Here is a 72,089-nt window from a genome sequence, read left to right as displayed (position 1 = left end):
GCGCATGTGCCACGCCTAGACTCCGTACCAGTTCGGCAAAATGCCGTCCAAAACTGTTGCCCGCAATCAGTCGGGAAATATGGGCGTATTATGGGCGTCATGCGGAATGGCACATGGGCGTAGTTTCAAAGTGGGCAAAACGGGGCGGAAACATGGGCGGACACGGGGGAGTACACTTATGTTGGGGGGCGTACATTCGGAAACCACTCCGAATGCACGCGATCAAAAAGGGCAGAAATGTGCGGTGTCCACAAGTGTACTATTGCTTTGCGTACACCACTCGTTCATGCGGTAGGCGAACGTACGCCTAATGACTACAACCATTAACACCTGAACCCAATAGAATCTACTCCTTTACTCATTACTCACTAATAGGACGCTTGTCAGTGCTTTAATAGAAACCATTGCACTTACATTGCTGTAAGGGTTAATGTGTGCTATGCATGTGTTAGGCATGCTTGTAAGGATATATTGGAATCTAATTGATTCCAATTCCAAATAAGCTGTTTTTTATGAGGGTAGGTAATTGAATAAGTGGGTCATGTGATGTATTGCAGAAGATACTTCATAGTGGGTTGTTTGGCGTAAATCCTCCGCTTACGTGCGGTAGCACCGCTTGGCTCCCGTTCGGATGCGGTATTCCCGAGCATACTCTGTAATACTCTGTAATACCGTGCCGAATCGGAGTGTTTCTCCCGCACACGCATGGTTTGTATGTCGTCCGTAAACACGCCCTGTTCTTAAAGAGTGAGTCCGTCCGAATGCGGAGGACACGTGGGCGTTTCTACGGACGATGGCCGCATGCGGAAAAACACCGTGGCGTGCGGACCGCTCCGTAAGAATGCGGGAATTTCCGCACAGATCAGAATAAGGGCCCATGGGAGATCTTGACACCAGCAAAATTGCTTAGCAAAATAGCTTAGCAAAATTGCTAAGCACAGATCTCTACGTGTGTATGCCCCTTAAGTAAGATAAATATATTTGTGGGTAGGGAGACTTATGACTGGTAAAAAAAAAAATGAAAATAATATAACCACTGTAAGCCAATATTCTTTTTCACAGAACAAATTATTTCCATGACATGTACAAACATACATTTGTATTACATACATTTAATTAGAATGCATATCAAATACAGTAACATCTGCTAAAATAATGAATATATTGTTAAAAATAATATTTACCCATAAAGTACTGCGCTATCCATGCTGGAGTAATGGAGATGACGCAATGTTTATCTATGCTGCCTCACTGCAAAACCTAATTAACATACTGGCAGGTTAATTGTGTTCTGACAGAAATGAACCGTAGTGTGTACCTGTAGCAGGGAATATAGATTGTAATCTCTACTCTGGCATGGAATGCTGTGAATAGCTAAATATTCTCTGTAAAGCTCAGCATTATACACGTGTGCTAGATCAGGAATAAAAGATATACATTAATTAAACCCAAGTACAGTTCCTGGGACTTGAGAATTTAAGCAGTGATTGTATTAAAGGTAAGAATTGTCATGACTGATGGCTCAGTATAATTATTATTGATATCGTTTATATATTTCACCACAAGGGTTCCGCAGCACCTAACGATACATAAATGAGCAAAAATCAATTAAATATCGAATTACAGTACAAGGCAATTTAGGACAAGAATATGGTAAATAAAGACAATTGCATCAGGGGACAGGACATTGAAACAGTTACTACGGTAACAGAGATATCTACACTACCGTTCAAAACTTTGGGGTCACCCAGACAATTTCATGTTTTCATAAAAACTGACTTTTATTTATCAAATGAGTTGCAAAATTAATAAAACATATAGTCAATACATTAGCAAGGTTAGAAATAATGATTTTTATTTGAAATAATAATTTTGTCCTTCAAACTTTGCTTTCGTCAAAGAATGCTCCTTTTGCAACAATTACATCGGTTATTTATTTGAGTTAATCTTATGAGATTTCACCCCACGCTTCCTGAAGCACCTCCCACAGGTTGGATTGGCTTGATGGGCACTTCTTGCGTACCATACGGTCAAGCTGCTCCCACAACAGTGCAATGGGGTTGAGATCTGGTGACTGCGCTGGCCACTCCATTACAGACAGAATACCTGCTGCCTTCTTCCTCCCAAAATAGTTATTGCATAACTTGGAGGTGTGCTTTGGGTCCTTGTCCAGTTGGAGGAGGAAAATGGCTCCAATCAAGAGCTGTCTACAGGGTATGTCATGGCTTTGCAAAATGGAGTGATAGCCTTCCTTATTCAAAATCCCTTTACCTTGTACAAATCTCCCACTTTACCAGCACCAAAGAAGCCCCAGAAGCCCCTTCACCATGCTTGATGGATGGCGTCAGGCACTCTTCCAGCATATTTTCACTTGTTCTACATCTCACAAACATCTCACAAATGTTCTTCTGTGTGATCCAAGCATCACTAACTTTGATTTGTCTGTCCATAACACTTTTTTTCTGATCTTTTGCCCATATTAATCTTTTCCTTTTATTGGCCAGTCTCAGATATGGCTTTTTCTTTGCTATTCTGCCTAGAAGTTGCCTCTTCACTGTAGATGTAGATACTGGATACCATTTAGTGAAGCAGTTGAGGACCTGTGAGGCATCTATTTCTCAAACTAGAGACTCTAATGTAATTGTCTTCTTTCTCAGTTGTGCACCGTGGACTCCCACTTTGTTTTCTACTCTGGTTTGAGCCTGTTTGTGATCTTCTCTGAAGGGAGTAGTACACACCATTGTAGGAAATGTTCAGTTTCTTGGCAGTTTCTCGCATAGAATAGCCTTCTTTTGGAATAACAAGAATAAACTGTTGAGTTTCACATGAAAGTTCTCCTTTTCTGGCTATTTTGAGAGTATAATCGAACTCACAAATGTGATGCTCCAGATACTCAATTACCTTAAAGGAAGACCAGTTTTATCGCTTCTCTAATGAGCAAGCCAATTTTTAGCTGTGCTAATATAATTGCACAAGGGTTTTTCAAGGGTTTTATAATCATCTATTAGTCTTCTAATGTGATTAGCAAACAAAATGTACAATTAGAACACTGGAGTGATGTTTGCTGGACATGGGCCTCTATACACCTGTATGTAGATTTTCCTTTAAAAAACAGATGTTTGTATAGCGTGTTATCTTCATTGGAAAAAAAACAGTGCTTTTCTTTAAAAAATAAGGACATTTTCTAAGTGACCCCAAACTTTTGAACAGTAGTGAACAGTCTAAGAAAAAAGCACATAAGGAGAGAGGGCCATAAAGTGGGCAGGGGCATTTAAGAGAGGAGGATGCCCATGTGCAGCCTCTTGTGTCCAGGAGCCTACTCTCTGCTGCCATGCAACACTATAGAGTCTGAACAGTAGAGGGCAGTGTCCATTTTTCAAGGGGTTTTCCACAATGCTGGTGCACTCTTAAAAAGGGTGAGTATTTAAAAAGCTTCCACTATTTAGCCACTGTGCAAATTTGTGGCCGTGCAATCAGGTTTGAATTTCCCCCTATATGATGTTGCATTTTCATTCATTATTGTATCTCCATTTAGCTTTACATGTTTCTAAGAGGGATATGTACAAAGCCTTTGTGAGAGATACAATGGAGAAAGACAGTAGCAGTCAATGAGCTCCTAACTGCCATGTTACAGGCGGTGTTTCAAAGTTGACAAAAGTTGATTCGTTTGTAGTTTATCTTTCTCCCATTTATCAATGGCTCGTATATCTGCCCATTAGATTCACAAAATGCTTGTTGTATTCATTATGAGATGATCACACAGATATATGTCATATAAATTTACATTTTGCACCTGATTCTGAGCTACAGATAATCCTGTGTATGGACAGGACAAGCAATTGTTAGCAAACTGTGCATACAGTATGTTGTGGGCTGAACACGTGTCTTAAAGTACTGACAAGCGAGTCATAGGCATCTTGGTCACATCTGGATAGGTGTAACCAGGGCTATTTTTCAGCAGGCTCCAGCAGGATCTGAGGCCCTTATTCTAGTTCACTCTTTCTGACAAAATATTTCTTAGATGGACAAAACCATGTGCACTGCAGGTGAGGCAGGTGTTACTTGTGCAGAGATAATTAGATTTGGGTGGGGTTTTACACCTGCCTCATCTGCAGTGCACATGGTTTTGTCCATCTAACAAATATTTTGTCAAAAAAAAAGAACTAGAATAATGGCCTCAGTTCCTGCTGGAGCCTGCACAAAAATAGCTCTGGGTGTAACTGTGTGAAAATGGGGCAATAACATGTACAGTAGAATACATTTGATACAAGTGTGTCAAGAGCATGTAGATAGATTCTGTCAGCTCTCAGGCACAAGTAATACCCCTTTCACACCAGAAAATGCAAGGACCCACCCGGGAATACGGCACAATGATCATGCCGGGGCATTCCCGGGTTGGTCCCTTTCACAGCAGAAAAGTCCCTGCATTTCCTGGTGTGGGAAGGAGGCGGGGAGGAGGTGGGCAGAACTTGGGCAGGACTCAGGAGGGATGGTGGTGGACAGTACTCACCCTGGGTTGCCTGTCCTCGGGATCCACTCAGGCTGCGGGCACAGATGACAGGTCAGAAGGCGGGCTCAGATGACGCAGCTCTCCGACTGCAGCGAGGGCACCAGAGAAATGCATCATCTTCATCCACCACCTGTCCTGTCATCTGCGCCTGCTGCCTGTGTGGATCCCAAGCCTGACCGCCCGCACCGAGGACCAGCAACCTGGGATAGTACCCCTACCTCTTTCACACTGGCCAGGACCCCAAGATGAACCCGGGAACAACCCTGCTCCCTTGCAGGGTTGAAATCCCAGCATATTTTCCTGGGATTTTGCCCCGGGAACCTTTTGCACCAGCGATAGTCGCGGATTGCTCATGTGCCCAACCCAGGAATTTAGGCTGGTGTGAAAGTGGTATAATCGGGCTGGTGCAAATAATATGATAACTGATGACAACTGCACTCGGAAGTGCCGGGCTGCGGGTGGGGGCCGTGGGAGGGTGCATAGATGTGGCGAACTATGAATACCGGCTTGTGTTCGCATAACACTTGGCTGATGGAATTGTGACTGCATTACATGAGACTGAGAATCAGGATCCTTTGGATTATACAGTGTTAGGATCACATAAAATAAATAAGGGCAAAACTTGCTCCTGGACAGATCATGTGGCAATGAAAGTGTTGCTATCCTTTGACTTGTCATCCAGCTTACCAGGACAAATGACCGAATTGTGCCTTTAAACCTGCATTGCCTCCCCTAAATCTGGATATTTGAGAGGTACTGTATGAGTTTGGAATAGAGGAAAGGATAAATTGGGAGGGTTATCAAAGCTTGGAGAGAGATAAACCCAGCCTGCAAAATTACAATCATAAGCAGATTGGTTAGTTCTTTATCTCTCTTCCTAAGTAATGTGTCGGATGGTCAATGGCTGGGGAGTCACTGGCCAATAAGGGTGTGAATTATTAGATAAGTGTCTAGATAGACAGTCAGTAGGTCAACACCAAAATATCAACATGCAATAGGTCCACAGGGTCAAAATTTCGACATGTAAAAGATCTACATGAAAACATGTTGACATGATCAAAAGGTCGGCATGAAAAAAGGTAGAGAAATTAAAAGTTCTACATGACTTTAAAAACAAATGATGTCAATGTCCACAACTGTCAACATGGAACCCCCTAATTAGTGTAATGCGTACCCTTGCTGTCACACTTAACCATTCCCAATTGTAGTCTACGTGGATGCCTGATCATGATTGGCTGGTGGGCAGGCCTAACAGAAGCTCGGCTTGTGTGAACAGCGTTCGTGGGGTGCCAGAGAAGCACAAAAGACAGCAGGTGAGTATGATTTCTTTCCACAGGAACTCAAATGGACTCTATATGGACAAAAGGACAGGCCATCGGTGGACTCATAATGTATGATTGTAGTATGTCATAAAGTTTAACTGTTCATATGTGCCCTTTAATGTCCCACATGCTGGAACTTGTGGTTCTCCAAGCCCATGCATGAAGTGCAGGCTTGCTGGGACTCATAGTTCCAGCACAATATACAATAGTTTTTTCTATTTTTACGCAAACGTCAACACGGCACCCACCACACAGGGGCATTGGGGAGAGCCCCGGGTTTCAGCCTGGGCAGGTAAAGTCTGGATAAGACCCCTTCAGAGGGGGGTCCTTACTAGATTAACCCCTCTCCTGACAGGAGGCATGAAAGTGCTCATACACTAAAGCACAGCTTCAAATGCATGAGATATTACAGTGGTTCAATTCTAATAATTTTAGTCAAAACTATATTTAGTCAAAACTGTATAAATTATATAAATATCTTCTTTGTTTAATTCTGATTTAGAACAATACAAAAAAATATTTATAATGCAGATGAGTGGAAAAAATTAGGATCTCTATCTTTCGCCAAGCTTTGATAAATCTCCCCCCAAAGCTTGCGAAGCATGCAGGGAGACAGAACTTGTGACCTCAGAAAAACAAATATGTCTGCCCAAATATGTCTGCATTGAAGTCTACATTAACATGGATTCCCTAATGGCAATACTGTAAGTGCCTTCTGTGATGGATGCAATAGTGTGTGGGTAATTTCCATTCTGGGTACTTAAGCTACATAAAGCTCAGATATTGCTATATTTCCCGCCTATAGCATTTTGATCATCTTGCAAAATTACATTTATTCACATAATTAATATAATGGAGACATTTTGCAGTTAAAAAAAAATATATATATTTCAAAATGTTCTTGGATTTTCAAATTCCATCCAACTTGCTAATGTATTTTTATGTACAGCTCATTTTTCATAAAACGCTCCCTCTAATTACAGTGTAATGTGCAGAATATTAGTTAAAAGATGAGAATGTATGAGTCTAATGTTTAGATTAAAAGCAAGTCTGCAAGACTAGTATTAAACCTTCTTAAAAAAAATCATAACTCATTTATCTGGAGATGGGAGAATTTTCAGAAAAGCTGAGGTCATAGTTAGGGCGCTATATGAGCACCAGAGCTTTGCAACGGTTTCACTTTGTTTTCTGCAGTTTCAGATAAAGAGCCTCAGTTTCCATAGCTACAGTAACCTCCATGAACTCAATTTTTTGTTATTACTTAAAAAAAAAAACCTTCACAAAGTTGTTACTGTTGGTAGGTAGTTACTGGGACTAAACAGGTCTTAATATAGCAAATGAAGTGTATTACTATATCTATCTGTCTATCTATCTATCTATCTATCTATCTATCTATCTATATATATATATATATATATATATATATATATATATATATATATTGTACATTAAATTTAAAAAGTTTCAATAGAACTAAATGTATTCATAAAACTCTAATTTTGCAACTTTGAATAACACCTTCTATGTTACATAACTTTTTTCGCAATTGTATGACGATAACTCATGCAAGCAAATAATACACGCAGTGCTAAGGTTCACAAACAGTATTCACCTTTTTTCACAATTAAGTTGCCCATAGCAGCCAGAATATATTGTAGTTATCATTTTATAGAAAGTACTAGATAAATCATAGCTAGAAGCTGATTGGATGTTAAAGAGAACTTCTCCAATCCAGGGAAAAGTAAGCAAAGGAAGTAAAATCAAGTTAAAATAGTCAAAAATTGTGCTTTGTGTTTTGTGTTTGGTTCCAAATCATTGTCATGTTTTTGTTTTGGCAAAACTACCATTGAGGGTTTTGGTTTTGGCATTTTATCTATATCTTTATTCAAGAATTGAGTAAACAGCAGAATATGTAACTTTCATGCTAATATTTAGAATCGTCACATGAACAACATACCATACCCTCACCATACACTCACCTTTTTGAAGTCACATTAGGGACTGCTAATGTCTATATGATAAAGTTCCAGATTACAGCAATGCACTGTAGAGAATATGCCATGCAGTACAATGTAACCTATGTATAATATGTAATTCAAGTACACAGTCTGGAAATTGATCCTTAGAGGAAGAGTGGACCCTCAGGCACTTGGGGCCAACTGAGGATTTCCCTTGGCCCATTGAGAGCCAATCTGACCGTGCTTGTGTTAGACTGTGCACTGGACCAACAGAGTACTAATTGTCAAACACACAGTATATGTACAGTCTAAGTGGTCTAAATTTTAGTGCAACGGCATATGTTGCGCTATATAAGAAACTTTAAATTAATAAATTAGGGATGTGCGAGTTGGGACACCCCAATCTGAACTCGTGCTCCGAGCCCATTCGGGAATTCCCACCCAGACTCTCTCAAGAACCGGACCCTTTAAAGGGGTGGGCGGCTGGACGTGATCTTCACTCCAGTCTAGGAAAGTTAAAAGGCAGCACTTCCTGGCCGCCTGCCTGACTGCCTGCCTGCTTGCCCGCCATCCAGTCCAGAGATAGTGCTGTCTTTTCCAGTCCAGTGATAGTCTGTCTGCTGTAATAGTCCTGTCCCATGAAAGTGCTGTATTCTCCAGTCCAGTACCAGTGATACTGCTGTATAGTCCAGTCCAGTGAAAGTGCTGTATAGTCCATCCCAGTGATACTGTGTGTATAGTCCAGTCCAGTGATACTGTGTGTATAGTCCAGTCTGGTGATATTACTGCATAAGTCCAGTCCATGGGCACTGATGTTAAAGTCCTTTTTACTACTGCTTATGTCCAGTAATACTGCCATTAAAGTCCAGTGATACTGCTACATTAGTCCAGTTCAGTGATAGTGCTGCATAATTCCAGTCCAGTGATGCTCCGTAAAGATAATGGAGAACCAAAATTTGGAGGATAAAATAGTGAAAGAACAAGAACCACTTCCTCCTAGCGCTGAAGTTGCTGCCACTAGTCATGACATAGAATATAAAATGCCAGCAACATCCCAATGCCCAATGTCATTGTAGAGGGCATGTATAATCCAAAATGGCAAAGTCCAGTAACTTGAAAAAAAAATCTAAATCGTTTGAGGAGAAACTTAAGATTGCCAATATACCATTTACAACACAATGTGACAAGGGACAGCTAAGATCCTGACCTATGTTCATGACTAGTGGTTCAGCTTCACACGATGTTCTAAGCGCTCCTCCTCCCCCTGCTAATAAATTTAAGTGAGTTAAGCTGTCATAAAAAACACAGCAAACAACTGTGTGACATTTAATAGGATGCAATTTTGTTTGTTTTTTGTAATTTCTCTGGGGGAAAAAAAATCTGAAATCGCACGTTTTCCCGAAATCACATTAATGAGATGCAAATTGCAGTAAAAATCTCACTTTTTGCTGTAAATTCTGAAGTGGCGATTTTTCAATTCGCATCCAGATGTTTTCCCATTAAAAAGTATACAAATAGCAAATTTAATGGGATGCAAATTCGGGAAAACATTACTAAAAAATCGCCACATAAACAGACCAGGTTGTGATGGGCGATTTTGATAGAACCATGGACAGATCCGTGCAATCTGTTCATGGTTTTGTCCAAAAAAAGGTGTTTTTAAGAAAAACCCTTGTGGAGTCCACCCTCCTGAGAATAATCAGCACCGGGCTCAAAGAGCCGGTCCTGTGTTCATAAAATAACATAAAACTGAGTAGGGGTGCCCTGGATTTTATAAAACCAGCACCGGGCTCAAGAGCCAGTCCTGGTTCCTGAAATATGGGAAACAAAATGAGTAGGGGTCCCTTATATTTCAAGAACCAGCACCGGGCCCAACCAGCCAGCAGGCTAATGCCACAGTCCCAGCATGTGGGGCATTAAAGGGCCCTATGGAACTTGTAGTTCCACAGCAGTACAAATAGTTAAATAAATACCACATCACACACCAGAGAAATAAAACTTTATTACATAAGGAGCCCAATCATACAGATACTTATCCTTTGTTGACCGGCCTAACTCCTAGTCTGTGGTCAGAGCCACAGATGTAAACACAAGATGGGCTTGGGTCTACAGCATTCCAGTAGTCCTGGAGAAGCACCGAAGCCGGCTGGTGAGTATGTTTACTTTTAACAGGAACCCAACATGGATTCTAGTGGACAAGGGGACCGAACTACTATCAAGATAGGTAAGTTTCTGTATGAATTGTCTCTGTATGTGGATCCATTTTGCCTCTTTCTTTTTAAGCATCAATTCCAGTCTCCACCATGGACGGGCTTGGGTCAATTGTGGCGTCTGGCACCATTTAAATAAGGCCTATCTGTTATCCCTACATCGTGAGGATTCATCCTGCTGTCTATCTAAACTTCACTGGCACATTGAACTTCCTTGGGATTGTTGGAAGTACATGGTCTCCTTGACAAAGATCACAGTTGGTGGTCGAAACGTTGGAGGAGGAGGTACCATCCATATTTTTGGTTGACTATGTTTTTTTGAGTACTATTGTCCAGAAAAATTAAGCTTCCTTGGCGAGTGCTTTCTTTCCTACTACCTGTAGGACTGTCTGGTCTATATTTGGACATAGGTCACACCTGTTGCCCATAAAGGCACCCCATCCAATATCAATTGTTTAAAGTGCGAGTGCAGGCTTTGCGGATATTTTTATACATATATATATATATATATATATATATATATATATATATATATATAAATATGTATGTGTGATTAATGAAATGATACATGTTACAATACTGAACAAATGTATATTTGTTTTTATCTATTTAAATTATTTTATTACAATAGCCACCCTAAAAGTGGGTACTGGTGATAAAATTAAAGCGCACCGATATAAAGAAGCGCTCCATAGTGAAGTTATCCAAGTAAAAATATTTTATTCTTTAAAACAATTGCCACGGCTTAAGCAGTATAAAGGTCACGTACCAAATCAGGCCCTATCAGAACCGCACAGTGTCAGCATAAGAATGCAGTATACCACTGCTGTCGGAGCGGTTACACTCTCCGTCCGTCTCACTCGTTTGATCGATGCTAGGCCACGCCCCTACGCGTTTCGTCACTTCGGACTTTGCCAGAGGGCTCTATTGCACTAAGAATATGTAGATTAGTGGCTTAATTACATATGTTTTTCTTGTTTGTATTATATGTACTTCAAACATCATGAGCATGGAGAGTAAGCTCCCTAACTTAAACGCTGTAAGATATGGGAACCATTCTCAGGAGGGGCAAAACAGGGAAGATCCAGCAGCGGGCGAGATATGTGGCTCAAAAGCTGGACTTCGCGTTCCAAAAACCGGAAGTCATCTGACATACATCCAGAAGTGAGTCCAACGTGACAAACCGGAGTTTGCATTTCAAAGCCCGGAAGAAGTGACACACAGTTCCGGAATTGTAGTAGACTGAAGCAGAATGCCGGTGTCTATCAGTTACACCTGCTGCCCTTGTGCTAGTTGGAACACCCGGAATACGGAATATACTATGTGCTGCTTGAATATTTATAAAATGTATAAATGTACTGCTAGTGTTTTTACAGTGTTTTTATAATGTATTTAAAGTGTATGTATGTAAAGGTATGGGGTTTGTGAAAACGAACCAATATCTGAGTGATGGGAATTTCTCCAGGTTTTGGAGAAAGCTCATACACTACACCTACAGGATACCAGTATAAATACCAGATACCTGCACTGAGCCTTCACACCTTGAAAAAGGGCTTGTTATAACCCGAAACGCGTTAGTGATAGGAGGCAACACCTGGGATCGTGTGGAATCTCTTTACTGTTTAACACCTTCAGCTGCTTGTAGAATCCTTTCCTATCCAGATAGGAAGATACCCTAAAAGGTTCCGCAAGAACTAGGTGTCTTTCTGTTTGAAAATCTTTTACCCTGTTTTTATGGAAATTAGACTGTGTTTCCTTGCAAATAAAAGTTTTTTAAGGAACCTTGGAGTCAACAACTTCCTGAATTAGAGGCTGTGGTGTAACCCGGAGAAAGAAACCTTTCAAGGAACATAGGGCCCAGACTCCTGGTGAGTGTAAATCCAACGGCCACCAGCTGTGGGACCTTGGAGTTATCTATTGCAAGTGTATGTTGAATAAATGAATAAAATAAGATATAAAGAAACCGCTACGTGCACATAGGGCACTTGTTACAGGTCAGTTAACAGTGTCCTATAGGGGACGTCTAGACGGAAGATATCCAATATTGTGGAATCTATTTGGAGTGGTGAAAGAACCCACTCTAAGGATTCATCACACCTTTAAGTGGGGATACAGTGCCTATGATCATCCGTTATTTGTTTTTATATATATATATATATATATATATATATATATATATATATACAGTATATATATATATATATATATATATATATATATATATATATTGTACCTACATTTTCATCAAGCATTGAGTAATTAGTTCTTGCTCCATGTGTTTTATAAGGCAAAGCTTTAACATGATAAATAACCAGCTGGACAATGGTAAACCTCTGCAAAGGAATGAGAGCACCAGAAAATCTATAAACAATAAAACATAAGCTGAAAAATGCAATACACAATTCACAAGGGCATGTGAGCCTCTACAGGTAACTACATTATAACATGAGAACTAAAGCCTAATGTTATTGGGCAGAAAATGCTTACTTCTATTTGATAAAAGCAAACCCACTTTGTTTTCATAATGGATGTTTCTTAAAACAGAGAAGAAAAACTAGCACACAAAATAAAAATAAAATACACATAACTGTACTTATAATATAAACATTAGATTTATTTTACCAGTCATAAAAACTCATGATATGATATCTTTAAATAACCCATGAAGTCCCCATAATTTACAAGAGAGGAGGTTCAGGAAAAGTTCCTAAATCTTTAGAATAGGATTGCAATTATTGATTTTAATTACTAAGAAACTTGTATGATTCTTTTTAAGTATATCATTGCCTAAATTGTTTAACACCGTTTTAGTTACAATGTTATATTATATTTAAAGTACTGTATATATTATAAAGAGACAACCCTACATATTACAGAACTAGTTTCACAAAAACAATCTCATAACATGGTCTCATTTGAAATTTGCTTCCAAAAGAAGGGATCAACTTGGACAGTGTTCCCCAATCTTTTTTCTTTCCAGTACCCCTTGATTAGGCTTTTCATTTATGAGTACTCCATCCTCACATTTTTAAATATCCCCAGTACTTATATGAAGAAGTAGTGGAGGACTAGTATGCGGTCAGGAATCGGGGACCTCTGTGTCTGACCGCTGTCTGTGTCTTCTGTTTTCTCAATAATGCCTGTAGATTAATGCCACTGCTTCCTCCACAGGTCAGACGATTGCTAATGTCTGAGGGCAGAGCTGGTAGCTACTAGTGGATTGCTGTTCAGGCAAAAGCACAAGGAGGTGCTAATGATGCTGCAGACTAAATCTAATCTGACGCAAAGCGGTTCATCTCCATGGCAATAGGAGACTTCTTCTGCCATTACCAATATAATTTTTGAGTACCCCCAACTAGTCTACAGAGTATCCCAGCTGTACAAGTACCCCAGGTTGGTAACCACTGAACTAGGACATTACATTTTAGAAAAGCAAATTTGACTATGCTTAAACAGTCTCTAAAGGCCATAGATTGGGATACAGTATTTCATGGAAAGAACACTAAAGAAAAGTACAGATGGAGCCGGGCTCCCTCTTGCTGGCGAATCGCCAGATTGTCTCCGCTGGCAATCTGCCAGCGGCGAGGCGCTCCATCTGACTGAGACGCACGTGCGTCTCACTCAGTTTCCGGGCGGCGGGGCAATGGGAACCCCATCCGTCTTCAGGGAGATGGGCAGGGTTAGGGGAGGTGGCGGGGGGAGCAGGGAGGCGGTGGGGACCCGGGGGAAGCGCCGTCAGAAGGGGACGCGCGCGCATCTCGTGCGCGCATGTCCCCTTTCGCAGATCAGATGGCAGCTGGCGGGGGATGGCAGCTGGCGATTCTGCCGCCATCCCCTGCAAAGACCAGGTCGGCTCCATCTGTAGGAGCCCTTTAAAATGGTAAAACAAAGGCATGCATACTAAGTTTAAACCAATGTGGTTAAATTAGAAGGTAAAGGTGGAAATATAAATTAAGAGACAGGCACGTAAATTGTTTAAGTCTGACAGGAAGGATGTAACAAAACATGCGAAAAGGAAAATGAGATCTGCTGAAATGAAAACTGAAAAGCAAATTGCAATAGAAAGTAAAACCCTAAAGAGTTTATTAAGTATATCAATGGTAAAAGGTTGAAAAAAATATATAGGACCCCTAATAAGTGAGGAAGGCAGATTAATTAATGATGATAAGGATAAAGCAGATGCATTAAATGCCTTCTTTCCATCAGTGTTTACTAGAGAGGAAAAAATGGTTGGAATATTGCAAAACAATAGTAATGATAATGTCCCATTATGTAATACTTGTTTGACTAAGGAAGGAGTCCATAAGCAACTATGCAAAATTAGGATAAATAATTCTCACGAACCATATGGTTTACACCATAAATTAGTTGAGCTCACAAATAGCTAGGTCATTTCATCAGGTTCAGTAAAATGGGACTGGCAAATAGCAGATGTAGTGCCATAATTTAAAAAGGGAAGTAAAACACATGCAGGAAATTCTATACCAGTAAGTCTGACATCAATATTGGAGAAATTACTGGAGGGTGTATTGAATGGTAGCATTCAGGAGTACTTGGTGTGCAAAAAGATTATTAGTGGGAAACAGCATGGATTTGTATAGGGATAGATTATGTCAAACTAACTTAATTAGCTTCTATAAGAAAGTTAGTGGGATTTTATTCAAGGTCAATGCAGTATATATAGTCTACTTTTAGATTTTTCTAAGGCTCTCAAAACAGTGCCTCACATGAGGTTGATCTACAAAATATAGGAGCTGGATCTAGAAAGCAACATTTGTATTTGGTCAAAAATTGCCTGCAGAATAGGAAACAAGGAGTTTTGGTAAATTGAACATTTTTAAATTGGGCTAAAGTTTTAAGTGAGTTACCTCATGGTTTTGCACTGGGCCCCTTCTTTTTAATATATTTATTAATGACCTAGACGACGGTCTAGTGCGTAAAGTATCCATTTTTGCTGATGACACTAAACTGTGTAAGGAAATAAAATCAGATCAGGATGTAGCCTCTCTACAGAGCAATTTACATAAACTGCAGGATTGGGCAGAAAAATGGAAGATGAGGGTTAATATTGATAAATGTAAGGTTAAGCATTTTGGGACCAGAAACAAGCATACAATCTACGTATAATATCAATGGGAAAAATATAGGGGAATGAATAATATGGCAGACAGTAGACTTAGCTACAGTGCTCAATGTCAAGGAGCAGCTGCAAAGGTCAATAAGGTATTAGCATACATAAAAAGGGGCATAGAGGTAAGGAGTGTCAATTTGTCACTGTATAAACCGCTGGTACGACCACATCTGGAATACAGTGTACAGTTCTGGGCACCATTTCATGAAGAAAAAAATCTCAGAACTTGAATGAAGAGCAACAAATTGATTAAGGGTTTAGTCATTGGGTTATGAAACAAGGCTACATTAGAAAAGAGGTGTCTTATACCCCTTTCACACCAGCCTAAATTCCCAGGTTGGGCCCGGGAACAACCCACGACTATCGCTGGTGTTCAAGGTTCCCATGCTAAAAACCTAAAATAATATGCTGTGGATTTCAAACCTGCTATGGAGCAGGGTTGTTCCCGGGTTCAACCTGGGGCCATGGCCATTGTTTAAGCAGGTAGGGGTACTCAGGGGGAGGGGCCCTAAACTACACACCCTGGACATATGAGGTGCTACCTGCTGAGAGCTGTAGTGCAGCAAGCAGGAGGAGGAGTTTGCAAGAGCACACTAAATATAAATGCTAGACCTTTTAATATCTTGCTATATTGCATTTCTGAGGTTATTAGCATAATGATGGCCATTATTATCAGCTTGTCCACCACGTCCAGGTTACCTCATTGGACAAGTCCCTAACACTACTCTGAGACAGGTCCAGGGCACAGGACCCCCCAGGCCAGCCCAGCAGAACCACCCCATGGCATCACATTAGTGTAAAATTGAAGTGATAGTAAAAGGGATAGGGGAAATTATATGTGATAGGACTTACCTAGGTAAGAGGTAATAATAAATGTGGAGGGTGCTACATATATACTAAACAAACTAAAGGGGTGATGGAAAGTGTACGATATGATGCCATGGAGCAGCCCAGCAACAGCAGCCCAAAGAGCCCTGTGCCCCAAACACAGTCCCACAGACTAACACTCAGCATATATGTATAGTAGGACTTACCCTCATAGTGCCAAGCTGAAGTGTGCAGTCTTGAATGTTGGATTACAGTAGGTTGGAGTCCAACAATCAAGACTGCACACTTCAGATTGCCTGGGGGGTCCTGTGCCCTGGACCTGTCTCAGAGTAGTGTTAGGGACTTGTCCTATTGAGCTAACCTGGACGTGGTGGACAAGCCGATAATAATGGCCATCATTAAGCTTATAACCTCAGAAATACAATATAGCAATGATATTAAAAGGTCTAGCATTTATATTTAGTTTGCAGGTAGGGGTACTTACCTGGGTTGCTGGTCCTCGGTGATTGTGGTCAGGCCAGGGATCCACACAAATGGTGGGCGCAGATGACGGATGAAGATGACACAGCTCTCCATTGCCCTCACTGCAGCCGGAGAGCTGCGTCATCTGAGCCCGCCATCTGACCTGTCATCTGCACCTGCCAGCTGTGTGGATCCCCGGCCTGCACTGAGGACTGGCAACCCACGGTATTGTCCACTGCCTCCGCCACCATCCCACCAAGTTCTGCCCACCTCCTGCCTGCCTCCTGCCCGCCTCCTTCCCACACCAGAAAATGCAGTGACTTTTCTGGTTTGAAAGGGCCAACCCGGGAATGCCCCAGAATGATCCCTGGGCCGTATTCCCGGGTGGGTCCCTGCATTTTCTGGTGTGAAACAGGAATAAGAGGGGATATGATTTATATATACAAATACATAAAGGGTTAATACAGTGAACTATCCATTGATCTGAGGACTGTATACAGGGCACGTGTCACCCCCCTATGGTTAGAGAAGAGGGAGTTTATCACTCAGCAAAGAAAGGGTTTGTTTACTGTAAAGGCAGTTAAGATATGGAATACTATGCCAAAAAAATGTGATGGCATGCTCCATTGATACATTCAAAAAACGGTCAGACAATTTTCTAGCAGAAGAAAAGTATCCAGGGATATATTCACTAATTATTTTGTAATATACTAGACTCCAAGTGGGACAGCCATTTTGTATTGGCACGGATTCTGGTTTATAACAGATAGGTAGTGACCTTATCCGGGTCATTTACAGGAGATCAATATATGTTGAACTTGGTGGATTTATGTCTTTTTTCAACCTCATCAACAATATTACTCATTTTGCATGTAAACAAATGTGGCCAATACATCAGTCTACCAGTTCCCAGATTACCCAATCCAATCAAATATGCTGATCAACGGCAACTGATGATCATCAGTCTGTTGGGAAACAGGGAAATACTACTGTTAAAAATCCTTGATATGCAAAGACATGCTGGATGTATGAGACCTAAAATTCAATGGCTCTATACTATCTACTACATGGATTAGCCTGGCCTATTTGTCACTACTTTTTTACTGCCTGAATAGTGAATCATAAAATGCTGTAACATAACTGTTATACTATTGATTTATGTTTTGAGAATGAGTTACATGACCTTAGCACTGAAGTAGTTAAATCACAAGTTCAAAGAAACCAAAAGAAATAATAGTTGGAAGAAGATAGCCTTCACCTTGACAGCACAGATATACATTACCCAGAGTTGTGTTGAGCAGTGACATAGTTAATTGTGATAGTGGTACTGCATCTTGATAATTAATTCACACTGATAAAATACACAGAGGCAACATCCAATTGTAAAGCGCAACAGAATATGCTGCGCTATATAAGAAATTGTAAATAAATAAATAAATAGAATGCATGTGTCATCTTCATTGCAGACACTTTCCCTTGCCACAATGTAAATACTTTACCATAATTTATTAAACATTTGTATATCTCTATACAAGAGCTCAGGTCTACTGCTGAGTATCCTAATAATGGCAAAGCTGGGGCATCAAGTGTGCCCAAAGACTATAAAGTGCACATGAGCCTGCACATCACCAAAGGAAAGCACAGGCTGCAGGTTAGTCACAACTTGATGTATTAAGTTGCACCCATGGCATGCCATGAGTGCCTAACACAGGTGCGATGTACAGTACATGGCTACATCGGTATATAATCAGCTAATAAAGAGACCTTCCCCTCTCAGCTCTTACTGGCTGCCTGATGATCCCAGCTTCTGTTCTCACCCATTGGCCAGTGAGTGTTTTGGGTACAGGAATTCAAAAATATCTTGGGTATGGACTAGTGAGGAAGAAAGCAATAAAGTGGAAATCCTTTGCATAAAATCACTACAGTCCATTATTAGGATTTTTCTCATGGGAAAAAAAAACCTTTTTGTTTTTCATACATCCCTGGAGCTCTTTAAGGCACTACACCTTAGTTTCGTGGAGAGCTTTCTAATTGTGATAATCGAAAGATACTTTTATACGCAGTGTGAGTAATGGTACGCTCACATTATTAAGTTGCCAAAAAAAAGAAACCATTATATTTGTTTATCACCTGTCATATGTGTAAGTTAGCTACATCAACTTTTTCAAGGATGATCCTATTTAAATCAGAAGGTGATGGTCAACTTTTTTATTGGAAACAATATCAATAACAATTCTTCTTGCTTTTCATGTATGGCAGAATACTTGAACCAACACATCTAGGATTGAAAGAACTCCAAAAGTTGTGATACCTGAAAGAAAACTTTATACAGTATGCTTGAAAAACACCTGTCCTACCGTAAGTGTGGGGGTACGCCGTTCTTTTGATTGATGTTCTTCTTCTTCTTAAGGCCCATAGAGTAAAGTCTATCTGTTGAAGGCTCAGGCTTTGTGAATAAAGATACCTTTATAGACTTCAATGTGAGATGAGTGATGTACGCAAAACGAAACCATAAAGAGCATTGCACCCTTCACCTTTTTTTTTTCTTTATTTGTATTCATGATTTCTATTTATAATTTTAGCACAGGCACTATGTTATAAGTTGCTTATATAGATATATACAGTATATTTTTTTATGCATCGTATTAATTTGGAACACAACATTCACATTGAAAACTTCCACAAGAGACTCATTGGAATCACATTCAATCCAAAGTAAAATCTTCACTGAACTTCTAATGGACTTGTTATAAGTATATGGTCATGATTACAAAAGCGATATTGAAATGTATTATTACTCACTTTTTTTCTGTACATTTTATTGCTTAAAGATGTGGTGATATCTTTTGAATTTTCATTTATTCAGGGCTGCATTGTGCCTAGAGGAACTGATACCGGCACTGCTTGCTGTATAGCTCACCATTAGCCGCTTGCCTCCCGCATTGAAGGTGAATTGTGTGTGTTTACTGTATGTTTGTTTTCTCCATCACATTTTGCCCACATACTGTATAAGATATGTAATACAGTATATCAAACCTTGCCCACTCAATTAGACTCTACCTGAACTTACAAAGCTTTAAAGGACCATTGAAACCCACCTATTCATCAAAGTGTACCCTTACGCTGCATAACTAGTCCTGAGGCTGCTCCTCCAACCCACTACCTCATGCCTTGATCATGCAAGCCACCTCATGCCGGCTTGCATCTTATGTCATATGTCTGTCACTCATCCTTACTAGATTGTTAGCTCCTTAGAGCAGGGCCCTCTTTCCTGTTGTTGCCAAAGCCATCTTCTCACATTTCACATACAGCGCTTCTCCTTTGCAGCAACCATCTTTGTGCTCATAATTTCCTGCGAGTAAAGGCTCATCTCTCTATCTACGGCCACCAGCCCCTAGTAGAATGCTGACTACTCCCTCGCTACTTATATCTAAGCTGTAGTGTGTGATGAATTGTGATGCTCTTTGTTACCTGTACTCGATTTTTGGTTATTTATTTACTGTAATGTTAAGTTCTGTCTCCCTGTACTGTCCCATTGTATGTCCTCTGTACGGTTCTGCGAACCACTTGTGGCGCCTTTTAAATAAATGTAATAATAAGAACATAACATGTAATATATCACGCCACATATAACATATGTAATATATCTGATAACAGTAATGGAATTTCCCAACTCTGTGTTTATCACAATTCCGCTTTAGAACAGTGGGGAAGATGTTGTATGGAAATGGATAGATTGTCATAGAAGAAAATATAAAAATACAGTTGGCATTTCAGCGGTAGGGCACTGAATAGATGACATGGAATTATCCTACCCACAGAGGCATACAAACATCTACAGCTTATTAAATACAATCTAGTTTTATCAGGTCAGCTACCCAAAATGGCATGAAATCTGATGTGATTTTTATCAAGCGCTTACTGCCATATGCAGTGGGTAATCTCGCTGAAGGAGTGAATCCGTACAAATCCAAGGCAATAAACACTGGAAAAAATATATATAGCAGTTATAGGAGAAAATATCTGTAGTCTATTTGAAAAAAAAAAAAAAGTTTGTATCCTGGAAACTTACAGCTTATTGGCCTTTATCCCAACGGAAAATGTTAATTAGAGAGATTGCCATTAAGCTTTCCAGGTGCAGTCATTTTGCTTTAGAGCAAATCTGAAATGTGGTGGTTTAGCACTGATATCAATCCAACCGTAGAGAAGCCTTGAAATAATTATATGACTATGTCATGTGACATAAGGGCTATAGAATTTTGGTTGTGTTTTATCACATTTATCTAGTACAGCTCTTCGTTAACCTGTCATTCACGCCAGTATCTTTTTTTTTTTTACAGAATATGCTACAAATTTGCAAACATAGTTTTTCTCTATGAAATGTCACTTTTCTATCTACCTTTAAATGACTTGTTGCAAACGTTAACAAGTCAGTCCTCAAATAGTTTAGACATGTCTAATCAAAAGGAGGCATCAATATATTGGTCTTTCTGAGTTCCAGCAGGAACTTGGCAGGTATAACAGCTGTTAGTCTGTACACTGCTCTCTCTCTCCCCCCACTACAAATATCCAGAATGTGTATCCACAACTAATGAAGAGGGCACTCAATGGACGTACGGTACAGGAAGCCACAGGTAATCAGCTCCTCTGTCAAACCTTTCTCCAGGCATAATAAGAAGACAGCAGTCAGGGTAGACTGTATTATAAAATAAACATACGGCACATATACAAAAAAAAAATGCTAGCTTTAACCCTTTGAGTGTCAAGGGAATTTGTCACAATAGGTGTGAAAATTGGCAACCAAACTTTTTTTTTATTAACCCTTTGAGTGCCAACATGGCTCTTCGAGATCTTCAAAATATCCGTATATCCGTTACAGTGACTGTTCTTTTTTTTTTTTCCTTTTTGGGGGGGGGGGGGGGGGGGCAATATTTAACCAAACTTCAATTAATTAACTTGGCTGTATTTGTATTTAGTTATACTAAAAGCACACTCGCTGTGAGCGATGCTGGCAGGGCCATCATCAGGGGGGTGCTGAGGGTACAACTGTCCTGGGTCCAGAGACGGGAGGGCCCAGGCCATTCTGTTGGTCCCCCCTGGCTGATGGTCACCCGCGCCCACTTCCTGCCAGCCACCTATATTTACAGCGGAGGGATGTGGGTCATCCGCTGCCACAGCCTGCCACACACCGCTCACCAGATTCCTTCATTTCATAGCGGTGGGTAGCGGGATGTCAGCTGCCGCAGCCAGGCGACCTCCACGTGCCAGCCTCCTGTCCTGTCACGCCAAGAACAGAGAACAGCAGCCTGAAGAGAAGCCCCGTCCAGAACAGCAGTGTACTGAGCAGCCTGTATGCGACGCTGGGGAAAGGTACTTTTTGAACTGTATGGGAGGGAGGGGAGGGGGATGGGAGAAGAGTGCGCCCGGGCCCCAACACCTTTTGACTATGTTGACCTAATGCATGTTGACCTTTTTCATGTATTGAACTTTTGATTGTCGATCAATAGTGGTCGACTTACTGTAATTACTGTCAACCAATCGACCACATCCCATCGGTACTCTGGTAAGTATACTCATTTGTACACCAGACAGAGAAATGTTGCTGTAGTTTCTGACAAGTAGTTTTAGTATATACAAAAAAAGTAAATGATTCTTAACATTGATTCATGGCAGTAGTACTGGGTTGGGATCATTGGGTCTACAGCAACTAGGTCGGCAAGCATTGGGTCGACACCACTAGGTTGACAGGCATCAAGCTCGACATGGGTTTAGGTTAACATGGGTCTAGGTTGACAGGGCATTAGGTCGACATGGGCAATGTCGACAGTCAAAAGGTCGAAATGGGGTTTTTCACTGTTTTATTTTACCCGAATGTTGACACTGTCAACATGGACACAGTTTCAAGTGCACCACATCCCCTCGCATCACTGGCAATGCTTCGGCACACTATTTTTTTCCTCCCACCACACCCTAGTGGATGGTAGGGCATGAAATACCGCCTGTCGGCACATGTCGGCTCAGAAAACAGTGAAAACCCCATGTTGACCTTTTGACTGTTGACCTTGCCCATGTCGACCTAATGCGTGTGTCAACCTAATGACCTGTCGACCTAGACTCATGTTGACCTTGACCCATGTCGACCTAACTCCATTTCAACCTTACTTGCCTGTCAACCCAATGACCATATACCGTAGTACTATGCAAGTGCAAGAGAGCCCTTACAGTCATATTCTTCTGCATTATACTGTATATTTCACATTCTACAATACAAAATTCCAAAGTCCCTGATCAGTGCTATTTCCTGTTCTGTGTGACATCTGACCTGTAATGGAATGGGATCAATCGTCAGACTGCATTTAGGTCTACAGTCATTAGGTTGACCCCACTAGGTCGACTGGCAGGAAGGTCGACCTGACTTAAGGTTGACATGGGCCAAGGTCGACATGACTTAAGGTCGAATTTGCATAAAGGTCGACATGAGGAAGGTCGATTGGTCATAAGGTCGGTGGGTTATTCACTGTTTTTTGATCCGAATGTCGACACAGTCGACATGGACACAGTTGGCAATGAGAATCTCGCATCGCTCGCGATGCTTCGGGCACGGTGCCTCACTGCGCTCGGCACACTATTTTATTCTCCCACCACGCCCTAGTGGATGGTAGGGCATGAAATACCGCCTGTCAGCACATGTCGGCTCAAAAAACAGTGAAAAACCCATGTCGACCTTATGACCAGTCGACCTTCCTCATGTCCACCTTTATGCAAATTCGACCTTAAGTCATGTCGACCTTGGCCCATGTCGACCAATGGTCCCGACGCGATGCCCCCGATTTTTCCATAGGCTTCAATGTTAAAATATTTTTTAACATTGAAATAGTGAAAAAATTTGAAAAATGTGAAATGGGCCAATATGACCCATTTCACATTATAGATGTCCCCGTCGTCACCCCACGATAGACGCCAACCCGAAGCGTGGCGAGCGCAGCGAGCCCGCGAGGGGCGGCGGTGCGCGTCCTCCGACCTTTTCATTCCCCTACTATCCACGTAGTTATACGCGTCCCCTCGCGGGGCTCGCTGCGCTCGCCACGCTTCGGGCTCGGTGGCTCGCTGCGCTCGCCACACTATTCTATTCTCAACTCCACGCCGACATGGATAGTAGGGGAATGAAAAGGTCGGAGGACGCGCACCGCCGCCCCTCGCGGGCTCGCTGCGCTCGCCACGCTTCAGGTTGGCGTCTATCGTGGGGTGACGACGGGGACATCTATAATGTGAAATGGGTCATATTGGCCCATTTCACATTTTTCAAATTTTTTCACTATTTCAATGTTAAAAAATATTTTAACATTGAAGCCTATGGAAAAATCGGGGGCATCGCGTCGGGACCATTGTTAATGGTCCCGACCGACGCGATGCCCCCGATATTTTACCTTTCCCGACACGATTTCAATGTTAAAATATTTTTTAACATTGAAGTCTATGGGGAAATCGCGGGCATCGCGTCGGTCGTGTCGGGACCATTGTTAACGGTCCCGACCGACGCGATGCCCCCGATATTTTGTCCTAGCCGGCCAAATGGACCTGATTTCAAAGGAAATCGGGTCCATCGTATGGATCGTGTACCTTAACTTAAAGGTACACGATCCATACGATTGTGGCCGTGCTAGGAAACAAGTACCCAATAATCAATAGATATCAGAGGATTTCATATTTTAAGATGATCTCTAAGTGCTAATCAAGTCCCTGCATTATAAAACCAGTTTATTACACAGTACTTAAAGGGCCACTAAACCCCCAATCTGAAATGTTCTGATATGAACCATAAAAGTAGATTGCACAGTATTATTCCATGCTGTTCTGACGTTTATAAGATAGTATTACTTTCTCTCTCCATTATGGCCAGTTGCAGCTTCTCTGACCTCTTTAGGACAGTGGCCTGACAAGATTTCTACAAGTCTTAAAACAGAGAATGCAGTCATTTGTGCAGCTATGAAATCTCTTCTCCTTTTCCTGTGCACAAGTCAATCAATCAACCAATCAATCCACATAGAATATTTCTGTACAGGAAGTCTGCAAATCTGTCAGACATCTCTGTCTGCTCAGTTATGCCCCTTTCAGACCGCACTTTTTTAACCGGTATTTTGCCATTTTTTAAACGTTTCAAAATGGTTATATGTGCGGTCTGAAAGGTGCAGAACCGATTTACCGTTTTAAAAAAGCAGTTTATGCTAAACGGTTAAATTGGAGGGTCCTACCCGTTTCAGACCCGGTATTTTGGCACCAAAATCGGGTTTGAAACAGTATTTAGGACCCAGCCAATGAGCGGACGCAGCGCAGTGAATATTTAATGAGCGCTCATTAAATATTTATAGGCATTTCATAGGCATTTCCAACCCGTACACCCCCTGAAGCCCCCTCCCCCAATGTGTTTAAGAAACCCCCCGTGCGACCGGTACCTCCTGCGTTGCAGATCCCAGCTGAGTAACACTGGTATATATACCCCTTCCCTTGCCTGTCTCAAACCACCTTGAAAAAGCTGCTGTTTGCAGCGAAACGCGTTGGACCAGGCTGCCAGTTGGCCCCTTGAATACGCTGCTCCTCACCACCACCATCCACTACCCACCATTACTGGAGATCCTTAAGCTGCGAAACACCACCGGCTAATCTGACCTGGAGTGAGGCACTCTCCTTCTGAAGGCAAGCCGCCTATCTAAACACCCACCCAGCGTCACCCAGCGGACGTCTCGACCTAACTTTCCAATTGGGAGGCTCGCTACCCCCACACTACATCTGGATAAAGTTTTACAGAGCACTGCTGTGTCCGAGCACTATAGGATCTAACCAGCACTTGGGTTCCCATTGAACTGTGGACATACTAAAAGGTGATATTTACCTACAGTGGATGCAGCCTATTCTTTTATTTCCCCTCCCTACCCCCCTTGATTTTACTGTGAATTTACATTGTATTTTACATATGTTATTGTAGCATTAAAATATATTTTGCTTTAAACATCCTCACTCTGTCATCAATAAGCGCAGTCTATCCACCCTTTTTCTATTTTCTATAGGGACTGACAATCCCTTTTTTGACAGCTGCTGGTAGAGACCACTCATACAGGCGCCCCTCCAGTTACTTTGGTAACTGAACCCCCTCTTTTTCCAGATCCCAGCTCCTGCTGCTTATAAAAAAAAAGTGAGTTTCCGAAAATGGCTGCCCCATAGGAAAACTTGTTTAAAAAACGGTCTTTTGTATGGGGGCAGCCATTTTCCGAAAGTCACTTTTTTTATAAGCAGCAGGAGCTTCTAGAATGTGCTAAATAAATAGGAAATACTGTAGATTCTGATTGTTTGCCCATAGCATCACTCCACTTGAAATAGAACTCCCATCTTAGTAAATAAACACCAAATAGAGCTCAATGGACAGGGAATTATGGTCTAAGCCCTAGAGAGAAAGATAAAGTGGATTTGTGATATAGGGGTCTAATTACCAAAGGTTCTCGGACACCCGATACCCTTCCCGGTAGCAGGGACGCATGCGATCCGTTGTGATGAATCGCATGCGTCCCTGCTTACTGCCCGCCTCGCTGCCTGGAGGGAGGTCCCAGAACGGGTGGTCGGACGGCCAGCCGATCCGACCAACTGGCCGGGTCAGATGCGCACGGGACCGCGCATCAGACCCGACTGCATATCAGGGAGAGGCAATTTGGTCCGATTTAATGGTCGCAATCGGCCGAAATCAGACCAGATCGCCTCAGTGTATGGGCACCTTAAGACTTGGACAGAGATAAAGTGTTTGGATATAAAATACCAGCCAACAAGCTCCTATCTATCATTTTTGAAACCCAGCCTGTACCATGGAAGTTAAGACCAGAATGGCTGGTACTTTGCGCCTAATTCAGACCTGATCACATGGTGACAAATTAGCAGGCCAGGCGATTATCGATACGGCCCTTAGCATGCATGAATGAGGCCATCCTGCGACAAACTCCTAGCACTTTGTTATCGCTGGCCATACTCAAGTTGATTGATAGGAAGCCGGTGTTTTGGGGTGGTTGGTTGCTATTTTATCTCCATGCAATATCTCTATCAGGGCCAGATGTATCAAGCTTCAAAAGTGATAGAGTGATAAACAACCAGCCAATAAGCTCCTACCTGTCATTTTTCAAACCCACTTGGGGGAAGGGTGAAGATAACAAGTTATCACAGGAAGGCGCAATAGAATGTGTTGTCTTAGCCAAGCTGTGGTGTACTAAAAACTGGTTGTTATACCCGTATAATGATACAAACGAACAAAGGGTGTACACTGGTTGGTGCAAATTCTAACTGAAATAATGGATGGATGCCAATAATTTCAAAATAAAATAATTTTGTAGGGAATAAAAATTATCCTACAAAATGACAACAGGTGGATGAGAGGGAATCTACAGTTCCATAAGTCCCATAAGTCCCATAACTCTTGCTGCAAGCACTTGGAGAATTACGTTGAGACCGAACCAGCCTTCACCACAAACTTCATTATTGCTCTCCCCAAAGGTTTGGAGGAGTGGCTCCTAGTCCAACTGCACGGATTTTCCTTATGCACTGGTGGGGGAGTGCTACTCCATCAATAGTACGCCACCTATACCAGTAAAAGGACTGATTAACATCAAGCCAAGCGTGGGCTTACTGGACCCTTTGCATTATTGGACCCATAAAAGGACACCATTTAAAGGAACTCATCCTTTTCTCCACAAAGAAATACAGTACCGTATGGAATGACCCACAATATATATATTCCCTCTCAGATGCTTCACTTACCAAAGCACCCTATTGCTACCTATTGTCATTTTTGTATGATCATTTTTATTCCCTACAAAATTATTTTATTCTATATATTTTATTGTGTAGTAATAAATTGTTTCTCTATTAGGAAATTATTGGCACCCATCCATTATTTCAGTTAGAATTTGCACCAACCAGCGCAGTGTACACCCTTTGTTCGTTTGTATTTTTCAAACCCAGCCTGTAACATGGCAGTTAGTAGCTGATTGGCTGGCTGTTTATCACTCTACATTTGATCACTTTTGAAGCTTGATACATCTGGCCCTAAGGCTTAGTACATCTGCCAATTAGGTCTGATGAAGTCCACATAGTGTAACTGGGAAGGGGCCAGAACCAAAAAAAAATATTTAAAAAGTCTTTGTGCTGACGGCTCTGTAAATGGCAAGTTGAACATTGATCGCCAATGGTACATGATAGGTTAATTCCTACATGTTTAATGCTGTAATATATTTTACGGGAGCTTAAAACAATATGCTAACTTAGAATAATTGCTATTCTTGACTTCATCTATCAGCTTAACAACAGCTCCTCTGCACTTTTAGTTTGATTGATGTTTAACATTGCAATTAGAGTTGTACACTGCCAAAACTTCATTTTAGTTGTAATACCTGACAAAACAAGATTAATTAAATATTAATTTTTACCTAATAACTTTTCACTGGGGAAAATAATTAACTCCGTTAAACTGAATTTAATCTAAAGTTTCGGAAAAGACAAGACATGCTAAAATACTAATATTAATAAAGCCAGTTGGTAGAGGAAATGCAGATTATCACTCAAATAAAAGTGCCTCCTTTTCTACTTGTCTCCTGTATTGCTTTTGCATTTCAGTTTCCATGGCTACTTGAAGCACTACTTGAGGTGATGTCCTTTTATGTAAAATATTTTTAGAACATTAGTTGCCTTAACAACACAGTACACTTCTAAAGACACCAGCTGGTCTTAAAATCAGTTTCCTTTTGTTTGTAAATACAGGATGTGGTTGTTGTGACTTCCTAAAATTGTTTTTAACGCAGGTGTTGCATCCGAAGATATGGATATTCTTCACAATATAGATGCAATAAACCTTTTTGCAAGATATTTTTGTTATTCTGTAGTAGTTGTAAACAATTGGTAAGGTTAGTATGTTCCTGCTCCAAGCGGGCATGAATAGGACATTTTGTGTTATGGGTATTAAATTATTTAACAGCAATGAAGGCACCGGGCAAAACAATGCATTTGGGGCCGCTCCACAACAATTCACGGGACTTGTGGTACCATGCCGCCTCTCCACTGGCTTCCATACAGTGAATGGCTGTTAGCACTTTGATTGGTAGATACTGTAGCTCGAGCCATCCACCAATCAAAATCCTGACAGCCATTCACTGGTGGATAACTCCGGTGGAGCACAGGCTCCGGGCTCCGACATGTCACCGGGTGCCATATCCGTGCACTTTGCCGCCGGCTCCTTTGCCCCCTGCTCCCCCAGCACGCCCATGCAGAGGCGTAACTATGCTGCCTGCAGGAAGCGCCAGGCAAAAAAAACCGCTGTGCAGGGATTCGGGATGCATTGTCCCAAGCTGTCAATCAGCGGCGCCAACAGCGGAAACGCTCCCGACCCTTAACCCCTCCCAACCTCACATCCACTCTTCGCGGTCTGACATTCAGGCAAGCACCGCCGGTGCTTACCTGCATTGTACACAGCCTTGCTATGGACAGGCGCTTTTCTCGCTCTGCTGCTTGCTTGGTCCTGTCAAACAGCTGACAGGCCAGCGCAAGCTAAAGCAGAGTGAGCACTGCAGCATGATACAGCTCATAGTGAGTGTACTTTCTATATCCATGCCTCTTTCCTGGCCATCTGTGCCTCTGATACTTCCTCCTCCTCTGTGTCCCTGCTCTCCATGCCATCTTTACCTCTGCCACAATCTCCATTTGTCCCTCAAGGAACCCCTCTTCCTTTCCCCATCTGTACATCTGCGACCTCCTCATGTGTGCCTGTGCCTCCCTCATCCATGGCTGGTGGCTGCCATTAAAAGTGGTAATGACCAACAGAAACAAGAATCATGGCAGGTAAGCACAATTTACACACACACACACATATGTGAGATGTGTCATTACAGTGTGTAATTGTAATTGTGTAAGGGGTACTACGGTGAGTGGCATATAGTGTAAGGTGCATTATGGAGAAGGGGTAAGTGGCACTTATGTGTCAAATGTGTAATGGGCATTACGGTGTGTTATATAGTATGTAATGGGCATTACGGTGTGTTATATAGTATGTAATGGGCATTACGGTGTGTTATATAGTATGTAATGGGCATTACGGTGTGTTATATAGTATGTAATTGGCATTACAGTGTGTTATATAGTATGTAATGGGCATTACAGTGTGTTATATAGCATGTAATGGGCATTACAGTTTGTTATATAGTATGTAATGGGCATCATGTGTGACCTTATGTGTAATTGGCATTACGGCATGTGGCTTTATGTGTAATGGGTATTACAAAGTTCGCTAAAATGTGCAATGGGCATTACGGTGTGTGGTATAATGTTAGGCCATGCCCCCTTTTTGCCACACAAGAGCCCCGTCTACTACAAATGGGGGTGAAACATGCCCTTGCTCCGGGCTCTGTGGCACCTAGCTGCATCACTAGCTCCAGCCATCCAACAATCCGCATACAGACAGCCATTGGGAAGCGGGATGTAAATGCTGCCTGGTCACTCGGTTTGTGTTGTGTGTGATTCACTACTGCCTCCCAAGAAGCTCAGAAGTAAGATGCCCACAACCCAATCTGCCCCAGCTCGAAGGCCCCTAAAATTGGGGGCCATTGGGCAGCTTCCATTCAGCCCATACGTTAGGATGGTACTTACTACATTTCCCATCTCACACCGTTGGTCAACTTAGTACAGGAGGGAAATCACCTTCACTATTAGAATTAGTATGAATATTACATGTTAACATCCCATATAAAATGTATATATTGAAAGTAAGAATGAAAAGTACTATAACAGCAGCTACTATTTTATTCTGCAACCTCATATATGAAGTATTGCCCATACTGCTTTGCATTGGCATTTCCATAATGGATGTATGGTGAACAGCCATATAATTATAATAACCTCTCTTGAGTGAAATGTCACCAATGCAGCAGCAGATATTACAGGGGAAATGTTGCAGGCAGCAGACATTTTCCTGGAGATTTGCGCATAGGCAGTTGAAATGTCACTTGGAGCAGGGCACAGGCACCATGTTCGTGGAGACCAGAACATGCCAAGTAGACTCTGTTACAATGCCAGAGTTTACTCTGCTACAGAGGGGATGGAGTATACAGTACAAGAGATAGCCCTAGACAAAATAAACATTAGCAATGTCTGGGGCCATGCACTACAAGCCTAGGGCCTGCTCATCTTGAGAACAGGCATTCTTGAAAAGTGCATTTACTGCATGAAAGGCATTAGAGCCTGCAACTGTGGCAAGGCATATAGCCAGACTGCAACTGCCTGCCACCCACCTACATTGGTAGCTGCTGGCTGTACCCAGTGGGATCCAGTGCAGTGGGAGTCCCTGATGGTAATATTCAGCCCAGAATTTCACACCACCTAAGGACTCCTCCAATTCATATTGGTAGCTAACACTGCTGTAAACCACACCACCACTGGTTGGTTCAACCAGATAGTAAAATATAGGGAGATACTTCCCTGCACATCACATGAAGTGTTTAAAACAGTGACCAAAATTTGGCTTTATAAGGAGCAATAAACATAGTAGATGTACAATGTATTTGTAAACTATTTTTTCCATACTATAGGTGCCAAAATTTATTTCTACCGCTTATTTTTTTTTTATTTAAGGTGATTTGCAGGGCACATGACAGACAGATGGTGCCGGTGTCTCTCTCCAGAAAGCTTACCACAATTAGAGCTCAGGGCTGATCGAACAGCAGCTCATACTACTAAATCGAGCATCAGCAGGAGCACCGGAGTGGGTAACAGAGACAGTGGGAGCAGTGGCATAATTACCAATGTGTACCATAATGTGTAAGGGGCATTACTGTGTGGTAATATGTGTATAAGGTGCAATACTATCACTACTCTTTGGCCTTATTTGTAAAGGGCACTAGTGTGTGGTATATTGTTAATAGGAAGCAATATGGTGTAGTGTATTTTGAATAAGGAGCACTATTGTGTCATATGTGTATAAAATTGCACTACAGTATGGCGTAATTTAAATTGGGGAAACTATTGTGTGGACTCGCCTCTTTTCAGCAAGAACAGACCCCTTTTTTTTGGTGTGTACGCCTTCAGTGTGCCAAAGCTCTTATTGGCACAGGGGGAGATATATTGCTCAGCCATATATTGCTGAGCAATATATGGCTGAGCAATATATTGCTCAGTGTCTCCTTTTCATCAGCGACCAGAGATGGTCGTTGAAGAAAAAGAAACTGACGGGGGGAGCCCGGCAGTGGTAATCAGCTGGTCGGAGGAGCGTGTTCCTGCGACCAGCGATCACTACAGGGGTAAAAACGGGAGCGCGCACCCGGCGATATATATCGCCGGTGCACACTCCCATCGTGGGCAATATGGTCGCTTAGCGACCATATTTCCCGTGATATTGTACAAAATAGCCCCCGTGTGTACGCACCTTTAGGGATGATGAGTGTTTTGGGAAACTGCTGTGATCTGTGCTTCTGGGTGAAACGTGCTGTGATAGCAGAGGGAGGCTTGGTCAGAGACAGAACCAGGGGCAGTGCTAGGGGCATAAATATTGCTTATGGCATCTAGTGGCTCTTTGCAGGATCATCTTTACTTCCTGTTTCACGTCAGTGTACAATGTAGAGTGCTGTGCAGTATGTCATTGCTTTACAAATAAAACATAATAATAATATTTATTTAATAACAGTTTCTTATATAGCGCAGCAAATTCCATTGTGCTTTAATATACAATAACACTACTGGCCACAACTGTTTAATAAACAACACCTGCTGTGCATAATGCTAATTGGTTACGTTCTCTATGATAAATTACACTCATTACTTATCATGCTTAACGAGATGAGCTGATAAGTTCTCAATGCACAGTAGTCCTTCACTTCGGCAGCTTAGTAAGAAGGTATTTATTTATTTGTAAGGTATCTTAATATTGTTTCGTTATGTTACTTGATTATAGTATGTTTTGCAGCTGTGCCAGGTTTATTTAAAGGTTTGACCAGAGTTCTAATAATACTGTAAATAGAAGTGTAACAGCTTTCATTTCAACTATCATTTTTAATATGATGACAGACAGAAAAGCAACTTGTCAACATATTAATTTGCGAAACTTTTCTGTTTACAAAATGACCGAAAGGGACATGATGTGCAAATGACTAAAACTAATCAAATCTCAAAATGCTTACAATGCCATTACATTTCAATCAATAAAAAGCCTAAACAGCATGAGATTAATTGAGTCATTTGAAAGAATTGCAGTGGTCTCTGTGTACTGGGCGGTAATCAGAGAAACGCAAGTGCTGCTTTCATATTCCCTGAATAATGTAACCAAATAGAATAATGATCTCTAGTGGTATATTTGAAATTGTGACAAGCTGAGAAAAAAAAAATGTTTCATCTTAATCTCATATAAAATATAGGACTGGGTAAAAAAGATTAATAGGAATTTAATTAGAAAACACATGCAGATGGATCTGTTACTATAATACATATTTGTCTGCTTGCCGAGAACCAGAAAGGCAGTATACAGTATGATGCATGTAATATACTCAGAAGCATTCCTGTAATAAATTAGTTTAATAACATTAAGCACCCCTAGAACATGTAAAATCTTCCTCCTACTGTGTCTCATGAGTCACATAATGTAGGGTGGGGACAATTTGCTTTTTATAAAGTGGCTCTCGTATGTAGATTAAAGGTCCATACACACTAAACAATGTCCCCCACCGCTGGTGACATCAGGGACCCAGTAGGAGGGGGGCAGGCATCAGCAAGTGCATACACACTTGTTCCGAGGTAAGCGATGGCAGGGGTGGCAGGCAAGAGACGGCCATGCTGCCGCCGCAGTATAGCCATCATTAACGATGACCTTCATCGTCCGGACATGCTTGGACGAGGGAGGGGGTCGTTAAAGACGAAGTATACACACTAGGCAATATTGTCCACAATATCATTCAGAATCCCTTTCTGAATGATATTATGACCAATATCAACTAGTGTTTAGAGATGTGTGATTCTATACCAAACTAAACCTGGTCCAGATCTCCAGAGGAGATCTGATCTGAACTGTTTCCTGGACACTGACCCCATAGTTTGTCTTCTGAGATTCAATGTTACCACTATGGGAAGTTTTTTTCCCAGATCCACCAAGTGGCTCAGAAGACACTCCCCGAGTCAAAGTTTTCCCTGGTGAACACCACCGGGAGATCTGATCAGTACCTTATCACCCCTAATATCTGGCTAGGATCCAAATGGATCATCTTGTTGTTTCACCCCAATTGGTAAAGAGGTGTCCAAATGGATTCGTTATGAAAACCCAACGGTTAAAATCCTGACAGGGTCGAAATCCCGAATGGGTCATAATACCGACAAGGACAAAATCCTGACAAGGACAAAATCCCGACATTTAAAATCCCGACAAGGACAAAATCCCGACATTTAAAATCCCGACAGGGTCAAAATACTGACATATAGAATGTACAGGTGAAAGAGTCAACAGGACTTTCCGTTGACAGGTCGCGAGGTCGACATGGGTTTTTCACAGTTTTTTTTACCCGAATGTCGACACAGTCGACATGGACACCGTTGGAAGTGAACCGCAGCCCCTCGCATAGCTCGAAATGCTTCGGGCACGGTGTCTCTCTGCGCTCGGCACACTATTTTATTCTCCCACCACGCGCTAGTGGATGGTAGGGCATGAAATACTGCCTTTCGGCACATGTTGAGTCAAAAATCAGTGAAAAAACCCATGTCGACGGAAAGTCCTGTTGACTGTTTCACCTGTACATTTTAAATGTCGGTATTTTGACCCTGTCAGTATTTTAAAAATCGGGATTTTGTCCTTGTCGGGATTTTAAATGTCGGGATTTTGTCCTTGTCGGTATTATGACCCTTTCGGGATTTTGGCCGTCGGGATTTTGACTGCATCCCATCCAAATGCCTTACTGGACAGGCAAACAAAGAGACTAATGAATTTAATATATAAAATTAGAACACACCCATAGTCTAGACATCCATAAAAAAGGGTAAACAATAGTGCCAAAATACTTTCCTAATAATAATTTATCTTTTTCACCAAGATACATAACCAGATAATAATACTGAAATAAGTTAAAGTCACTGATATTCAAAAGGTCGACAGATAGCATGTTATTATTCCCTATGTTAACACTGACATAGTGTCAGCATGTTCAAAATCTGGCATTGTGTTTGTTGACTGCCACAATGTCAACACATGCAATTAGGGTTATATTTAGGCTATTATTGTGGTTAGGCTGCAATTAGCATTTGGGTTGGCCTACAATTTGGGATTGATACAATTAGCATTAGAGTTCACTATCAATTAGTGTTAGTGTACAATTATAATTAGGGTTGGGCTGCAATTAGGGTTAGGTTTAGGATTAAAATATCCCAATTGAAAATTGTTGAAATGATGTTGGGGTGTTGCGAGAACCTTCAGCAACATTTTATAGGGGTACCTGTCCCAATGCTTCTAGAGCAACACCTCCCCACAGTAGTTGTTAAAAATATGCTCCAAGTAGTGCCCTACAGTAGGTCATTTTTAACCATATTAGTGCCGTAGTTAATATTATGACCCATTGTAATGCCCTAAAAATTGATTTGCCCACTATAAGTGCCCTTGTTGATGATATGCACCATAGTTGTGCCCTAGTTGATATAATGTACCATAGTAGCGCCCTACATGACATTATTTTTACATGGTTGTCTGTACACATTATGCTACACAGTACCTCTTATTCATTTTATGCCTCCAGTGTATATTATACCACACTATAGTGCCTCAACTTCATATTGTGTCACACTTCATTGCTCCATAATGTGCAAAACTAGATATCTGTAAGCCGAAATGCAAAAGAATATAAGGGCCCCACTTCCCCACCCAATAAATTAAATGTACAGTATATATTACTAACTGTAACAGAGAAGGTGGGCCCATCTCAGCTCTTAGCTCCAAAGTAGCTGCATTCCCTGCACCTTTGGAAGCTACACCCTGGCATTATGAAAGTGGCAAAATGTTATCTTCAAACATTCAGAACATGTGAATAGTAAACTAATACAATAATATATTAATAATTGGCAAAATGCTGAATGATGACATACAGTACAGTACGGTACGGTACAGTTTGGGTCCTCCCACGAGGTCAACTGCATTCTGCTGAAAACAATTCAAAACTTTTTTCAAGAGGCTGACTTCAACAAGTATTGAATAGAATGAATGAGCATATATTTTAGCTAGTTAGCTTATAACTTGCACAAAGTTAAAACAGAACAAGGAATAAATACAAAATACAAATGAATTTTAAAAAGGGAACACGTAATCATCGCAATTCATTTGACACAGTTCAACAATATAAAAATCAGTTCTATGTTATGGTTTGAATCTTTGAAAAACAAACATACTGTCATTAAAATAATTTTGTATCTTGATAAAAAATAGAGTGCATCAAGGGGGTTATTCTGGTTCGCACACATTCGAATTTGCATGCGAGCGTGATGTTTTTCATCTGCGCATGTGCATTTCAGCGCATGTGCACGCGCCAGGAGCGGGTGGCCGCCATTGCGGGTGGGGGGGCGGCGACAGATAGTCGAGCCCATGGGAATGCCCAGTATTTCATGGGTGTTCCCATGGTAATCTCCTAGCGACGTGGTTGCCAGGGGTGGGTAGCTGACATCACCGGATGTCAGCTGCCTGCCTGCAAAGCTAAGTGACCAATCGAATGATGTGGGTGTTTCCCCATAGGCTGAGAATGGATGTTTATGCTAAACATCCATTTGCAGCCGTGCAGGGGAATTCTCCCTGCAAATGGGGAGGTGGCATATGCGAATGGCGGGTAAAAAATGGCAGCGCTGCATGTCAACCAGAATGAATACATAAAGTACAAAAGTTATTTTATCATGCTAAAATAAAAATGATATGGTTGAAATACAGCAAGTAACTTACTTACACTTACATTTTCTACTTTTAAAGATCTTTGCATAGAACAAATTGGAGAGAACATTTGCACATTTGTCGTAAATTGATCTCAAAGGAGATTACTTCAAAGATGATGATCAGTCTCTAACCATAGAAACATAGAATTTGACGGCAGATAAGAACCACTTGGCCCATCTAGTCTGCCCCTTTTTTAAACATGTTACCTCAAACCATATTTGATCCTTATATTTTTGTAAGGATATCAATATGCCTATCCCAAGCATGTTTAAATTGTACTACTGTTTTTGCCTCTACCACCTCTGATGGGAGGCTATTCCACTTATCTACTACTCTTTCTGTGAAGTAATTCTTCCTCAAATTTCCCCTGAATCTTCCTCCTTCTAGTTTCAGTGCATGTCCTCGTGTTCTGCTGCTCCTCTTCCTGTGAAGAATGTCTCCCACCTGTACCTTGTTAAAACCCTTGATATATTTGAAAGTTTCTATCATGTCCCCCCTTTCCCTTCTCTGCTCTAAAGTAAACATATTAAGATCTTTTAGTCTTTCCTGGTACATTTTGTGATGTAGGCCATGCACCATTTTAGTTGCCCTTCTTTGTACAGTCTCTAATGTATTTATATCCTTCTGGAGATATGGCCTCCAGATCTGAACACAATACTCTAGATGAGGTTGTACCAATGACCTATACAGTGGCATTATTACTTCTTTCTTTCTACTGCTGATACCTCTCCCTATGCAACCAGGCATCTGACTTGCCTTCTTCATTGCTTTGTTACATTGCCTACCTGCCTTTAAGTCCCCTGAAATAGTGACACCTAGATCCCTCTCTTCCTCAGTAGTTTCCATTATAGTGCAATTTATACTATATTTAGTCTTTGGATTTTTGCAACCCAAGTGCATGATTTTGCATTTTTTGGCATTAAACTGTAGTTGCCATGCTCTTGACCATTCCTCTAATCTTCCTAGATCATCAATCATTTGTTTTACCCCTCCTGGTGTGTCTACCCTGTTGCATACCTTTGTGTCATCTGCAAAAAGGCACATTTTACCCTCAATTCCATTTGCAATATCACCAATAAAGATATTAAAAAGCACTGGTCCAAGTACAGATCCCTGGGGTACTATACTTGTAACCTTTCCCTCCTTTGACTGTACTCCGTTTACCACAACTCTCTGTTTTCTGTCCTGCAACCATGCTCTTATCCATTCAACTATCTTAGAATCCAATCCCAAGCTTTCAAGTTTATTTAACAGTCTGCGATGTGGGACAGTGTCAAAAGCCTTACTAAAGTCTAGATAAGCTACATCTACAGCCCCACCTTGATCTATTACTTTAGTCACCCAGTCAAAAAAGTCAATAAGATTTGTTTGACATGATCTTCCCCCAGTAAACCCATGCTGTTTTGGATCCTGTAAATTGCTGGTTTTGAGATATTCTACAACTCTTTGTTTTGTTTTTGTTTCCATCAATTTCCCTACTACTGATGTAAGGCTCACTGGTCGATAGTTGCTCAGAAGACATGTAGTATATGGTTAGAGAGGTGCATAGGCATTAACAATATTGGTGATTAGAATCACAATGTCAAAAGATATGACATCAACATTGTAAAAATTTGGACAAGCAACATATTGGCATTTTCAGAATGAAGACATCTTAAATGTTCATATTGCCATAATGTCAATATTAGGGATAGGCTGCGGGATGGGAGATTTAGAGTTATGCCTTGGGGGATGTTAGGGTTGAGCTTTGCAGGGAAGAGGTTAAGGGTAAGTTCTAAAGGGAGAGCTAGGGGTAAGATTAGGGTTAGGGATGGGGAGAAAACTTACCAAAAGCAGCGCTCCCTATAATATCTATGCAAGAAGTCAAATTTATCTAACCAACAGGACACAGAAGATGCTGGTAGAGCTTTTCAGCCAGCCCTGGCAAGTAAGTAACTATTGGTACACTAGTCAAAATACTGTATCGACATTCATCATAATACACCCACTGTGAGACTAGACATATTATGTATTAAGACATACAGTAAATGTGTATACCCAAAGCATATTACAGAAATAAACAAATTATATTAGTCACAGCTGTGTGATCCCAGTATAAACCTAAACAAAAATCTAGAACGTTGTTTAAGGTGAAAGCCTGAAGCAGACATACATTGTTTCTTTTTATCTTTGGATGAGTATAAGATAGTTAGCCAATTACAGTATATTATAAAAAACATTTTGTTCATAAAAAGTTACAATTACAGTACCACACCCTTAGCATACCTCTCAATAATTTTAAGTTGCAAAACAAGGACTTATATTATATGATGTTTTTGGGGCGTGCCATGCTGCAGTTTCCCAGCACTCCAGCAGCTTCTGGGCTGACCCCCTAGCCTCTGCCTGGCACTGAATAGACTTCATGTGCATGCATGTGGCATCCATTCACTGGCAGCACTTCCCGGAAAGCGTGAGTGCTTCTCTGAACTTGGTATGGTTGGAATGTACTCTATGCCTTAGAATAGCCATTACAACCAATTTACTTGCAGGTCACACAACAAGTTACAGTAATTGGCCACAAACTCAATGTTATAAGGTGAAATGTGTAAATAATGCTTGAAAGTAATTAAAAAAATCCATATGATGATGATTTTCTGTAGGTACTGTATGTCCTCAGAACATGAATGGTAAAATAGACAGTAAAATAGACTTGTGTATTATCAGGGCGCCCATTACGTAGTTTACTTAGTGGTGTATTAAGAATACCAATATAGCACTATGCGGGCTACGTAAACTACGTAAGTGGCTCTGGAGCCCTAAAAATACACAATGCTTAATACCCCCACTATCCACGTCATACCCCCAGTATCCATGTTGGCGTGGAGTTGATCTTTTAAAGTGAGGCGAGTGCATCGAGCCCCTCTCGCGAGCAGCGCTCACCACACTTCGGGCTCGGTGGCTCGCTGCGCTCGCCACACTTTACAGTATCAACTCCATGCCAACGTGGATACTTGAGTTATGACGTGGATAGTTGGGGTAAAATGGCTGGTCTATACTTAACCTCCTCCGGCCTAAGCACCACGTCGATCCGCGCTGACTCACGATGGGATCCACGGTGACTCCCCGGCAGTCGCATTCAGTCCCCCTGCTCCGGCACTCGCCATGGATGCTGTACGCAATTAGCGTAGTGCTGATGGGGCAGATGGGAAACCATGAGATGCGCCGACAGTGGCACTACACTGAATTACGTACAGCATCCGCTGTGAGTGCCGGAAGAGGGGGACTGAAAGCTGCCGCCGGGGAGTGACCGTCGCTGCCTCCGGGGAGTAACAGTCACTGCCGCCGGGGAGTCATCGGGGATCACCGCCTGGAGGAGGGTAAGTATAAACCACACCACCCTGTTCCCAGGGCTGCCTCCTGTATTATCACGGGCACCCTGATAATACACAAGTACCAAAAAGACAAATAAGAAAAGCATGTGTACTGTATTTACTGTGTATTTATGTACTGTCCAATGTATTCAATGAAGAACAGTAGAAGACTACCTATAACATACAGATGTAGCTAGTGTGGATTTGGGGCAATTTAGATTTTACAACTGAGTTTATGCAGCATTTCTAAATAAAAACAGACAAATATAAATACATTGACAAATATTTAGAACCCCAAATCCAGTGACTAATCAACAAACCTGGGCTATTCATTCAGATGGTTTTACTCTGCGAGTTCATCTACTTGGGTGGAATTTCCCCACAGTCACACAAGCATAGAACATTATATTTCCTTATGCTCCCACTTTATGATATACTGTATGTGACTTACACTGCTCCCATTGTATGATATGTGTCACCCTTACATAAATAATGCCAAAATATTATGGTCCATCGGGTTTAAAGATCAGTCTATGTCGCTGGAAATCATATATTTTAACACTAAGGACATAATGTAATAGGGTGTGAGAAGCCAGAGGTCTGGGATGTTGGGCCTTATTCTCGTTCACTCTTTCTGACAAAATCCTTCTTAGATGGACAAAACCATGTGCACTGCAGGGGGCAGATGTAAAATGTGATTGTCAGATAATGGCCAGATTTTTAAAACCGCAATAATTTAAATGACAAAACCAACCTGGTTTTGCCTTGTTAATGATTGCCGCTATAAAAGTATGGCCATACAAAATCCTGGATCTCCAGGTTCTCACACCCTGAGAATGTCTGGATGATGATGAATGTGAAAGTTTCCTGTACAGTACCTCAGGTCAAGATTTAAAGGTGGATAAAGAAAGATATCAATCTATTCATTTGTAAAATTGAATTTATATTAAATGGTATTAGGTCTTTCCTTTGCCATAATTGTTATTTATTTCTGAATACAGGTTAAGTATCCCTTATCCAAAATGCTTGGGACCAGAAGCATTTTGGATAATGGATTATTTTTTATTTTGGAATAATTTTATTGAGATTTATTGAATTACTTTGCATTGTATAACCTAAGACACTGAATTTGAATGCCAAGCAATCATTAGCTTGTACATATATAGTGCCAGTTACATATCATGTCCCCAGTAGTGCCAGTTACATATCATGTCCTTAGTAGTGCCAGTTACAAATGTACCCAGTAGGTTTTTAACAACAAAAAAAAAGTTGATACTGGAGACTATGGTTTTTGGAATAATTTGGATAAAAGATATTTGTATAAAGGTATACTTAACCTGTATGTATGTGTATAACTATGCTGCCTGCTTCCCTGCTGTGTTGATGAGATGTGAGCTGACTTGACAAAGGACTGTTTATTTGGTCCGAATCGCCGACTGATTAAAGTGGTGATGTATTAAAAAAAGTTACTTTGGACACTACTTGAATTCTGGAGTGTACTCTGTTCTACACATTTACTGGTATCTACACCCCATTGCCATATATATATATATATATATATATATATATATATATATATATATATATATATAGTACAAAATCTCAAGAATTGTGCTAAAGATAAAAATACACGGTCGCCTATAACACTTGACCTTCTACTAGCAAGGCCCCACACTCAAATTACCCACACAATAGTACTATATATGGCACCCTTACATAGATAAAAGGGTATTTACTGTCTTTCCTTATTTTATCAGTCTATAGTCAATAGAGATTTTCGGTACTTGTTTCCTAGCACGGCCACAATCTTATGGATCGTGTACCTTTAAGTTAAGGTACACAATCCACACGATGGACCCGATTTCCTTTGAAATCAGGTCCATTTTGCCGGCTAGGACACAATATCGGGGGCATCGCGTCGGTCGGGACCATTAACATTGGTCCCGACGCGACCGACGCGATGCCCCCGATATTTCCATAGGCTTCAATGTTAAAAAATATTTTAACATTGAAATCGTGTCGGGAAAGGTAAAATATCGGGGGCATCGCGTCGGTCGGGACCATTAACATTGGTCCCGACGCGATGCCCCCGATTTTTCCATAGGCTTCAATGTTAAAATATTTTTTAACATTGAAATCGTGAGAAAATGTGAAAAATGTGAAATGGGCCAATATGACCCATTTCACATTATAGATGTCCCCGTCGTCACCCCATGATAGACGCCAACCCGAAGCGTGGCGAGCGCAGCGAGCCCGCGAGGGGCGGCGGTGCGCGTCCTCCGACCTTTTCATTCCCCTACTATCCACGTCGGCGTGGAGTTGAGAATAGAATAGTGTGGCGAGCGCAGCGAGCCACCGAGCCCGAAGCGTGGCGAGCGCAGCGAGCCCCGCGAGGGGACGCGTATAACTTCACAGGTATACGCGTCCCCTCGCGGGGCGCGCTGCGCTCGCCACGCTTCGGGCTCGGTGGCTCGCTGCGCTCGCCACACTATTCTATTCTCAACTCCACGCCGATGTGGATAGTAGGGGAATGAAAAGGTCGGAGGACGCGCACCGCCGCCCCTCGCGGGCTCGCTGCGCTCGCCACGCTTCGGGTTGGCGTCTATCGTGGGGTGGGGTTTACGCCGTTAAATTTGGGGGGGTTGGGAATATTTTACATTGAATCCAATGTAAAATCGGGTCCCAGGGACCCGATTTACATTTCATTCAATCAAAAAATCGGGTCGAAAATCGGTCGGTCGCGTCGTCGCATGCGACCAAATCGCATGCGATGCGATCGACCCGATTTTTCCGACACGACCACCCCGATGTAAATCGGTGTGGCCGTGCTAGGAAACAAGTACCAGATTTTCTTTAAATGTACGGAATTTATTAAAATATACACATTAAAACATTAAAACAAACTTTTCTTGGCAAAATTTTGTTTTATCCTTCGATTGTGGATGACATCATAAATCGGATGTGTTTTGTCCCTTTAAGACACTTCATCAGGGGTGTAACAATTTTTAAATAATAATCTGGGAGTGTCTTTATTATAAAGTTAAACCAGACAGGTCTTCTCGATTTATTTTGGTGTTCCAGACGATTTTATAGATTTCTTTCTGTGATAACTGGCTCTATATTCATTTGGTGAATTTGGATGTTAATCACTGAGAGACATTTTTCACTCAAATTGATATAATGAGTATACCAATCATAGATTAATTAAAGTTGCACTATTATCAACAGTGCCCAAATCATAAAGGTGCATAGGATAAAAGATTTTTGATTTTTCCTCAAAAGTGTATAGTCACCTTTTCTAAGGTAATATCAAGGCCAAAAAAAAAAGAAGGAGATCAATCCTGGTGTGCCTGTAAATGTTCACTCATCAGTGTCCAAACAGCAAGTGAGCTCATGAATAGTTTAAAACAGCAGGCCGGTGAAGGCAATATATTAACCCGTATGGCAGCAGTAGAATTCACTGCAGTGTATGTGCACAGCATGCACGCGGCTAAGCCAAAGAGCCGGGACCAGACAGATGGATGTCAACAGTGTCAGAGATGGGAGTCAGTGTCATCCAGAGGGAATGCAGTGAATTCTACTGCTGCCATCCGGGTTAATATATTGCCTTCGCCTGCCTGCTGTTTTAAACTTTTCATGTATGTGAGCATTTACATTAGTAAAGTTGTTTTTACATTTACGCTCTTTGTGCGCCTCTCTGGTTTTCTCCTATAAGTTCCCGAATTGAGGTTTTGGTGAATCTCTCCCTGGAGACCGAGTTGCACTGCATGATTCTAAAAAGCAATTTTCCACGGATTTGTATTTTAACTGGACTTTGCGCAATTTTTGAATAACTTGTATATATATATATATATATACCAGTAATTCGCCACTGGCGCCCTGTGCTCTTCACAGATGAAAGCAGGTTCACACTGAGCACATGTGACAGAAGTGACAAAGTCTGGAGAGCCCAAGGAGAATGTTCTGCTGCCTGCAACATCCTCCAGCATGACTGGTTTGGCAGTGGGTCAGTAATGGTGTAGGGTGGCATTTCTTTGGGGGGCCGCACAGCCCTCCATGTGCTTGCCACAGGTAGCCTGACTGCCATTAGGTACTAAGATGAGATCCTCAGACCCCTTGTGTGACTATATGCTGGTGCGGTTGGCCCTGGGTTCCTCCTAATGCAAGACAATGCTAGACCTCATGTGGCTGGAGTGTTTCAGCAGTTCCAGCAAGACGAAGGCGTTGATGCTATGGACTGACCCGCCTGTTCCCCAGACCTGAATCCATTTGAGCACATCTGGGACATCATGTCTCCCTCCATCCACCAACGCAATGTTGCACCACAGACTGTCCAGGAGCTGGCAGATGCTTTAGTCCAGGTCTGGGAGGAGATCCCTCAGGAAACCATCCGTCACCTCATCAGGAGCATGCCCGGGCGTTGTAGGGAGGTCATAAAGGCACGTGGAGGCCACACACACACTACTGAGCCTCATTTTGACTTGTTTTAAGGACATTACATCAAAGTTGGATCAGCCTGTAGTGTGTTTTCCCACTTTATTTTTGAGTATAATTCCAAATCCAGACCTCCATGGGTTAATAAATTTGATTTCCATTGATAATTTTTGTGTGATTTTGTTTTTAGCGCATTCAATTATGTAAAGAACAAAGTATTTAATAAGAATATTTCATTCATTCAGATAATTTTTTTTATAATTTTTTTTACAAACCCAAGGTACTGCTATGGGGGAAAAAATGTGCCTCCCTCATATGCCAAAATGTTTATATGTTGTGGGTAAAACAACTTTTATATAACATATATCAAAAATGGCTATTAATATTACTTATTTTAATTGTGAAAAATAATTAACGTGTTAGTAATATGTAAAAGGTAGAGGAAGAGATACAAACATGCATATTGACTTAACTGTTGCAATCTGAATTCAGCATTTATCTATTAATTAATTAATTAAGAGGGGTTACTCTTATTTCCGAAAAGGATACCATTTCCAGATGTGATTCTGAAAATTATTTAATAAAAAGCACACTGGTTTTATAAGTACTTGTACTGTTTTGTTTTTTGACAAACTATTGGTGGAATTCCCATTTGGTGGTTAAAAGCGCTCTCTATACCTCTATTCTTTCTATTTCTAAACACCGCCTCCCACTAACAGGGGGGGCCATAGAGTAGCTGCTTACAACTTAAGGGCGCACGTGGGGTCATTCTTTTGTTATTTATCTATTAATATAATAAAAAAGCTCTTGAATTTTTAAACAAATTATTTTTTATTCAATAGTTTCAAGCACTAAATGGAAACAAAACATACCATATTCCATAACGTATATTCATATATATTTTTTTTACAAGTCATTGTAGTCAGATGGATAGCATTTTTAAAACAATGCAAGTTACTACTTTAAAGATTTTCAGAAATAGATATCCTTGTGAATTAATAGGTTATTTATTCAAAAAGTATTAAATATTAGAAAGCTCAAAATTTTTAAATTATAAAATGAAAACTCAGTAAACACACTAAAAATATGGAATGTAGAACAAAGTGCAAGATTTAAAAAACAAAAATTAAATTGTTAACATACTTAACAAGAAAGCCAGTTGTAATTTACAAAAGAGCTTTAACCTTGAATTCCTATTTACCTCCCTGTGCATTAAGGGATATATAAAATTGTGAATAATTATAGTAATACTCAATGTTTAACAAAATCACTATCTAAATAAGTTTTCCGATAGACGCTGTTTAACCTGGCTAGCAATGATATATGCTCTTAGAAATAAAATAAAATAGTTTTTGTGAAATGCTAATGGAAAGGAGTAGAAAATGAAAATCTGCATTACATGTACTTCCAGATATGTAATCTATATGTTTAAGGCTATTCCCAAAATAATCTAGGTAAAATTAAAATATGCTATGGATGAAGCTGTACGTTCCTGCCTTGGAAATGTACAGTATAGAATATAACATGTATTGTAGTAATGCAAGAAATGTATGTTGAAGAGGGAGGTCCAGGTGGGAGATGTTGGGTTGTGATGGTTTGTCTTCCACAATCAACATTTTGTTTTTTTGCGACTGTTGACATTGGAGTGGTGGGGCAGGCCATGATGATGCTTGTAATGGTGGCTCATGCCATTATGGGAGGAAACCACTATGCCACGAACAGGAGAACTTCCCCCAGGGTCAAAATATTCTCTGAATTATTAGAATATTGGGTAATTATGCTATACATGAACTCCATAGATTACTTATTTCTATGGGTTTGTTCACAGAACTATACATACTGTATACCATTTCAAGAACTACAGCAAAGCCAAACCACTTTTACTGCCTCAAATACTAAGATGCTTAAATAGGACTACTGTATTTCTATACATTGACAGAGTGAAATCCTTACTGTTTACAATTAACATTAGACAAGATGAAGGCATGCATTTTTGAAACTCCACTTCTATCTCTAGTTATAAAATAGTAAATGTCATTTATCTTTAGTGGGAGATTTTATATTTGTGTGTGTGTGTGGGTGGGTGTGGGTGTGCTACAAAATAATGTTCCTCATTGTGGTGTCACACTGAAGCCATGAAAAGATCCCAACACAATAGGAGATGTGTGATCTTCGTGTTATAAGTTTTGATTATACTTACCACCAAAAATTGATCTTCATAACCACTAATCAACACATTGGCTTAAATGACCATTTAAATGCCTCCATCGGTATGCTCTGACAAAGCTCTATATATGAGTATTAAAGGATGCTTTGCCTACCTATGACATTGTCACATATTGCAGTCTACTAAAACACCATGTAGCAGATAACCCGGGGCCCAGCTGGGAAAAATATGAGGTCCAACTGGGGATCAAAAGGAAGGAATGGAGTAGACTAATAATGGAGTCTGGAGTCTATACATGTGCACATGGTTTTGCCCATTTGTACTGTGATCAGATCTGAATAAGGGCCTTGGACTTCACAAGACCTCTGAAGTTATCCTGTGGTACCTGGCAACAAGATAATGGCAGTAGATTCATTAAGTCCTGTACATTGGTAGGTGGGGCTTTTATGATTCCGATACCTTCTTCCAGCACATCTCACAAATGCAGAATCAGCCGGAGATATGCAAATTGTTGAGGTCAAGTCAACACCTTCAACACTTTGATATGTTTTAAATAATTTTATTTCCAGGTTGACATGTTGCATTACCCTGTGAAAAATGCCACAGCAATCACTGCATACAGATGGAGCAGGTCCCATCCTGGCAGGGGATGGCGCTGGCGACGCCAGCCACCATCCCCCACCAGCGCCATATCAATGGCGAGAAGGGGACGCGCGTGCATGAGAGGCGCGCGCGTCCCCTTCCGACGGCGCTTCCATTCGCTCCCCCGGGTCCCCGTCGGTGGTAACCCGGGGTCCCCGCCGCCTGCCCGCACCCCCCCCCCTAACCCTGTCCTTCTCCCTGAGGTGGAGACGGACAGGGTTTCCGTCGCCCCACCGACGGAGACTGAGACGCGTGTGCGCGTGAGACACACGCGCGTCTCAGTCTGATGGATGACGAGGCTGCTGGCAGATCGCCAGCGGGGACATTCTGGTGATCCGCCAGCCAGGATGTAGCCTGCCACATCTGTACCATGAAAGTGTATGACAGCAGATATGAACCATTTGGCCTATCTAGAACACAAGGTTTTTTGAAGGATAAAGTGGCGCTTCACTTGAAAGATCAGCCTATCTTGGTGTATTAAGATCTCCCCCAGATCTTTTTGGAATGGACACAGATAGATAGGCTTTTATACACAAGATGTGGGCACTCCTTTTTTAAGGACAACAGGGTATCTATTATACAGAACGGACCAATACTCCCCTCTGGATGATGGTTCTTATTGATCTCGATGCTCTCATATAGTAGATGTTCAAACGATCAGCGTTTGACATGAAGAATATGTGAAATGAGAACACATATGTATATATATATATATACAATGGGTAATCTGGTTTCATACGATGGTAAAAAGTGTTATTAGAAACAGCAACCAGATGCATACCAAACTCATATGAGTAATGGTATACTCAAATGTTTCATGGTTTCTTTCAGTGAGAATAGATGGCATACCGGTACTCACAGAATGAGATGTAATCAGACATCCATAATGGTTTATTTTTCCAAACATAATTTATTGACATAAATATGATGGAAAATAGGGCTTAAACAGGATAAAAACATGGTAAAACTCCAGTCTGGGCAAGCCAGTGGGTGTGGTTTCTCTAAGGTGACCAAAGATCCGGATTTGGCCCCAGTGGAGGTTCCGCACATGCACTTACCCAGAACTGGAGTTGGTTCCTGTGGTGGTACACTAAATCAGATCAACATGTTTCGAGATCTATGTCTCTTCTTCAGGATCCAGAATCAGTGTACTGGGCTGGGCTTTTTATTCTATTCTTGAGTACCGCCTCCCTGGGTCACTTCCAGTTCATGTGATTGGAAACAGGAAGTGATGATTCCTTTGTTCATGATTTGTTCAGAGTGGTCCCTAAAGTTTTTAAATATATGATGGGCTAATAGGCACCCGCAGCTTATGTTGTTGATAAGGTGCCCTCGTGATATCGTCCTTCCTTATCTTCTTTTTATACAGTGCCGGGCGTCTGAGCGATCAATTCCGGTCCTGGTAATTTCCAGTCTCAGTGCTTGGCAGGTGTTTGCAGATATATCCATTTGGCGAGTGTCTGAGTATTAACTTCTGGTTTCAGTCTTTTCTGGCCGCGGTCACTTCCGATCTCTGCACGTGGCTGATCTTTGCGACTATGTCCACGTGGCAGGTGCATGCCTCTTTACTTCTAGTCACCCGATGCCTGCCTTGTGGTGTCGTCAGTTTCTAGAGTCATTTTTCCATATCAATCTAGTTATTCCTGAGTATGTTTGGCCAGTATTTGTATTTCTGATGTGGTGATGTTGTACAATTCAGTTTTTTCTGGTGTTGCTAAAATTTGCTTGGTTGTTCTTGTAGGATTTCAATCTAAAAAAGTATGTTTAAATTATATATGCCCTATGTAGATGTTCTAATGTGATTAGGACATAGAGACTAATAATACGATTAAAATAAGTAATAAACTTCTATTATAATAAAACAAATATAAAATTGTATGGTGATGCTTACATAAATGGCTTTATGACTCTATATGAGTTCAATGAAACATGTAAATGTATTACAGAAACCGTCTTGATTAAGACCTGTCGGTTTTAAGGTTTTAAATTTATGCACCAGCTTCATTTCTGCTGTTGCCAAGTTATTCTCCACATTTCTGTCCTTCCACTTGCATGTTATTTTTTTTTTTTTTATCCCAAAGAATTGTTTGATATGATTAGTGGAGCAGTTGTGATATTCATTAAAGTGGTTGGACAGGTAATGTGAAATTAATCCTTTTTTGATATTGTGGAGATACTCAGAGATCAGTACTTTTAATGGTCGAGAGGTTCTACCTATATAGTAGAGACCACATGTACATGTCACAGCATACATCACATTGGATGTGTCACACGTGATGAAATCTAAGTTTTTCATTTGTGTATGATTAATGTTGACCTCTGTGATCTTTAATATATCTGTATTTACGTTCCTACATGCAATGCAGGTGCCGCATCAATGAAACCTTTCGTGCCTATAATATTTTGTTTTTCTTCCATTAGGACACTTCCCACTAAATGATTATTTATATTTCTTGATTTCCAATATATGAATCTTGGTTTATCGGGTATGATGCTTTTGAGTACTGGGTCCTGTTGTAAGAGATGCCAATTTTTGTTGAAGATTATCTCTATGTTCTTGTGGTTTTCATCAAATTGGGTGAGGAAAGCGAACTGTAGATCTTTATGATCTTCTTTCCTGTTGATGTTTCTTTCTCAAGAAGAGAGGTTCTGTCTTTTTGTTTAATCTCCGCAATTTCACTGTTCAAGATGTTTTTTTTGTAACCTTTCACCATAAAATCGTATTTCATTTTTGTGCTTGGGACTGATAAGTTGATTCGTTGCTGCAGTTTCTTTTTAGCCTCAGAACCTGACTTTTAGGTATGGTGTTGGCTGTCCACTGGTATGAAGGAATTTACATCTGTTGGTTTATTGAAGTTCTTTGTTTGAATTGTTTCATTGTCGATATAGATGGATCTGGAATCTGGCAAATCTGGAAAATTCACTTTCTCTGTACTCAAATCAAATGTAAAATGAATGATATGTGGATTTGAATTCAGCAAATTGATGAATCCTTCTAGTGTAGATCGTTCTCCTTCCCACACCAATAACCCATCGTCGATATAATGTCTCCATAGAACTAAATTATTATTCCAAGCTATGCTCCCATAGATCGACTCCTCCTCCCATCGGGCCATGAATAAATTAGCATAGCTTGGTGCTAATTTAGTTCCCATTGCTGTCCCTTTTAGTTGTAGATAGTATTTCCCCCTCGAAATAAAATAAGTTATTATGAAGAATAAAAGAAATAGGTTCCAAGATAAAATCTGGTACTTCTTTAGTTTCATGGCGGCAGTCACGTAGTTTACATAGTGCTGTATTGAGAATACCAATACAGCACTATGCTGCCTATGTAAACTACTTAACTGCTTCTGTAGCCCTGAAAGTAAACAATGGTTAATATCCCCACTATCCACATCATACCCCCAGTATCCACGTCGTGGAGTTGATTTTTAATAAAGTATGGCGAGTGCAGCAAGCCGGCGAACCCGAAGCATAGCGAGCATAACGAGCCCTTTGAGGGGACGTGTATACATGTCCCCTCGCAGGGCTCGCTGCACTCTCCCCGCTTGGGGCTCGCCACACTTTATAAAATCAACTCCACGCCGATGTGGATACTAGGGGTATGACGTGGATAGTGGCGATATGACGTGGATAGTGGAGGAAATGTGTTTATGTGTCTGTGCTTGTGTTGTGCATTATACTTACCCTCCTCAGGCCCGGCCACCATGTCCACTGGGTCCCTGCAATCCACCGATGGGTCCCTCTCCTCCGGCAGCCACTCCCCAGTGCCATCATTCATTCCCCCTCCTCCGGCACTGGCAGCGGACAATGTACGCAATTAGCGTAGTGCCACTGGGGGAGCAGGGAAACCATGTGATGCTCCCCCAGCAGCAATGTGCTGAATTACGGACATTGCCGGTGCCGGGAAGTGACTGCCGGTGGAGGGGGAATGAAAGCTGCCACCTGTCGCCCGTGGGGTTCGGTAAGTATAAAACGAAGCACCCACCACTCCGGCTCCCTCTGTTGTTTCACGGCAGCGCCTGCTACGCTGACAATGTAGCTTAGGCTATAGCGTACAGCTGCCGCTGTGAAACTAAACAAGTACCTAAAATCTTTTTTTGTTTCTGAATATTCAGATTTTTCTATGAAAAACTGGTGGCCTGTAGTCCGTCTTCATGTGCTATATATGTGTACAGTGAAGTGACATCACCTGTTCCTAGGATTCTTTTATCATTCCATTCATTTTTCAACATCCTTAAGATGTCACCTGTATCCTTTGTATATGACGGCGTCAATACCACCACATCGGAAACACTATTAACTCAAGAAATTGAAAATAAGAAACTGAAGAAGAAATACAAATTCTCAGTACTTGTTTCCTAGAACGGTGCCCAGATTTTCTACATACGCAAACTTGGAGAAATCACATTGCATCGTATCGCATGGGCCATTTTAGTTCTGTGCGATGTGATTTTTAAATGTCATTTATTCACTGCTCTGTGTGCCCCAAGGGGATCACATCGCATTGCACCTGCCACAAATCTCATGTGATCGCATGCGATTTTATAGGGTGTGCGATGCCATTACATTAGCTATACAATAATATAATTGTATGACATACAATGATGTGTTACGCACCCCCCCACACACTATCGACGCCAACCCAAAGCTTGGCGAGCGCAGCGAGCCCCGCGACGGGTGGTGGAACGCGTCCTCCAACATTTTCATACCCCCACTATCCATGTTGGCGTGGAGTTGACTTTAGATAGTGTGGCGAGCGCAGCGAGCCACCAAGTCTGAAGCGTGGCGAGTGGACACGGATTACTTTACATGTATTCCGCGTCCCCTCGCAGGGCTTGCTGCGCTCTCCACGCTTCGGGCTCAGTGGTTCGCTGCGCTCGCCACACTATATAAAATCAACTCCATGCCAATGTGGATAGTGGGGTATGAAAAAGTGAGCAGGAGCGTTCCGCTGCGCTCGCCACACTTCGGGGTGGTGGGGATAGTGGGGGGGGGGGGTGCGTTAAACCTCTTTTTATGACATACAATCATTATTATTGTATACCTAATGTGATCGCATGCGATTTTGCAGGAGGTAAGATGCGATCCCCTTGGGCACACAGAGCAGTGAATAAATTACATAAAAAAATTGCATCGCATAGCACGGCACTAAAATGGCCCATGCAATGCGATTTCCCTACTTAGAATAGCCCACTAAGCAAATAGCTTAGTAGGCACCGTTCTAGGAAACAAGTACCCCAAATTCTACCATTAAAGGAAATTTCATAGAGACCTTTAATAAAGTGGAAGCTGTAGAATGGGAGAAACTAAATTAAAAGGGGAAGAAAAGAAAAAAAACAAGAATAATCTAACGAACAAAGAAAAAGAAGCATTATAACAACTAAGAAAAGACAAGTCAATCATCATAAAACCCTGTAATAAAGGGGGGATCGCCATTCTAAATATGTTGTTCTAAAGAACAACATATTGGGGAAATCAATAGGCAACTAGAAGATAAAAGTCACCTATAGAAGATTAAGTCATGATCCAACAAATAGAGTGAAAAGTGATTTAAAAAAACTTATAGACCATACATCTACTAAGCGGAGGAATAAACAAGAAAGATCATGACTTCATCAACCTCGAAGAGGATGTAACACCCACAATTTATGTATTACCAAAATTACACAAAGACAGAAAGAACCTCCCCGGAAGGCCTGTCATAACCAGAGCCAGATTAAGGTCTAAATGGGCCTGGAGCTGAAAATTATCAAGGGCCTATTACCCACAATAATTGGGGTCGTGGCCAGCACCTAATAATGTGGGTGGTGTGATCAGTGTTCTTGTTGGGTGGACTGTTCATGGGTGTGTCTGTATTTGTGTAAATACTTTCAACTAATTATATATGCCTGGAAAAGGTAGGGGGTTGGCATAAGAAAAATGCAGGGAGATATATTGGCGGGTGCACTCCAAAGGTGCACCCGCAGGATGCCGATGTCCTAAGATACTTGCGGGGTGAGGCAGCACTCCAGTCATAAAAAAAATACTGAAAGCCCAAACTTGGTAGAAAACATTTCAGCACTTTTTATGTGGTCACCAAAGTTTACCACACCATATACCCCTTATACAAATCATGCAACACAATAGTAACCCCCTTATACTGTACCTGCCTCTTACACATTATGCCACATGAAATGAGCCAAAATTCACACAGATTGAGCCAAAATTCACACTGGCACACAGATTGAGTCAAAATTCACGTTATGCCACACAGATTAAGGCAAAATTCCCATTTTGCCACATGGATTGAGCCAAAATACACACTATACTAGGCATGTGTAAACAGTGGCCCTCCAGCTGTTGTGAAAACTACACGTTCCAGCATGCCTTGACATAGTTTTAGCATTCCCTAATAGCAAAACTGTGGCAATGCATGATGGGACTTGTAGTTTCCCAACAGCTGGAGGGCCCTAGTTTGGACATGCCTGTACTATACCAAAGAGATTGAGCAATAATGTGCAATATGCTTCATAAATAGGGGCATTGCACGCCTCAAAATTTACACTATAATGCCCATTACATTTTAAGCCACACATAGGGAGACATAGACAAAGTCCTGGGACATAACAAGGGTATAATCGGGGGTAACTCTCAGGGTGCATCAGGAATGTCATGTAATAAAATGTTATGTTGTAACAGTCACGTTACCCCATTACAGTTCTTAGGTACAGATGATCTTAGTATACGGGAAGGAGGGAATGACAGAGGAAGAATTCCCGGAACTATGGAGAGGGCAGGCAGTGTGCATGGTGGGGAGGCCTGTAGAGAGTCTATTGAAGGGGAGAGGGGAAAGAGGAAGCTAGTAAAGAATTCAAATGGGTCCTGGGGTGAAACTAATCACAATATTAGAGCCATATCTAAAAATAAACATAAATTAAAATGCTTACTGGCTAATTCAAGAAGCTTAGTGAGTAAAATCGGGGAACTTGAAACGGTGATCAGTAGGGATGACTACGACATCATTGGTATTACAGAAACATGGTGTAATGAGTCGCATGACTGGGCATTAAACATGGAGGGATATACACTCTACAGGAAAGACAGGGAAAATAGAAGGGGCGGGGGTGTGTGCCTATATGTAAATAATAACTTAACATCATGTGAGAAAAATATGAGCACAGACCTGGAAGACGACAACTCGGAGACAGTGTGGGCAGAGATAACCGACAATAATAAGAAACCAAAAAACAAATTTATAATAGGGGTATGCTATAGACCACCAAATATAAATGAAAGGGAAGAGTCTCTTCTTTTAAACCAAATCAAACAAGCATCAAATCAGGGTCAGGTATTAATTATGGGGGATTTTAATTTACCCGACATTGATTGGGAAAACGAAACAGGTAAATCAGCAAGAAGCAATGGGTTCTTAAGCTTACTTAAAGACCAGTTTATTACACAAACGGTAGAAACTCCAACTCGTGATGAGGCGCTCTTGGACTTAGTATTAACAAATAACACAGACTTAGTTTCAAACACAAAAGTAATTGAACAATTAGGGAATAGTGATCACAATATGGTTTCACTTGAAATCAACTTCAGTAAATTACATCAAAAAGGATCTGCAAAAATACTAAACTTCAGAAAAGCGAACTTTGAATTATTCAGGGAAGCCCTAACAGGAATTGGGTGGGAAACGGTTATTGAGGGAAAAAATGCAGAGGAAATGTGGGATACTCTAAAAAAGGTACTTGATTCACTAACTATTGAATACATTCCTAAAGTAACTAAAGGTAAATTCAACAAAAAAAAGCCACCATGGTTGGACAAAGAAGTAAGGTCAGCTATCAACAATAAAACCAGAGCCTTTAAATTCTATAAAAATAACTTGAATGAGGAGGCGTTCGCAAAATACAAAGAATCAAACAAAACTTGTAAGGGGTAATCAAAGCAGCTAAAATATTATATGAAGAGTGCATAGCCACTGAAAGCAAAACCAACCCAAAGAAGTTTTTTAAATACATAAATAGTAAACGTTTAATTAAGGAAAACATAGGCCCACTAACTGATACTAGTGGAAAAAGTGTTACTGAGGACAAGGGAAAAGCAAAACTGTTAAATGAGTTCTTCTCATCAGTATTTACTAAGGGAGAGCAGACTGTGAAACGAACATTTACCACAAACGGGACAAATAAGCCAGATCTCATTGTGGATTTCACACCAAAGGAAATAATACTGAGGCTAAGCAAACTCAAAACAAATAAGTCACCAGGGCCAGATGGGATTCATCCGAGGGTATTAATGGAACTAAGGGATGAACTAGCTACCCCCCTACATTATATCTTTAGCAAGTCACTATCGTCAGGTATAGTACCAAAAGATTGGAGAATAGCAGAGGTAGTGCCAATATTCAAAAAAGGAAAAAAGGAAGATCCCGCTAATTACAGACCCGTTAGTTTAACATCAATTGTGGGTAAACTATTTGAAGGATTTTTAAGGGATGGTATCCAGGAATATTTAGATCATCACCGTCTACTCAGTACTAACCAACATGGGTTCGTGAAAAATCGTTCATGCCAAACTAATCTACTAGGGTTCTATGAAGAGGTTAGCAAAAACCTCGATAATGGAAATGCTGTAGATGTGATTTTCCTAGATTTCGCTAAAGCATTTGATACTGTCCCACACAAGAGATTGATTAATAAAATGGAGAACCTAGGATTGGGTGAAAATATCTGCAGATGGGTAGGGAATTGGCTATGTAATAGAGAACAAAGAGTGGTTGTGAATGGTGCCGTATCAGATATGATACCGGTACTAAGTGGAGTGCCCCAGGGTTCGGTTTTGGGGCCCATTTTGTTTAACATTTTTATTAACGATATTGGGATAGGGTTACTCAGCAATGTATCCATCTTTGCGGACGATACAAAACTTAGCAAAGTCATCAAATCACCAGAAGATGTCACCATGCTTCAAAATGATCTTGCAATTCTAGATGAGTGGGCAAAAAAATGGAAGATGAGGTTCAATGTAGATAAATGTAAGGTTATGCACCTTGGGAGACACAACCAGTGTGCAAGTTACAACCTTAGCGGAGAGGAACTGGGTAATTCCATACTTGAAAAGGATCTAGGAGTCCAAATAGACAGCAATCTAGGATGTAGTGCCCATTGTAATGTAGCTACAAAAAAGGCCATCAAAATTCTGGCATGTATTAAGAGGGGAATGGAAACTAGGGACTCAAGGGTAATTATGCCACTATATAAAGCATTGGTGAGACCTCACCTAGAGTACGGAGTACAGTTCTGGGCCCCACACTATAAAAAGGACATCATAGAATTAGAAAAAGTCCAAAGGCGTGCAACAAAGCTTATTAGGGGAATGGAGAATTTAAGCTACGGGGAGAGATTAAGCAATTTGGGACTATTTACATTAGAAAATAGACGTTTAAGGGGGGACATGCTCAACATGTACAAGTATATCAAGGGCCAATATAAGGAACTGTCACACACCCTATTTTTTACTAGAAAGGAATCTAGGACGCGAGGGCATGAGTATAGATTAGAAGAAAAAAGATTTAATTCAGCTAGTAGAAAGAATTTCTTTATGGTCAGAACAGTCAAACTCTGGAACTCTCTTCCCAGAGAGGTGGTAACGGCTGGCTCATTAAATGCATTCAAGGCAAAGTTGGACAAACATTTACTGGAGAAAAACATCCATGGGTACAAATAAGAAATATAATTTGTCTGTAAAATACCAGAACCTACCAAATCAGCAATGGATATCTATACCAGGTTGAACTAGATGGACGCAAGTCTTTTTTCAGCCTTACCTACTATGTAACTATGTAACCATAATCTCCATTACGTATTATGCCAAACACCATAATGTCTATTAAAAATGAGGCTACATAAGTGTTGCTTACCTACATGTTCATTGCCAGGGGTTCCATGCTCATTGCCAGGGGTTTCATGCTCGTTGCCATGTGGGATTACATGCTCACTGCCAAGGGGAATCCATGCTCGCGGTAACTAGGGTACAGCCGCCACTGGGCAGAAATGACTGGCATTGACAGCTTGGCAGAGAGCAGGGGGATGCCTGGCTGTATTCAGAGCACTGCATGTCCCAGCTATTTGAAATAATACCCCTTTCACACCAGAAAATGCAGGGACTTACCCGCGAATATGGTCCCAGGATCATGCAGGGACATTCCCGAACTGGCCCCTTTTACACCAGCCTAGTCCCTGCATTTTCTGGTGTGAGGGGGAGAGAAAACACCCCCCGTCCCCCTTTAAACAACCAGCTATATCTTCGGAACCAACTGACCCATTTACATATAGTTTTCAAATGATTTTGGTCCCGTAAAACTGGGCCGTTTGGTTCCAGAGAAATCTGCCCTAAAACAACATGAACAGCCATGAAATTACGGTTCAGAAAGGAAAAATTTGGTTTACCCACAATATCTCTAGAACCAATGAACCCATGTGGTCCAGGTATCAGATTGAAGGCCCAGCAATTTGGATTTGACTGAGACCAACCTCGAGCTTCTGTGATGCCGGAGGGGGAACTGGCAGCCGTTGGAACCGGGTGGTGGTCGGGAATTAGCGGGTCCCCCATGTTATCCTATGGGGAAAACGTTCAAGGTTTGCCTGGCGGTATCTCTAGTTACCAGGGGGCTAGTGATGCAGAGCTGGGCTCGTTGGAAAGCCCTGGCCCTCAGCTACAAAATGGGCCTATTTGGAGAGTGGGCCTGGAGCTGCAGCTCCCTCAGGCCCATTGTTAATCCGGCCCAGGTCATAACAGGCACCAATTCCCTCACATCAAATCTACACACGGAAAAAACAATAGAACTGATCTCTCAGCACTATTCTATAATAATTCAGCCCAGGGTGATCCATGTACATTGGTACTTAACCACGAGTAGATTGAAACACATTTACCCAGACGCCACTGATCAATGTTGGCGAGAGTGTCGGAGACCCTGGCACCCTATTACATATATACTGGGGATGCCCCCGAATCCAGGAAACCTGGAAAAAAAGTGGGCAATTCAATTCAGCAGATAACAGGGTATAAAATCCCTATGGCCCCGGAGTACTTAATCTTTCCCCAGAAAATGCCAGGAAAAATTCATATGGTTTGTCCTGGGCGCAGTTAAAATAAAAATAGCGACTAACTGGAAAACAAAGATAATCCCGTCTTATAACTCTATAAAAGAGGTCATATGGCACCTATATCAGATGGAACTCATGTCTAGTATTTTGGATGAGAAAATAGATACTTTTAGGGAAATCTGGTCCCCATGGTTAGCTTATCATAATATGCCGACTAAGTAAAGGCCTGTGGACACGTTAATGGACAGCTGATGGAAAGATAGCCTTGAAAGGCCAAAACTAAAACTAAGAATAGAGACCTGCGAACATACAAAGAAAGCGAATATGGAGGTACAGTCTGGCAACACCCTACACCCCCCCCCCTTCCCCTCCCCCATGTCTTGTCTGTCATGTCTTATAGTTACTCTCAAGGAAAAGATTCTGGGCTTAGCGAAGATGTCTGGAATGTTCCATCATAAAAAACCCTAAGCAGAAAATGCAATTGTAACGAGATTTCATGTAATAAGGTATGTTGTATATATGTATTTTACATGTTAAAACAAATAAAAAGAGTATTAAAAAAAAATTCAGCCCAGGGTGACACAAAGAGAGCCTTCACCAAATTAGCTCCAATACCATATAGAAATCCAGAAAAATAGTGACACCCACTGGCAAAGAATTATATAACATGTATAAAGTGACACAAAAATATTGCTAAACAATTTTCGTCTTTACATATACCATAAGTTATTGTTATGGCTATCTCTTGCCTTAAAGCACGCTTAAGTCTGCTGCCACCACCGACCGGACCCTTTTGGACTGCGAATCAGGAGCCCCCTTGATTGCGAGCAGATGGTGTCTGTTTGTGCCAAATGTGTCCATGACCCAGAGGGGTGATATGCTTTTAAAATTATTTTATATGTGAGTGTGATGAATAAATTGTATTTTTTAATACCTACAAACGGTACTTGCACCATATCTATTTTATCGAGCCCCATTTATGATTAAAGGAGAAGATTTCATTATTGTGGAATTTTTTTGCAATTTGACATGCGCACAAACTCCTATCCCTTGTGAGTGGAATGCAATCAACTGACTTGCCTTCCCGATTGCTGTTACATTTTGTTATTTAGCCTTAAGATTTTTGAGACCCAAGCTCATGATTTTGCATTTGTTTCCATCAAACTGTAGTCGCCATGTTCTTGACCAATTCTTCAGTCTACCTAGATCATCAGTCACTTGTTTTACCCCTCCTGAGTTGTCTACTCTGTTGCATACCTTTGTGTCATCTGAAAAAAAGGCATACTTTCCCTTCAATACCAAGTCAATGTCATCAATAAAGATAACAAAAAGCACTGGACTAGCCGGAAATCCACTTGTAACATTGCCCTCCTTTGAATGCACTCCATTTACTACATCTTTCCATTTTCTATCTTTCAACCAAGATCTTCTCCATACAACCATCTGTCATTTCCATTATTTCCAGTTTATTTAGCAGCCTGTGATGTAGGACAGTCGCAAAAGCCTTACTAAATTCTAGATAAGCTACATCTATGGTCTCTCCTTTATCTATTACTTTAGTCATCCAGTCAATAAACTCAAAAAGATTTGTTTGACATGATCTTCCCCAAGAAAATCCATGCTGTTTGGGATCCTGAAAAATTGCTGCATTTGAGATAATCTTGGGGTCTGCTGGAATTATTGATATCAGAGGTTTTCCCCCTCCATCTGCCGGCACCGGGGTCTGTCGCCTCTGCCTCCCATAGATAATTGCCCTCCATAAATAGCCACTAACTTAGAGCAGATAGCCATTATGTTTGCCGGAGAAGAAGGAGGCGGCCATTTTAGAAAGGACACCAGGACATTTTAAATGGTTGGGACACGTGACAGACCACAGCAGTTGCAAGCAGTGGCTGGAAGCCTTTGGGAGTGGGGAATCCCGGGATAATGAGCAGGTACCTGCACCTGAATGTTTTTCCGGTGGGGGCACATAATTTATAGTTACACCACTGCACGTCAACTTCAGGAACTGAGTATTCACTTGCTAATTAGTATTAGCATCCCACATTGTGTCATGCGTCATTGCTATGAAATGTTATTCACTACACCTGTCAGTGATTTTAATGTTAATGCTGATCGGTATATGGAAAAGAGAAATGAAAAAAAAAATGAAAACAATATAATCAGTGCAGTTAAATGAAACAACGAGGATTTACAAAATTTCTTTCCTGTAGACTCATTTCACAGCCTAAGTTCTTTATTGGCTTGTGCTGCATCACAGTAGGAAATGCATTAGATAAAAAAATTAAATATATAAAAGGAAAATTGTAAGACTAAAACCATAGGGGATACACTCATGCCTAATGCATCTCTGAAATGGAGTTTCAATACGGGTTTGGAAACATACAATTTAATTTCAACAAATAAATATATTTATTAAACATATAAAAGCATTTTATTGTTTCTACAAATTGAAATATGTGAATACATAATTCATTGCAATATTTTTCTGTTACAACACATAAAATAATTATAAAAAACGGAAATATGCATATACATATATATATATATATATATATATATATATATATATATATATATATATATATATATACTCTGTGTGAGCCGGCACTCCCAGTGGATGAATCAAAATTGTACTGACCCGGTGCCCTCCAGCATGGACTCGATGGTCCTAATGTACGAATAGGAAATCAGGCAGCACTCTCGGATTTGATGAAAAGTGAAAAGACTTGTTTATTCATCCAACATGTTTCGGGCACATAGCCCGTCCTCAGGAGTTTTCACTTTTCATCAAATCCGAGAGTGCTGCCTGATTTCCTATTCGTATATATGTACAAATAAAAGGCAATCCAATACAGTATAAAAGATGACTTTAGTTATTGGAGTGCCTTTTATTTGGAGGACTGTTTAGATTTTTGAAAAGTGCACCCAACCAAGTTGATCAATAGACCCCTGAGTGCCGGCATACAGTGGGATATATATATATATATATATATATATATATACATATATATATTTGTGGAGAATCCGCACTCACGGCCAGCCCCTGTCAACATATGGGGTGCATCCCCTAAGGCAACATCAAAAAAGATGTTTTCAAATATAGTATGGGTGTAGAACTAGTTAGGTCCACGGAGCACTCACCACTTATATCCATGATGTATTTTTTTATGTACACACGTATGGAAACGTTGCCAATAAAGGAGCTGTTTTTCACTGTTCAAATTGTTTGGAGTGTCGCTTCATTTTGCAAGTCTATATACACCCGACCAAGTTCTGCTCATCTAGAAGGAGTGCCCGGCATCACACAAAAAGTCTATTTATATATATATATGTTGGTGCTGGACCGGCACTCCCAATGCTTGTAAGTAATTTCCACGGGTGCTCCCACAGCTTTAAATAAGCACAATGTAGGGTAGAGAGGTGCGGCACTCGGTTCTTTCATCAATCAAAAAAGACGACAGGACGTGTCGATGTGTCAATGTTTCAGTGCTTTATTCGGCACTATCATGAAGATAGTGCTGAATAAAGCACTGAAACGTTGACACGTCGACATATCCTGTCGTCTTTTTTTGATTGATGAAAGAACCGAGTGCTGCACCTCTCTACCCTATATATATATATATATATATATATATATATGTCTGGACTGACAGGCGGCACTCGGAGACATCCAATAAAGTGTAACAAGGTGAAGCTTTATTGTCTACGTTTCGGAGCTCACGGCTCCTTCGTCAGGATAACAAATCATATGTGCATGGTGCAAATTTATAAAACAACTTACCGGCATGTCTCCTCCCCGCCGCGGTCCCGCACGACCTCCGTGCGGGGAGGAGACATGCCGGTAAGTTGTTTTATAAATTTGCACCATGCACATATGATTTGTTATCCTGACGAAGGAGCCGTGAGCTCCGAAACGTAGACAATAAAGCTTCACCTTGTTACACTTTATTGGATGTCTCCGAGTGCCGCCTGTCAGTCCAGACATATGCAGGGAGGTTTACCTTCACAGGAAGGCAACGGAGCAAGGCACCTCCAGTACGGAGGCTAAGGGAGTGCCGGGGACCGCAACAGTACTATATATATATATATATATATATATATATATATATATATATATATATATATATATATATATATATATATATATAGGAAAAAAAGGGTATAGAGAGCGCTTTTACTACCACGTAGAATTTCCACCAATTACAGTTAAACACAATACAGTACAATGTGTAATCATAAAACCAGTGTGTTTTATTGTAGTATTCAAGAGTTCACATCTGGAAATAATATCCTTTTCGGAATATCAATTAACCGACGCGTTTCGTCTTAACAAAGACTTCATCAGGGGTTTAAACAGATTAGATATAGAACGTTTATACTGGCGTATTAGTCCTTCAATGATGATTGCCAGGCTGTAGTAACCTTCCCCTCAGTGGGGTGAATTCAAAAAGAGTCTCCAAAATATCATAATATAGTGTCCCAACGTATATATTAGTGTTTTTGTTCATTCGATGGTAATGCTGTGATTATCTCTCCCTTAGTAGGGCAAATTCCTTAATGTCAAATAATACCCACACGGGGTCACGAGGAGCGTGGTAAATCAACAACCTTTGTAGGCGACTTCTTGAGGTACAGGGGTGCTGAATATTTCAGTTAAAAGGGTCAATAGGCCCATTAAAAAGAAGGGGGGATTTGTAGATAAAGTCTGCGCAGTGTGGTTGGCCTGATTATGCCGTTCAGGTCTTCTGTATCTAATGCTCCACTGTGGAATGGATACAGTGCGTACAGATGACAGCAATAAATGGTTCGATTTCACAGTTCTGATCTCTGTGGAATGGTATGGCTGTGGAATGGACTGGCTAGCACTGTCAGCAGATACTGATTGATTTGATTGATGAAAGAACCGAGTGCTGCACCTCTCTACCCTATATATATATATATATATATATATATATATATATATATATATATATGAGCAGACATGAAGGCATCGCTCCGGGACTGTGTCAAATATATATTACACCATTAAAATATTTGACACAGTCCCGGAGTGACGCCTTCATCTCTGATCATTTATACGTAGGGGGTTCTTACCTTCTAAGGCAGGCAGTGGGGCCAGATACAAAAGCCATTTCCTGTTGGCATAGGAGTGCTTGGTATTACCAAAGTATATACCGTATATACACAAGGAAATACCACTGCGCAACAGTCCTCAGGTGGAAAGTCTCTTAATTGATTCCCTTGTAGTGTGCAGCTTTCCCACACACCATATGGAGTGCATCCCCTAATGCAACATTAAAAGTATGTTTCCAAATATAGTATGGGTGTAGAACTAATTAGGTCCACAAGGAGCACTCACTACAATCCAAGATGTATTTTTTAATGGTACGTTCAAAGATCAATATTACATCTTACTTTGTCATTCAAAGTTGCAGACAATGTTTTGGCCACTAGAGGGCCTTTGTTAAGACAGAATATCACTCACGTCCTCACAGCACAGAAGATTCCAGTACCATCTGTGCTGTGAGGATGTGAGTGCTATTTTGTCTTGACAAAGGCCCTCTAGTGGCCGAAACGTTGACTGCAACTTTGAATGACAAAGTAAGATGTAATATTGATCTTTGAATGGTACCATTAAAAAATAAATTTTGGATTGTAGTGAGTGCTCCATATATATTTCACAAAAAGAAAAAAATAGTGCACAAGTCCTTAGCTGTTCTGTCAAGGGAACTTCACTGGTCCCAGATGGTTATATTAAAATGCAGTTAGATCACAATTCCGTGATGGCAGCTCCCCACAGTCACTTGGACCAGTGATTTGAAATAGAGAATCTAGGAGAGGGAAATGAAGCATATATATTATACACTAAACATCGACATTCACCTTTCCTAGTTTGTGGTTGCCCCATGGCTTGAGACTACATTGTTTAAACAGACATTGTAGGGGCTCTGCACTCACTAAATGAACTGATATTAATGAATAGTGGAGATTCAGTTCATGAATTGATCAATGCATTTAAGCCTGCAGCCCCCTTCATGGGACCCCTCTTTTCTGCAGGTCCTAACACTATCGCTCAAAATGGCTACAATACACATAGCTATCTCATTAATGTTTGATTCCAGGCATGCTATCTGGTCTAAAGCTCACAGCAGACTATGCTTTTAAAGGTGAGCAGTTACCAACACACCTGTCACTAATCATCTAGTGACATATTTTATAAAGCATCCCTTTTTAAAATAAGTTTTATAGGAATTAATGGTACTTGTTTCCTAGCACGGCGCCCACTAAGCTATTTGCTTAGTCGGCTATTCTGTGTAGTGAAATCACATCGCATGGGCCATTTTAGATTGTTGAGCGCAGCGAGCCCCACGAGGGGACGCAGAATACATGTAAAGTAATCCACATCCGCTCGCCACGCTTCAGGCTCGGTGGCTCGCTGCGCCACACTATATAAAATCAACTCCACGCCGACGTGGATAGTGGGGTAATAAAAAGTCGGAGGATGCGTTACGCCACCGCACGCCGTGCTTCGGGGTGGGGGGTGCGTTAAATCGATTTTTGGGACATACAATCATTTTATTGTATACCTAATGTCATGGCATCGCACACCCTATAAAATCGCATGCGATCGCATGCGATTTTGTGGGACATGCGATGCAATGCGATGTGATTTAGTGGTGTAAAATAAGAAAGAAAAATACATGAAAAAATCTCATCGCATGCAGCTATAATGGCCAATGCGATGCGATTTCCCTACGGTGCCGTACGTATAAAATCTGGGCGCCGTGCTAGGAAACAAGTACCGAATTCAAGTACCGAAAACTTTGCTTTATTCTTATTTCCAATGCAATAGGTGTTTCAATTTTAATCAAATATGTTTATTCGGTACTTATGTAGTATCTGGGCTGCCGATTTTTTGATTGTATGCCTTAAGTTAAGGCATACAATCAGATGCGATGCGATGCGATATCGCATCGCATCGCATCGCATCCGATATCGGATGCGATGACCCGATTTTTCCATAGGAATCAATGTTAAAATGATTCCTATGGAAAAATGGGTCCTTTTCATACCCCTACTATCCAAGTGGGCATGGAGTTGGATATAAACCTGTGGCGAGCGTAGCGAGCCACCGAGCCCGAAGCGTGGCGAGCGAAGCGAGCCCCGCGAGGGGACGGTATTCGTCCCCTCGCGGGGCTCGCTTCGCTCGCCACGCTTCGGGCTCGGTGGCTCGCTACGCTCGCCACAGGTTTATATCCAACTCCATGCCCACTTGGATAGTAGGGGTATGAAAAGGACCCATTTTTCCCATTGAATTCCATGTTAAAATGGACTCAGTCCATTTTAACATTGATTCCTATGGAAAAATCGGGTCATCGCATCGCATCGCATCGCATCGAATCGCATGGTCGCATGCGATGCGATGCGATCTCCCGATCCGACCCGATTTAGAAATCGGCAGCCCAGATACTACATAAGTACCGTTTATTCAAGAATCATGAATGATACTGTACCGTATGTTTTCAGGTTTGCTATAAGAAGCAACGCCCCTCTTACTGTACATTACTACTGTATTTATTTCCATTCCTACACCTTTCAATAATGAGATCCTTAAAAGAAACACTGTGCCATTGGACTTAATTTGCAAAGGTCTGAGCTACTCATGTTCGCTACTTAAAAGGAAAAATGCATATGCAAGTAAATAAATAAAAGCATTTTCAGAAGTGCTGTCAGGTCAGTTTATACCATGGCGTATGTGAAAACTAATAGAAAGTCTGCCGTTTTGCTACATACAATATAAAACAATAACAATATAGCTATATTGTGGACAATATAGCTATACCTGGTAAGCTCAGCTCCTAACGCTAAGGCCAGTCGTGTAATCATCCCCCGCCAAAAACAGTTTGTCACTTTAACTCACTGTTGCTTCTTTTATTCTTGATAATAAATATTAATGCTCTGTTCCTGGACTTCCTTGCTTGTCGCAGTTGCAGAGGTGAGGCTGCAGCACATTCCAAAATTATAATAGGGGAGCCTCACCAACTGCCATCCCAAACACTGCCAAACACCACAGTCTGGTAATCACTGGCAGTTGGTGGGGTTATCCTATTTGAATTTTGGTCTGCGCTGCAACCCTAGCTCTGCAACTACCACTGACAAAGAAGTCCGGGAACAGAGGATTTTGTCACTACTGGAATAGTTCAGGGTGAGAGGTCTGCTCATCTAGGCATTGAGTTGGTGGTGATGGGGTGGCAGTTGGCCCAATCTCGGCATTGAGTTGATGGTGATGAGCTGGCAGTTGGCCCCATCTGCGCATTGAGTTGATGGTAATGGCGTGGTAGTTGGCCCCATCTGGGCATTGAGGTGACAGTTATGGGTTGACAGTTGGCCCATTGTAGGCATTCAGTTGATGGTGATAGGCTGGCAGTTTTCTTCATGTCTTCCAATGAGTTGATGGTAATGAGCTGTCAATTGTGTGATGGTAGTGAGCTGTCAACATGTTAGATTTAGAAGCTATACTGCATGGATCATTCTTTACCCTTTTTCTGAACTACATAAAATTACCCATTTCACGCCCAATATTTAAGTGAATCGTCATTTTAAATCTGTCTTTTTAAATACAGCAACATCATTGAAAAGCACTGCAGAGTAAATGTACTGTACCCCTAAGTGTCAATTTATGTTACTTTCTCTCAAGTTCTCTCGCTTAGGCTTAATAGACTATAGACAACATTATAAATTAGTCACAAGATTACTGTAAATAAATCACCCAAGCATTCCTGAGGACAAGTGGAGGCGTGTCCTATAGTAACCAATCAGATTCCCTATTTAATTTAATATATTAGATAAAAATGACATTAATATGTAGCTAGACTGTGATTGTTTGCAATTGGCTACACATTACCACAGACTACCACCATCTCCCCCAAGGCATTAAGCTGTTTTTGGGAGGGAGGACATACACGTTACAGGTATGTTAAAATCATATGCTCTGCGTAATATTTGGATGCAATATGAACTGTCTCAGAAATATGACATCATACAGTGAGTAACTGTGAAAAAATAGAACCTTAGTATACTACTGTTATGCAGGGCCGGCGCCACCACTAGGCAGTCTTAGGCATTTTTCTAGGGCGCCGGCCACTGAAGGGTGGCCACTTGGAGCAGCCCCCCTCCCCTGGATCAGGTGAGCGGCTCCCTCTCTCTCTCCCCAGCCCCCCCTGCCCATGGAGCGACGCACCGCCTCAACTCAACCCCCCCCCCACCCCCTAATGGAGCGAGACACTGCTCCAGTCCCTCTCTCTCTTCCTTTCCCCCCGTGGAGTGATGCATCTCCCGACGCCGCTCCCCCCCCCCTTGGAGCGAGACGCTGCTCCAGTCCCTCTCTTTCTTCCTCCCCCTCCATGGAGCGACGCATCATGCTCCCGCCGCTGCCCGCTGACCCCCCTCCCCCATGGAGCAAGACGCATCTCCTGCCGTTGCTTCACCCACCCCCCCCCCTCTGTGAGCGGCGGGACACCCACCCCCATTCCCGCCACGGGCGCTCCGGTGCCTTGCACCGGCACTGCTGTTATGACATTCAGGCAAGACAGTCCAGATCATCTTTGTTTGCAATAGATCAAAATACAAAAGGATTTGGTTCAGCTTATACTGTACATGTTATTTTTTCTCCATGTCACAAAATGTCTATTGGAAGTAAATGTACTGATGAATCAATTAAACATCCACGGTGCACCGTAAAAAAAAAAAAAAAAATCTTCTGTTGTGTAAAAAAAAAAAAAAGGTGTAATCGCACTTAGAAAATTTTGAATTGAGTGCAGCTGCATTCTTTCTTTAACATTTTGGAGATAAAAGCAACAATATCAAGGCAGAGAACAAAGTATTCTTTAAATGAAACTAAATATTAGGCAGAATGACATTCATTTACTACAAGGATTTTCTCTGTCTTCATAAATACTCTACTGTGTGAACAGTTTTTGGCAGATTTGAAAGTTGGGCTGCCTGGAATTGATCAGCTGCAGCTGTACCTCTTAGAGGAGATCAGATTAACCTCTTCAACTCTGGATGGTAAAAATATCTTGTGCTAATCTCCTGCTATAATAAATGTGATTTATCATCTTTTTCCAGCTGGAGAACCCTGGCAATGAGCGATAAAAAAAAAAAAAAAAAGTTTAGTACAGAGAGCAGTCTATATAAACGGATGAGGGTTTTTAAAAAAAGAAAGTGAATAATTGTAAATAGCTTTAATAATTTTTAACAGAAAAAAGTGCATAACTGCCCCACTCTTTTGCTAATTTCTGCATAGCTGGCAACCTCACTCTTTTGTGATAATTGCATACCTCCCAATGTGACCCTCTCCGCGAGGGACAGAATGCACCTGGACTTTCCTCTTAAATTATGATTACCGACACCTGTGTTGAAACACCTTTCTTATCTTTACCTGTTAAAAACAGGTGATGGCAATCATACAATACAGGAGATGGCAATGAATACAATTCAAGCTCCTCACACTCACTTATAAAGCCATCACCCATTCCTCTCCCACTTACATATCTGACCGTATCTCTCTTTACACTCCTACCCGTCCTCTCCGCTCCCCAAATGTACATTGCCCCTCCTACCAACTAGTTACTCCAAGATTTTGGGGTTTATTCTGGTTCATTCACAAAGGCAAATTCATTCTCAAATGAACAAATCCATGTGGACTGCAGGTGGGGCAGATGTAACATGTGCAGCACCTCTCGGCAGATGACACCCGGGAGCTGGCCACACCCCATTAGTAACCCCACTGATTGGATGCTACTTGACTCTGCCCACATACCATTATAATGATCACTGTCTTACCACCATATCTATGCAACCTGGTCCTGGCTCCGGTCCTCACCTATGCAGTTGCCCTGCCATGTTGACTCTTCCAGCTAATGTAGCCCATGCACTGACAATCAATTGAGAAAATCCAGCATGTTGGAAAATTATTGGAATCAAAGAGACTGGGATTTTCAACAAGTGGTAGTTCGCTGATCACATGAGGAGCCAGCCTGTAGTTATTCACAATGACTGATGGTACATGCCTTCCAGTATCCGTGGAACTACATATGTGGTGCTGCTGTTGGCTGCCTAGGCGCTGTGCAGATTGGTGGGTAGGTGTTCCCTGTGTGATAACTGTACTGTCCCTGCTTACATTGTTACCTACCTGGCTGCTGCAATGACCAGTGGCGCCAATGATGGCTGCCTAGGCACTGTGCAGCTCGGCAGGTATATGTTCCCTGTGTGATAACTGTACTGTCTCTGCTTACATTGTTACCTACCCGGCTGCTGCAATGACCAGTGGCGCCAATGATGGCTGCCTAGGCACTGTGCAGCTTGGCAGGTATATGTTCCCTGTGTGATAACTGTACTGTCTCTGCTTACATTGTTACCTACCTGGCTGCTGCAATGACCTCTAATGGCTGCCTAGGCACTGTGCAGCTCGGCGGGTATGTGTTCACTGCGTCTATATCCCCAGGGTACTTCTAGTCTATGCCTGTATGTGTTTGTATATCTGTACTGTCACTGTTTAACTGTACCTAACTGGCTGTTGCACAGCAATCTAAATCAAATTCCTAGTATACGCAAGTATACATAGCCAATAAAGTTGATTCTGATTCTGATATTTGGACACAGGGCTAGATTCTCTAAGCTTCAAAAGTGATAAAATGGAGAGTGATAAACAGCCAGCCAATCAGCTCCTACCTGCCATGTCACAGATTGTGTTTGAAAAATGTCAGTCAGGAGCTGAATGGCTGGTTGTTCATTACTCTCCATTTCATCACTTTTGAAGCTTAGAGAATCTGGCCCACAGTCTCTGAAACGGCATGCTTCTGTTTTTCTGCCAAAAATACCCATACTAACAAACCACCTCCTATTCACCGCCCAGTAATGACTATTGTAATTGCATAGATCACCAAGCAATTCTGAAATGCGTCCACCGTAGGTAACCACCAGAATGCATGTTCTGTGTGTGTCTTGGGTGCATGCATAGATGAAAAACATTGGGCACTTTTGTCCATGTGCATTAGTCACAAGTGCCAAGATGCAGTTTGTTCCAATCTGCCTATAAGACTTTGGGCGATATCCAATAACATCCGCAGCCCCTCTCTGCCACACATCCCCAGCTACCGCATGGATAATAATCGCATATGCACTAATATATGCGATTATTATCGCAAAGGACAGCTCTTGTGTTACGAGCTGCCCTTTGCGATGCGCCCAGCAATGTGTGAGCGGGTCCCAGGCGGATCTCACCCCTTCTCCTGCTCAGCAGGCTCCTGCACAGATGGCTGCTAGGCTCCGCCTCTTCCTCCCTGCACCTCTTCTGGGTCACTGGTCCAGGATGCTGCCCAGACAGCAGTGAAGGGGTGGGAGCAGTATGGATCGGCTGGGGACGTGCGAAAGGAAGCCCATAGGCTTTCTATGGGGTTACGCCAGCTAGAACTGGCGTTACCCCCACGCAGTAAAAACCCCGAACACAACCATGTTGATGACTACATGAACCGTATAGGACTTATCAACACTGGATTTAGGGGAGCATTTTCTTTACCAGTACCCTTAGGATTTTACTGGACTTGTGGATCAAAGGGTCACATGTCAGAATAAGTAAGTATGTGTGTAAGTGTGTTTGGGTGATTCATTTTACTTTTTTCTCAAGGTGTGTGTTTTAATTTCAATATATGTTTGACTGTCCTTTATTGCCCTTCAAGCTGGTGCTTGTGGTTCTCCAAGTTCCAGCATGCAAGGGAGGCTTGCTGGGACTTGTAGTTTGACAGTCAAATACACTATTTAATCTACTTTTTGCACTTAAAGGGGCACTAGGGATAATCCCGGGCATCAGCCTTGGTTGACCTAGAGGAGAGGGACCCCTTTATTGGGGGGGGGAAGGGTCTGCACTCCCCCAGGGACGACAGTCAGGGCTGACTAGTTGGGAGGTTAATGCCATGGCTGCAGGGACGGGGACCCCTAAATCTTTTGTCCCCCATTTTTTTGTAACCAGGACTGATATAAGAGCCCGTTGCTGGTTCTTGAAATTCAGGGACCCCATATGATTTTTTTTCCTGTATCTTTAGAAACAGCACCGCTTTAAATTGGTAGCCAAATACTAATGACTTCTCCATCGAAAAATATGAATCCTGAGAACATGGTAGCTTAGTAAATAAACTGCATTTACAGACTCAAAACAGACCCATCCCATTCGTAACTAGCCGAGTTGATGATCGGCTGAATGTGCCGATCTTAGTAAATTTACCCCAAAGTCTCATTTTACACCTATCCTATCGATAGAGCACCATGGTGTTTCCAAGGTGTAATGTTACCTGTTTTTTGCTTTGCAACACATGCTTAATTAGATAGGGTGTGTGTATGTTACATAGTTAAATAGTTACATAGTAACATGGTTACATAGTTACATAGGGGGTTATTTTGGTTCAATCTTTCTGACAAAATCCTTCTTAGATGGACAAAACCAAGTGTACTGTGGGTGGGGCAGATGTAACATGTGCAGAGAGCATTAGATTTGGGTGAGTTATTTTGTTTCTGTGCAGGAAAAATACTGGCTGCATTATTTTACACTGCAATATAGATCTCACTTTGAAGTAAAACCCAACCAAAATCTAACTCTCTCTGCACAAGTTACATCTGCCCCCTGCAGCGCACAATTGTTTTGTCCATCTAAGAATGAATTTCTCAGAAAGAGTGAACCAAAATAACCCCCATAGTTACATAGGCCCTTATTCTGATCGGTACGGCCCGATCAGAATATGCGGCCGCAACCGTGCAGGCGAATCCCCGCCTTCCATACGGATCGCCACCTGCCGTCCGTACGCGGATATGTGGCGATCCGCATGAAATTGGACGGGGATACGCCTCCTCCATGGTGGGAGCAGCCCCTGCATTCGATGGTCGCCGAACATCGAATGCAGGGCCGCACGCTCCACCAGGTCCCGCAACACAAGACCACACGGACACTTGTCCGTGTGAAAT

The sequence above is a fragment of the Crinia signifera genome, chromosome 1, assembly GCF_055691185.1.
Source record: "Crinia signifera chromosome 1, ASM5569118v1, whole genome shotgun sequence".
NCBI classification, from domain to species: Eukaryota; Metazoa; Chordata; class Amphibia; order Anura; family Myobatrachidae; genus Crinia; species Crinia signifera.
The sequence above is the reverse complement of the archived record's forward strand: the minus strand, read 5'-3'. Positions refer to the sequence as shown.